Source organism: Gossypium hirsutum, chromosome D11, assembly GCF_007990345.1.
Source record: "Gossypium hirsutum isolate 1008001.06 chromosome D11, Gossypium_hirsutum_v2.1, whole genome shotgun sequence".
Lineage (NCBI taxonomy): Eukaryota > Viridiplantae > Streptophyta > Magnoliopsida > Malvales > Malvaceae > Gossypium > Gossypium hirsutum.
The window spans coordinates 11725382-11797470 of NC_053447.1; the positions used below are offsets into that span (position 1 = coordinate 11725382).

Consider the following 72089-nt stretch of genomic DNA (forward strand, 5'->3'; position numbering starts at 1 on the left):
GGTCCGCTATACCCTAAGTTCTGTAATTCACAAGAATCAACAAAATTACCAAATAATTCACAGTGTTTACCTACGATAAAGGGACTTCTCTTATCCGCGGGTGAAAGAATGGCATTGAAATCTCCCACAATTAGCCAAGGAATAGAATGATTTGGGGAAACAGATTTTAACCCCTCCCAAAGAAGCTTTCGTTTCAACTTGTCTGGACTACCATACACAAAAGATATAATAAGAGACTTATTAAGAATAATATTATCAACACAAAGAAAAATAAATTGGGGATGACTTCTAATAATTTGAATTCGTACAGAATCCTTCCATCCCACCCAGATACCACCTGAAAAACCAACAGCTTCAACCCGATGAGAATAATTAAAGTCCAATTGCTCAATAATAAAATTAGTTTTTTTACCACTCACTCTTGGTTCAACCAAGCAAACTATATCTGGTCTATATTCCGCAGTATATTCCCGAAAGGCTCGAATAAAGTTCTTGTTAGCACACCCTTGACAATTCCATGAAAAAATTTTAAGATTTGGTTCCATAAAAATATTTTAAATGACAGATAAGAAAAATAAAAATATAATATAATAAACCCCAAATATCAAAAATAAAACTCATGAAAAGCAAAACAAACTAAAAGCTTCAGCCTTATTGTCCAGGGATATTAACCCTCTCCTTCTGTTCATCATTGCTGGTAGAAATCCCAGCATCAAAATTGACTTTAGAGAGAGCCAAAATACTCTCCATAATTTGTTCTATGGATTATTTCAGCGAAACACGATGAGATCCAGAGTTTTTGAATCGAATATTGCTGCCATGGAGAATTTTATTATGCTTATTAATAGCACTTCTGCCTCTCATTCTATTCTTTTTTCCAGGGCCAGAAAACCCCTCCAGAATCAAACCCAAAGAATTATTTGAAGAGGAACCCCTACTTTTGTTAATTTCATTTTTATTTTCAGGGAAGACCACCACAGAGTGCTTGCCGGAGTCGAGGCTACCCACTTCCACCACCATTTCTCCTTGGTCGCACCCATTTAGTGTCAAGGTTGGACAATAAGCTGAAGACTCACCTTCGAATTAGAGGACCACCCCGTCCTTGGTGTCGCTTGCCACTTCTACCGTCGCTAGGTTTCGACTACAACTACCAGTGACAGCAGATCCTTGCTGGGCCACTCCTTTCAAGCCATCCTAATCCATCAGATCCCCGGCCTGGTTAGCTGAAATGTCCCCAAGGCCCAAACCCTTAGTAAGATTTTTAAAAATTTTTAAGATCTCATTAGCACGATTAGGGACCAAACTAGAACCCACATTTGATCCAGCATGATCTTTAATGATCGGGCCTAGACCAGTTTTAGGGCCCACCTCATTAAACTTGCTCTTCTTATTATTTTTATTTAAATTTGTCTGGCCGTTATAATAGGACCCAAATTCCTTTCTATGCTGATTTCCATTAATAATTCCTTTCTCTTTAGAACTCCAAAAGTTAGACCAATCTTCATCATAAATTCCTTTGTTTAAATCCCTATTATTTAGGCCATTAAAACGAGATCATTCCTTTTCCCTCTCTGGATTTTCATCAGATTTCTGAACATTATCTCTAGATTTTCACCTTGATTTCCTTTCAACGATCATCCACGGCCCGTAATTTTCATCCTTCTTCGCCGATCCTTCCTCAACCAAATTTTGATTTTCTAGTGTCGTTTCAGGCGAGTCATTGTTCTTCTCAACCGCAAGGCCAGGCTTTCTAAAGGTATAAAGATTTTCCACATAACCATACCTCCCACAGTGAAAGCATATAGTAGATAAAGATTCGTATTCCACCTTTTGTGATCGACCATTGATCAATATCTAGGAAACCAAAAGCTTTTCCAAATTGACATAAACCGCCATTCTAGCAAAATATCCCCTCGCCCTACTGTCGATGTTCATGTCTAACTTGACCACTTTTCCAACCAGTTCCCCAATTTCTGTAATGATTTTACGGTTGTACAAATAGCTAGGTAAAGCAGAAAATCTGATCCACGCCATAACTACACTTGGGTAAACCTGTGTAGGGTTGAAAGCCAACGTCCAAGGCTAAACAGTCAAATATTGACTAAATATAGTCCATGGTCCTTCCGAAAGCGCCTTTTCACAATCCAGCTTGTTTTGAAATTTGACTAAGAAATAGCCATTTTCAATATCCATAATGTACAAAGGTGCTGAGGGTCTCCACATGTTGTAAATTTTATTCTGCAAAATCGAAAATCCAATGTTGCGACCTAGGAGTTTTAAAATCACAATATTATCCATACCCTAAATGATGATTTGATGAATCTGGTCCGAGAAGGTTATAGAAGGCACGCCATTCACAAATGTCTTCTGAATGTCCTCTTCCAAAATATCAATAGCTTCTTTTTCTTTCGAGCCTGTGAAGACATCCTCTGCTGAATGGCCGACGAGCTTATCTCTCCAAGAGGTAGGTTGAACAGAGGACAGATCAATCATCATGCTGTTACTCGTCTCCTCCTCTTTATCTCTGAATCTAACCTTTTTAGGAATCAACTCCTCCACAATGGATTTCCCAGAGCCAGAATTTTCACAGAGAGAATCCATTCCAAATAAATTAATTGTTGGTTTTGATAATACTAAGTCATAGCGATTCATCACGATTTAGCTATTGAACTATATTTGTTTTCCCACTTTAGTACTTAAACTTTTTTTTTCTATTTTGGTACTTAAACTTTGCACCATTACCCATTTTGGTACCTAACAACCAAAAACATTAAAATAGAGTTGGCCAATCAAAATGTGTCATGTTACCAATGACATTGTAGGTTGATCGTTGATGTGGCACATTGATTGGTTATGTGGCATGTTGATCGGCATTGATTAACCGTTGATCGGCATTGGCTATGTTGACCAATTGTTGATCGATGTCAACCAACGTTCACCTGTTGTTGGCCTACGTTGATCGATCGTTGGTAAGTTAAAAAATCATTTAAAAATTATAAAATTATTTTAAAAAACTTGTAAAAATTATAAAAAAAGTAAAAATTATTTACATAATTTTAAATTTTATTTAAAAATATTTAAAAATGTTTTTCAATAAAATGCTTGGAGATTTTTGGTAACTACCTTTTACAATTATTTTTAAAATTATTATAATTTTTTAAACAATTTTGGTTAATATTTTTTACATTTGTTTTTTTAAAATTATTATAGTTTTACAATTTTTAAATAATTTTTATAATTATTTTTAAGATTATTATGATTTTTAAAATTTTTAACAATTCTTTTACAACTTTTTAATATATTTAAATAATTTTTATTTTTAAAAAAATAAATTTTAAAGTTTTCTAAATATTTTTACTAATTTTTATATTTTTAAAGAATTTTTACATCTTTTTAAATTTTCTAAAAATTATATATTTTTATATATTCTAAAATAAAAATTTTGGAAGTTTTAAAATATTTTTTACTAATTTTTATAATTTCTGAAATTTTGTTATTTTTAAATATTTTTATCAGTTAACAACTTATCAATGTTGATCAGCGTCATACAACGCGGATCAGCAAGTGATCAACGTCCAATTAACTAAATCTACGTGCCGCATCATTTATCAATCTGCCATGTCATCGATGATGTGATGCGTTCTAATTGGCCAACCCTTTTTTTAACTCCATTAACTGTTAGGTACTAAAATGGGACAAAAAAAATATTGAAGTATCAAAGTAAAAAATAGATATAATTTAGGAGTTAAATTAGTGAATAAAGCCGTAAAAATAATAGCATTGGATGGAGTTAAGATTAAGAAGAAGAATATAGGCCCAAGTGAAGAAAAAAAAGGAGAATAGAGTTAACAATATGGGCTGCGACCTAAGACATGTGGGGCACCATTCGGCTCTGGGGACTCTTGTTTTGTGCCCTCGACGTTTCACTTTGTAAAAACTAAAAATGGGAAAAAGAAAATAGGAATTAGGGTTTTCATTCCAAAATCAAAAACACAGAACAAATTAAAATTTTCTGCAATTCTTGGTGTTGGACTCTTTTCTTTTTTCGGCAATGAAGAATCGGAATCCCAAAGGAAATGGAAACGGCGAAGGAAGCACAATGGATGGCCCAAAGCCGATGACTATGAAGAAGAAAAAGAACATGAATCGATTGGGAGGAAGTGGAACTGGTCTTTCGCTTCAAGCATTTGCCAATGCCAAATCCACTAGCAATCACTACAATCCCGCCTTAATTAGTATGTATTTTGTAGTTTTTCTTTCAATTTTTTATTATTGGGTTTTATACTTTTATCTCCTTGTTTATTCGCAACTTTTGCTTTTCCCAGAGAAAAAAAAAGAGTTCTATAAAAATGCTAAGTATGTTAACAAGTTTAAGAAGTCATTAAAGCAACAAAATCAGGGGAAAAACAGTCTTCCTTCAGCCCAAAGAACCATAGAGGTTTGTCTTCATTTAATTCTAAATTATGATTAACTTAAGTTTCTTTTTCTTCCTTTTCTGTTTATATTATACGAGGCATTTAGTAGCTCTAAATTGGTTTAAGGCCTAATATGTTGAGAATTTGAAATCTGTTTTGTGGAGTTCATTAGATGAGTTCTAATTTGGAGCTCTATTCGATGGCATATTGATTCATCTAGCCTATACATGATCTAGTTCCAAAATCTAAAACTGCTCCTTGAATGATTAGTTCAAAAGTTACTTCATATTCTATGAAATGCTCTGTTGGAAACATATAACCCGAATCCAGATCGATATCCTTGCATGCTACTACACATAGTCTTCATAGAAAAGGACCGAGTTTGATATGCGAGGATTGTTACAGTATGAGAATGAAGACATAAACGGTAGTAGGGCAAACAACATGAATAATAAGAAGAAGAAGAATGGTTCACAGAGTTTGAGACAAGTGTACGAGAAGCAGTGGGAAGAGAAAGAAAAGGCAAGGATGGAGAGAGAGGCAGCTATGCAAGTAAAGAAGGAGCAGAGAGAGAAAGCTGAAGCTCAGAGGAAGGTAGAAGGAAAGAGATGTTCAAAAAGACACGACATGGTCAGCCTGTAATGAAATACAGAATCCAGCATCTTTTGCAGTCCATACAGGGTTCGTCTAGTGCTTCCAGTTAATACAAATTAGTGATCTTCATTAGTGCTTATAGTAGCTGAGAGTAGAGAACATGTGCAACAGTACAATTGCCCAAAGCAGGGGATTTACTCCATGCTGCTGTATACCATATTTCACAGCCAATCCGAGTATTTAGCTGCTCACTGCGAATGTTGATTTACTATTTTACCTGTTTCAACTTTTATCTGTAATATTTCAGGGTAATTCTCTCTTAATATGTCACAATTGTTTTTTTATTCTCAATTTTTTTTTCTTTGGTTCATAAATAAAAAATTGTTTTTTATTAATTATTATTTTGTAAGACTAGTCCAAAGATTGAATTGGAAATAGGTATCAGCTAAAAACTTAAATACAAACCGTAGACTTATTTTTGAATTAAGGTGATTTAGCTGAACAAATTATTGTCACTGGATGCACGAAACTAAGCAAAAATAAATGGGAGTAAATAAATAATGAAATGGACAGCTTTGGGTGTGCAAAAAGGCAACTAAAATGATAAATTCACGTACGTAGGGCATAACAGAGAGGAGCAGAGGCATTATCATTGTCACTGATTATTGATGGTAGTAGTAATGATTTTTGCAGCTGAGGGGCAACTTTCAACAATCATATGATTCTCTAATTACACCAACTTTGGTCGTTTCTGTTTCAATGCTGCTCCTATTTATTAAATAGAAAGACAGTAGTAAGAGTCATCTACCTCTTTTCTTTTTTGCTTTTTTATTCAATTAATATTTGTGAGGATCATCACTTTTTACGGAACTCAACCCTCACCTGGTGGAGACAGTGTAGCGTCAAGAATTAAAGAATTTTTGACCCTGTGGTGTGATATCATGATGAGGATGTTAAACAGTAATAGATATATAAATGTAAATAAATGAGAGAGATGAAATCGGCTACCCCAATAATCATACACAACACAACATAGAATATTAATGATGATTTTGATGATCCATCTTGAATACACGCACCCACCATTTCACTCATCGGGCGTCATCCCTTGCTGAGCCATTTCCGTTTGTTGCTTCTAATGTCTTTTAACTTCAAACTATATTTATTATGATTAGCTACGGTTGTTTCGATTTCGTTTTAGCATTATTGTGTTACACGTACTCAACAAATACAGTTATAAATGTTTGATTTTCTAAAAATTTTATATATAAAAAAAAAGTTTTTCTTCTAGAAAATGAGCATAATAACATAATACACCTGATAAAAGAGTTAATTTTGATGATCCACGTTTGAATTAAAAGCCGAAGCGGGGTGGAGTGGTGATCAGAGAGCAGATGAGAAATGTAGAAAAGAAACAAAAATTGTGGACGCTAGTCAATGTCACCGAATCTATCACGTGTCACAACAGTCGAGGAGCCTCATACACTTGGGAGAAACGATAATAATAGGTGAAAGCTACCTTACCTCGACTGTTAGCCTGGGAGGGAGACCACCATGCTATTGCTACCCTTTTTCTTTTTATTCTACTTTCAGAATAAATCATGAGCGAGTAGCGTTGGATTGCTCCATTATGATCAAATTTAGGATGAGGTTAGATTTATATATCGTTTTATATAATGATTGCTCCGTACAACATGTTTAAAAAGTCTTAAATGCAAAAAACCTGTTTTCTGATCAAAAGATGGGAACTGTTGTGATACCGCAAAAGCAGTCGTCTTTAAGCAGGGCTTTTCTTTCCTTTTTAATTACTAAATATCCTCCTCAATGCATGCTTTGACAACCTGATCGTAAGTAAGAGCAACCAAAGTGCAAATACTAGGTACCAACCACGAGAGTCAAATAAGCATTGACACAATAATTAAAAAGGGAAATACAAATATGCATAAACATCCAAATGTCTTAAAACTAGTATACATGGTAGTAACAACTGGAAAACAAATAAATACACTTTATTCACCATTACGTTTGTAATTGATAGCTCAGCCAAGAGTATAAGGAATCGCAGTCGAGCTCAAGCCAGAACAATGAGGAGCATGTACCTGATACATTCATTCTTGAGATCAAATAAGCTCTTTCACACAGTGCCTAGTTCACAGGTGATGTCTCAAGCAAAGCTTCAATGCAGAATCTTCACTGCTTCATCCATTGACCACACAAAAGGAGGCATGTCAAATCTCGGCCCAGCGACAGACTTATATATGTACAGCTTATCAACTGGGTAGCTTTCAGGTCTTGAATCTGGAGGTTCTGTCTCGTCTATAACTTCAACATTCAACTTGGGCATCTTTTGACCTAGCAGCTTACATGCTCCGAAACTCACGGCGCAAGAAGACATCCAAAGGGATCGCATTGTCTCCAGCTTTGCAGCATTGGCCAAAAGAGCCTTGTCTCCGAAAGGGCAGTCCCTAATCTCTAGTTTACGGAGGCTTTCACAGCCAGAAAGCACGTGATGGAGTCCTAAATCACTATCTCCTGCAAAAGCCACGGACAGCATCTCTAGCTTTTTCCCATATGTCCCAATATATTCAAACACATGATCTGTGAGGAGACCAGACAAGGAAAGCCGCCTGAGATCCTTGCAGTGCTCAACAATGGCTCCAAAACCAGCATCGAGTGGGTCAAGGGTCAGGTAATCAGGTGTTTTAGGCTCAATTATACATAGACGAAAACGGGTCAAGTTCGGACAATTCTGGGCAATGGTGACTAACGCTGCATTAGACATCCGTCGGCAGAAATACAGAACTGACTGTAGCTTAGGACAACCCAAAGAAACAGCAACAAGGCCCTGTTCTGTCAAGGATACATTTGGCTCTACACCAAATGGGTCAGATGGGAACACACGTAACTCCTGTAGGTCCTTACAACTAGAAGCAAGTTCTTCAAGGCCACTATCTTCAACATAATCAAGTACCTGGATTAAAAACTTCAGCAATCAGAAATTCAGACCATAAGTACAGAGAAACAAGATTCAATTCAGTTATCAGAATATGTTATGTGAACAGCTTATTTTAAATGCAATCTTCAAACCAGTTAATGTTCACAACATGTTGAGGATTGGAATTCTATCCCAGCAGTGCTTAATCCTTTCACTATAGTTAGCTAGCAAGTCAAATGGAAAGGAGAAAAACAAACAAGAAATTAATTAATAATTAAACCAATGGTACCTAATAATAAGCTTACCAAAAGGCGCTGCAACCTTGGACAGTGGCTTACAAGCTTGATGAGATCAGGACTTTGTATGGTAGCATAGCTCAAGTTCAGCGATGTTAATCTAGGGCAGATAGAGTAAAGAGCTGGAAGATAAGCTGGGACCACATCCCAAAACCCTGACAAGCTCTTTAGCTCCTTGCAACTAGAAAAAGCTCCAGCCAAGTTTGAGAAGACATCAGGCTGTAGCTCAGCTGCATAGTTACCGGTGCCAAAATCAACCAACTGTGGAGCACGGCGTAAAATGTTGGCAATCTTATCAAGGGTCACTGCACGGTTGAGCTGAAGAGACCTCAGGTTAGGACATCTATCAACCAGGCGCTCCAAGGCAGAGAAACTAACTTCATCAGATCCTAAGCAAGAAATGTTAAGGGAGACTAAGGATGTGCATGTCTCAGGAAATTGAGCAAGCCAATGCCCACTCAAATCATCCACTTCACTTTCCCTCAAGTCCAGCTCTCTCAGATTCCTGCATTAGTAAATAGACTGGTTCATAAAAACAGCATACAAGACACAGAAGAAAGTGAAAAAAAAAAAACCACCTAAATGTGAACATAGGAAATCAAGAAGCTCACTACTGTCATTATCATTGAAAACGACTAGACTACCAGGCTATATTTACTTTCTTTTTTACAACTGAACTTGCAAGAATCCCAAGATGGAATTTACAGCAAACAAACAAAAAAACCCAGGAAAAAGGAAAGAAAAAATAATGACCCAGCTTGGAAAATTATTCGCCTCAAACATAAATCAACAAAAGTTGACAAAGAAAACATCATTAATAACAATAAATCAACGGAAAAGGAATCTAGTTAAAGTGCAAAAAGAAGTCCACAGTCCACAGGAATTAAACATCCAAAATCTGGAAAGAACCCCAAAACGAATCTGCTTGATGAAAACCAGCAAGGTATCCTAGAATGAAAGAGAACAAAGTAATTCTCGCTGGTTTTTCCACCTTAGATGTTCTTTTAAAAAAATAAGTAGGGCAGCTCATATCTGAGTAAAGTAAAAGCCTAAAAATAGAAGGAAGACAACTAAAACAAGAAACCAAGCTTCGAATCTACGAGTGAAGGATTCAAAAGCTGTTCTCCCCAATCAAGTTACAATCCTACGTAACATTTAACGCAAACAAATATTCATCTTTTTAGGAACATCCCAAAATAGAACTATAACTACTCCATTGTGAAAAATCTAGTTAAAAGAAAAGCAAATAGCAGCAAAGCTACTTCAACACCAGCAAAGACACAAATTTTTAACTTTTTTTTCTCACTACAAAACCAAATAAAAGGAGAAATAAGAACACAAAAAAGAGAAATGAATCTAGTTCATAAAACTAACTTGCAACTAGCAGCAATGGCAGCAAGTCCATCAGTTGAAAACCCTTCACAAGAAAAAAGCACCAGCACTTTGAAATTCTTAAACGACTTAGCGATAAGCTCTAAGCTTTCATCCGTAACTACCATCCGCTTAAGTCGAATCTCCCCAAGCCAAGGATAGGCGCCAGCCATTTCCGCGATCCACTGAAGAACGTAACCGCCCCAACCGTCTGGCACCAGATTGAAGTCAGCAAAGTGTGGTTTCCCTTTCAGCTCAATGGATCTAACTTCCGGGAATCGCCTGATAACCATCCTAGGGCTAACAGCGTAACAGTTCCCGATAAACACCTTCCTCCGGCACCAACGTTCGATTTCGTACCACGATTTACACACCAGTGACACCGCGTTTCGGTCTTTATCTGATTGTATGAACGAGAAGACGTGCTTCAGCACCTCATCTGGGAACGAATACGCCATTTCCTTCTGCATTAATTAAAAAAAAATGCACGCAGGAACAAAGATGAAACCTGTTGATTGGAAAGACTTTAAACTTGTTTCTCTTAATGATTTTAGGTTTCGACGATATTTTAACTCTGTCAAGCTCTAGAGTTGGCTTTCAGATCTGAAACACCATTAACGAAGCATACAAGGAGCTAAAGATGGAGAAAGTGAAGTGTAAAGACAGATACATGATAGGATAAGGAGTTTTCTTTATTTTGTATGTGTGTGTGTGAGTGTGTGTTGAGAAGAAGGGTTAGATTCTAACCATGATTAAAGAAGTCGAGCTAGGAGGGGTTCCAATCTTCTTTACGTGGGGATACTGATGGGCGTATAGGATGATTACACGTGTCAAATGAGAGATATGGACCGTAGGATGGGTTGGGGAGGGACGATCTTATCCGTCGGCGACGAAACTTAGCCGCAGAAAAACGGGTAGGGAGAGAGAAGAGTGAGGAACTATTGGGGAGTGGGGGATAGATATAGTGTGATGATGTGCAGGGAATCTCATGATTCGCATAGCAGGGCTGGATGATCAGAGGGATGGTATATCGCGGGGACCTCTAGAAATGGGTACGAAATTAAAAATAAAAAAATAAAAAGGAGGAGGAGGAGGAAGGATCTAATGTGAAACTGGTTAACATAGCCGTCATTCAAAAATATCGGGCTCACCTGGGATGGCCTTGATTCATGATTTTAATTATATTTTTAAAATTAATAAAAAGGGGAATCTTGTCTAAAATTTAAATTAAAATCCAACTGCATAAGGATAGTGTATAGGAGGAAATAAAATAGAATATTAAAATGATATTATAAACTATATTTCTGCAAACACGGAAATTTAGACGGTAAATTGCTTAATATAATAGAATTCAATAAGAAAGATGAGTTGTGAGGGTGATTAAATGAGATACAAGAAATAATTGATTATGGTTCTCCGGGAATCTCTCCTGGACTTGGCGGTATGCTTGTTACTAGTATGCCTTTCAATTTTACTTACCCTTCATTTAGGGTTGAAAGAATTTGGATATCCATCTTCAAAACCAAGGATGGAAAGTCACAAGACCTAGGGACCAAATCTCAAGAACTTGGAACAATTCCTTTCATATGTGAGTTTTCAGCCTCAACTTTTTACACACATCTCAACCCCCCAAGTCGAACACTGAAAGAAAAGTCATAATAGAAATTCAAAAAAAAAATGGAAACCACCAAAAATTGGGTTTTTTTAATAACAAATCCAAAAAATAAAAAAAAATTATGAAAATGACTCTAGTACTAAATTATTTAGAAAATTAATCTAGTTTCTACAGGGTGCCTCCACTTCCGCACCACCTTAAAAAAGTGACTCAATCATTACTTTATAATTACAGAACTAATAGGATGAAAAAAAAATCATTTTTCAGTGCTGGCGGAACCCGTATAAATTTTTCATATTTTTTCGTGTATTTTCAGATTTAATCGAAAAAAATAAAATATATTTTTTATTATTTCTTGTGCCGCCTCCCCTAATGGAGGCACCAAATTGGATTAAAAAAAAATTTCTAGTGCCGCCTTCTTCCATGTAGTGACCAATATGTGTAAAAAAAAGTAAAAAAAATTCTCTCTAATGACTACTTGAGATATGGTGGCACAAATATTATTTTTGGAATTTTTTGGTGCCGCCACTTCACATGATGTTTCCAAAATAGTTTAATTTTTTTTCCATGGTCCCTACTATAGAATGATGACAACAACCTTCACCCCCAACGGCAAAGAAGGCCACCTCAACGGTACACCCCACGACACACCCCGGGTACAACTCTAGGCTTGAATGTATTTTGAGTGTGGAAATGTTTTTGATGAAATATTGTATGTAATTTGGGTTAATGCTTAAATAGAATGATATTAATTTCCATAAATTATGTATTAAATAGATGGTCATCTATAATTAATTAATTCCATAGATATCATAAATTGAACAAGATTTTAATTTTGCAATGACCCCAAAAAAAAGAAAGAAGAAAACTCTTTAAAAAATGTGCAAGAAGTGTTGTAACACCCCTAACCTGTATCACCAAAATAGGGTTACGAGAATGCTCAGCAAGTTAACAAAAATAAACAGGTGAAATCATGAACATTACAATATAATTTCTCAAATATCATAAAGTAATTGAATTACAATAATAACTTACATTTACGAGGCTTAAATCGAGCTTAAGGGACTATAGAAATAATCTTAAAACCCTTAAGGGAAAATTTGAAAAAAGTAAGGAAATTTTAGGAAAATATGAATTTTTTCAAAAATATGGGACACGCGGCCATGTGCCCAGGCCGTGTGAGTATTCGAAGTTGGGACACACAGCTGTGTCCCAACCCGTGTCTTAAACCGTGTAACTCATTGACTTCGATCACATGGCCGTGTCGTAGGCTGCGTGTCACGCCGTGTAACTCTCTGACTTGATACACACGACCGTGTTGCAGACTGTGTGACTCACAGACTTGATACACACAGCCGTGTCGCAGACCATGTATGGCACACGGCCGTGTCGCAAACCGTGTATGGCACACGGCCGTGTGGCAGCCCGTCTCCCAGGCTGTGTGCACCTAAATGAACCCTAAACATCAAGTTTACCATTTCAAGATTTCTTGGACACTAAACAATCAGTTTACCAGCCATTAGACCTATTCAAAATGCCATTAATCGTGATCAAATCATACTAATTGATGGTTACTAAACTAACTATAATTACGACAAAGGCAAGTGCACCTATCAAACAATAGTATAACTATGGTGAGAAGGGAATATCATATCCACGATGACTAAAAGTACTAGTAATTACTGTTTTTCTATTATTTAGCCGATAAATTGAATGAATTGTTTTAATTTAAATTTACTAATCTAAATTAACTAAGAACACAACAGAGAGTGAATTGGGAAAAATAAACAAAGATAACAAATGAGATAGACAATACCCAAGAAAGAATTCACCTAGACTTCACTTATTAATCTGAATTTGAATTAAACAGTTTATTCACTTACGCCTTGATCTATAGAAATCCCTAAATTATGTTAATATCTCTTTCGAGAGTAAGAACAACTGACTCTAGGTTGATTAATTGAAATCTCTTTCTAATTAAAACTCCTATTGTCGCATTAACTCGATCTATGGATTCCCTTATTAGATTTAACTCAAATCCGATAGATTTATGTCATTCTATTTCTAGGATTGCATACAACTCCACTCAATTATGCTAGATCTACTATTAAACAGAGACTTTTGCTCCACTAAAATAAGCATATTAAACTTGAATCAATATCTTAGAAATATTAAAACAAGAAATAAGCATACATAATTGAGAACAATAATCAAGTATTTATTACATAATTCAAAAATAAAATAATAATATTCATCATAGGTTTCATCTTCCCTAGGTATCTACGGAATTTAGTTCATAATTTAGAATAAAATCATCTCAAAGTTAGGATAACAACAAGATATAAAGAAACCCAATAAAACTTCTAAGGAAATTGAATGGAGATCTTTAATCTTGAATGAGATCCGCTTCTGAGTTGAATTCAGTGGCTTTCGTTGAGTCTTTTCTTCGTTCTTCTCTGTGTGCCCCTTTAGGTCCTCTTCTAATATGTATTTATAAACTTTAAAATGCTCACCCTAAAAATTGGGTTTTTTCGCGTAAAAGAGAAGCAGGGTGCGAAACTGACACTGTAACACTCCTAACCCGTATCCGTCGCCGGAAAGGAGTTACGAGGCATTATAGAACATAACACGGTTCAATACATACATTTATCGACAATTATCACATTATAATTAATTTCATAAAATACTCTAATAACATACTTAAAACGAGCATACTGCTATTAAACACTCTAAAACTACAGCTAAATAAACATAATTAATTTAACACATCACAAGGCATTCAGTCATACATCTGCAACATTTAAACATCAATGACCATGACACATATAATACTATTTCAACATCACATTTCGATACCATTTATCTCATTCAAATAAGCAACCAAAACTAATTTTATATATGCTCAATTCGTAACATAATCATGCAACCATTTTTAAATACATTTAGCCTAAACTGAACATACCAAATTCGCATGTTAATCTCACCAAATTAGCAACTACCAATACTAAACACAATTGCCAAATCAAATCATACCTAAACCTCAACTATATCTTATACTAATTATACCAATTTCATTTTTCACAATATCAACCATATAAACAACAAGACATCTCTAATAATTTGGCCAAATGCATACATCATCATAAAACATATATATATTCATACCATATACCAAAATCTCATACTTATCAAAATGAGCCAAATAAATTTTCATCATTCACAAACCAATTCACAAGGCAATTTATACATCAAAACATAGGTTAATAATAATTCACACCAAATAGTCAAATTCACATGGCATAGCATAGTCATCACATAGCAAATATGAACACATACTAGCATTAACATCTAATCGAATAATTAACCACATGACTATACCAAATTTGCCGAATCTCAAGATAGATTATAAACATCACCTACCATTTGTCAATTCACAAAATAAGCTCATTTACATAGCCAAATTAACTTCCAACAACTACACCATTTACAAACCAACTTACATGGCTAAAACCACAACCCAAAAACATACCACGTGATTACAAGCCTATACATACCATATACTATAATTACAAGCTTCAAAAATACCAAAATGATGATCGATAGTGTGACAACGATTCTTGACGATCCCCGAGCTCGAGCTAGCTTCGATTATCTAAAAAAAAAGGGAAAGAACACACACAAAGTAAGCTTTCAAAAACTTAGTAAGTCATAAGCAAATAAATTGTCATAAAAACATACATAGTCTAGTTCAATTAAGCCGAATATAACTAGTCTCAAACACATATAGAAACACTTTTCTAGTGTATTTCACTTTGTCTCATTAAACAATATCACTTACCTTTTTCTTTCAAAGTTCATGTCAATTTCACACATACCTGAATCGTTTATCTCTTATACTCATTCCGTATCGTATCGACTTTGCCCGTTGAACCATTCGAAATCGTTAAGGATACTCGGAAACACATATATCACATACAATGCCATATCCCAGGTATGGTCTTACATGTTATCACATATCGATGCCACTGTCCCAGACAGGGCCTTATATGAAATCATATACGATACTAATGCCCCAAACATGGTCTTAAATGTAATCTCATATCGATGCCAATGTCCCAGACATGATTTTACACGAAATCACACATCGGGAGTCCTAATGTCATGACATTTGTATCCTATACTATTCCTAAGGTTTGTACGAGACTTTTGGACGTCGTAACACTGTTAATTCTGGCTCGTTTTCATCTTTTCAACATTTAATACAATTCAATGATAATCAAACATAATTAACACAATTTAAACGCATTTATTTTCATATGAACTTACCTCGGATACGGAACAAACGGATCGGATCGACTACTTATCAACTTTCAATTTCCCCCGATCTAAATCTGATTTCTTTCTTTCTTGATCTATATGTATTCAAAATTAACTCATTTAATCATATAATCATTCAATTCAGTCCAAAAACAAATATTTAAGCCAATGTGCACTTTGGCCCTAAACTTTCACATTTCTTACAATTTAGTCTCTATTTCACAAATACACAAAATTCATAAAATTCAACAAAACCCATGCTTGGTCGAATTACCATAGTGCCCCTAGCATCCCATATTTCACATTTATTTACACTTTTAACCCCACATTATCATATTTTCTCAATTTAATCCCTAATTTGCATTTTCATCAAACATCACTTTATAAAATATGAAAATCTAACATCAAGTATTCATATTTCACCATTAAACATCAAAGAACACATAAGCTCATCAATGGAAACTATCAAAATCTTTAACAATTTTGAAATCAAAGACACGAACTAGCTAGATTAAGCTACAACGACTCCAAAAACATAGAAATCATTAAAAACGAGGCACAAATCACTTACCAGTTAAGCATTCAAAGTTGCCGAACCCTAGCTTCCAAAAATAGTTTTTTTTCTTTAATATTTAGTTGAAAAAGAATAAAAGAAGATGACAATTTGTTTGGTTTTATTTATTATAACTTTAATTACTTAATTACCTAATTAACCTTTAAAATTAAACCAAATTTCAAAATTGCCAAGCCAAGATCTTCCACTAACTCATTTATGGAAGAATTACCACATAAGGACTTCCACTTTAAAACCCTATAGCTATTTAATACCTTTAACGATTAGAACTCAACTTTTATGCTTTACGTAATTTAGTCTTTTTTACTGAATTAAGCATCCAAATAGTAAAATTTTTTTAAGAAACTTTCACCTAATAATTCTATCATGCTGTAAAATTTAATATAATAATAAAATTAATATTTTAACTTTGGATTTGTGGTCCCAAAACCACTATTCTGATTTGACCCAAAAACGGGTTGTTACAACTCTCTCCCCTTAGGGATTTTCGTCCGCGAAAATTTTACCAGTGAATAGGTTTGGGTTTTGCTCTCTCATAGTATCCTCAGTTTCCCAAGTAGCTTCTTCAACCCCGTGCCGATACCATAAGATTTACACTAAAGAAATTTTCTTATTTCTCAGTTATTTGACCTCGCGAGCTAATATTCTGATCGGTTCTTCGTTATACGTCATATCAGGCTGTAATTCAATCTCAGAATGAGAAATCACATGTGAGGGATCAGATCAGTATCGTCAAAGCATCGACACATGAAAAATGTTGTGAATTTTCTCTAACTCATTCGATAGAGCTAACCGACATACCACTGGACCTACACTCTCGATGATCTTATACGGTTCGATGAATCTCAGACTCAACTTGCCTTTACGATTGAATCTAAGTATTTTCTTCCATGGAGAGACTTTCAACACCTTATCCCCGATCTGAAACTGAATATCTTTTCGTTTCAAATCTGCGTACGATTTTTGACGATCTGACGCTACTTTTAGACTATCACGAATCACTTTCACTTTCTGTTCAGTCTCTTTGATCAAATCAACCCCGTGAATCTTATTCTCACTAAGTTTAGTCCAGTACAAAGGTTTTCGGCATTCACGACCGTATAAAGCTTCGTACGGTGCCATTTTTATACTCGATTGATAGTTGCTATTATATGCAAATTCAATCAATGGTAGGTATCGCTCCCATGTACTTTCAAACTCAAGAATGCAACATTTCAACATATCCTCGAGTATCTATATAACTCGCTCAGATTGATCATCTGTATGTGGATGAAAAGTAGTACTAAAGTGCAGCTTTGTACCCAATGCATCTTGCAATTTCTTCCAAAACCGCGATGTGAACCTCAAATCTCTATCCGAAACAATAAAAATAGGTACTCCATGCAATCTCACAACCTCAGAAATATATAACTCAACTAACTTATCAAGCGAATAGTCCGTTCGTACTGGAATGAAATGAGTTGATTTCGTCAATCTGTCAACTATAACCCATATCACATCTTTCTTTCTTGGCGATAGGGAAATCCCGACACAAAATCTATAGTCACTTTATCTCATTTCCACTCGGGAATCATAATCGACTGCAATAAACCAGATGGTACCTGATGTTCAACTTTAACTTGCTGACAAATCAAACATTTAGAAACGAATTCTGAGATGTCACATTTTATACTAGACCACCAATAAAACTGTTTCAGATTGTTATACATTTTCGTGCTTTCCGGATGACCAGACAAACGATTACAATGAGCTTCATTTAATATCATCTGAATCAACTCTGAATTTCTCGGTACACATATTCAGTCTCTAAATATTAAATAATCATTAGCATCAACTCGAAACTCTAAATCAGAATTCAAATCACATTGAGCCCGTTTTGCTAACAATTCATTATCAACTTTCTGAGCTTCGCAAATCTGCTACAAAAATAACGATCTTGCTTTCAACTTAGTTATAATCGATCCATCATCAGATAGAGCCAACTGAGTATTCATCGCACGTAGAGCAAACAGAGATTTCTGACTTAAAGCATCAACAACCACATTGGCCTTTCCCGGATGGTAGTCAATCACTAGTTCATAATCTTTTAACAATTCTAACCATCTTTGTTGTCGCAAATTCAAATCTCTCTGAGTCATTAGATATTTCAAACTCTTGTGATCAGAATACACATGACATTTCTCACCGAAAAAATAATAGCGTTAAATCTTCAATGCAAACACAATGGCTGCTAACTCTAAATCACGTGTCAAATAATTCTTTTCATGCGGTTTCAACTGTCTCAAGGCATAAGCTATGACTTTGTCTTCCTGCATCAAAACACATCCCAAACCATTCAACGATGCATCACTATAGATTACGAATTATTTACCCGATTCTGGTTGTACTAACACTAGAGCTTCAGTCAAAAGAGCTTTCAACTGATCAAAACTTTTCTGGCACTTGTCCGACCACTCGAACTTAACATCCTTCTGAAGTAGTCTCGTCAACGGAGTTGCAATCATTGAGAAACCTTTTACAAATCGTCTGTAATAACCGGTGAGTCCCGGAAAGCTTCAGACTTCGAATACATTTTTCGGAGGCTTCCAATCTAATATTGCTGAAATCTTACTCGGATCGACTCGAATACCTGATACTGACACAATATGCCCCAAAAAACCAACTTTTTTTTAACCAGAACTCACATTTACTAAACTTTGCAAATAGTTGTTTATCTCACAAAGTCTGTAGCACTATTCCCAGATGTTCAGCATACTTAGATTCATCACGAGAATAGATCAAGATGTCATCTATAAACACAACAACAAATCTATCCAAATACGGTCTGAAGATCCGATTCATTAGGTCCATAAAAATAGTAGGTGCATTCGTTAGTCCAAAAGGCATAACTAGAAACTTATAATGCATGTATTTCGTTCGGAAAGCAGTTTTCGGCACATCAGAGTCTTCAACTCACAATTGATAGTAAACTGATCTCAAATCTATCTTTGAAAACACTGTAGCCCCTTTTAGTTGATCAAACAAATCATCTATTCGTGGCAGAGGATATTTATTCTTGATGGTCATTTTATTGAACTGTCGATAATCAATGCACATTCTCATAGTTCTGTCTTTCTTTTTCACAAACAAAACCGGTGCACCCCAGGGAGAATAACTCGGTCGTGTGAAACCTTTATTTGTCAATTCTTGCAACTAAGCTTTCAACTCTTTTAATACAATCGTTGCCATTCTGTACGGAGCTATCGATATCGGTGTTGCTCTCGGCACTAACTCAATACCAAATTCAACTTCTCTGATCGGTGGCAAACCAAGTAACTCTTTAGGAAACACATCCGGGTATTTACATACAACTGGTACTAATTCAATCTTCTTTTCGGTCACTTTAGAGTCGAGTACATAGGCAAAGTAAGCTTCACAACCCTTTCTCACATATTTTCGAGCTAACATAGAAGAAATCATTACTGGTAAACCATTCAAATCATCTGATTCAATCTGGATAATCTTATTATTCTGACATTTCAAATCAATCGTCTTCTGTTTGCAGTTTACAATAGCATCGTGCAGTGTTAACCAATCCATACCCGAAATTATATCGAATTCGTCGAATGGGAACAACATCAGATCGGCAGAAAAATAGAAATCTCGAGTAATCAACGGAAATTTCTTGTATACTTTATCAACCAAAACACACTTGCCTAAAGGGTTTGATACTCTAATCATAAATTTAACTACGAACGCAACAAATAATGAATTGGGAAAAATAACTAAAGACAACCAATGAGAAAGACAATACCCAGGAAAGAATCCACCTAAACTTTACCTATTATTTTGAATCTGAATTAAACGATTTATTCACTTGTGTCTTGATCCGTAAAAATCCTTAAATTATTTTAATATCTCTTTCGAGAGTAATAACAACTGACTCTAGGTTGATTAATTGAAATCTCTTTCTAATTAAAACCTCTATCGTCGCATTCACTCAATCTATGGATTCCTCTATTAGATTTGACTCTAATCCGGTAGATTTATGTCATTCTATTTCTAGGATTGCATACAACTCCACTCAAATAAGAACATTAAACATGAATTAATATCCCTAAAATATTAAAACGCGAAATAAGCATACATAATTGAGAACAAGAATTAAGTATTTATCATGTAATTTAGAAATCAAATAATAAGATTCATTATAGGTTTTATCTTCCCTAGGTATCCAGGGAATTTAGTTCATAATCTGAAAAGAAAACATATCGAAGTCGGAAAAACTACAAGACATAAAGAAATTCAAATAAACTTCGAAAGAAGTTAAAAGGAGATGTTCAATCTTGAAGGAGATCCGCTTCTGAGTTGAATTCGGTGGCTTTCGTCGAGTCTTTTCATCGTTCTTCTCTATGTGCCCCCTTAGGTCCTATTCTAATATGTATTTATAAACTTTACAATGATCGAAAACCCTAAAAATTAGGTTTTTCGCGTAAAAGAGAAGCAGGGTGTGAAACCGACACGGGCTAGCACAGGGGCTTGTGGCCAACCCGTGTTGCTCACACGGGCGTGTGGCCAGCCCGTGTGAAAATGCTCTGGCCTTGTGGATGTTGAAAACAACTCTTTTTACTCGATTTTGGCTTGTTTTTTTTTGCTCATTTTGCTCCATTATGCTCACCTAAGTATAGAAACATGAATTTAAAGGATTGGGAGCATCAAATTCACTAATTTACATTATAAATCATCCAAAAACACATCAAGAATGGGATTAAAAACATGTTACTTTTATGGCTTATTATGACCCAACAAAACAGAAATATGAATTGTTGCTCTTATTTACATTTTAGGTTTCTACTTTTATTTTGCATTTTTTTCTTAAGATAGTTATGCCAAGCTTTACACAATCAACTGCAACTTCTTCCCAAGATTATCGAGGAAATAAAAGGAAATGGGTTCCAGAAGAAGATGTTACGTTGGTTGCCTGTATGGTCGACTTGCACAATGTTGGAACTTTTAATGCAGATACGGAATTCAAGACTGATTATTTAAATGAGTTAGAAATAATGTTAGAAAATTTTTTACCTCGTGCTATGCTGAAGGCGAGACATATTCTTGAATCAAGGATTAAGACATGGAAAAATGATTGGGCAATCGTTTACGACATACTCAAAGAAAAAGACAATAGTGGCTTTGGTTGGAACGAGCATAGGCAGATGGTTGTTACTGAAGATGCTGTGTGGAACTCATACATAAGTGTAAGAATTATTTATTGTCTTTATTATCTTATTTTGACCAAGCTTGTATCTAATGTGGATTTTTTTTCTCTAGAGTCATAAAGAAGCCGATCAATTCAGATATAACAGTTTTCCTTATTATGACCAACTTACTTCCATATATGCAAAAGATCGAGCCACTAGGAAAAATGCTTAAAAATCCGTTGATATTGCTGAAGAAATAGATGTTGAGGATGTAACTACTACTAGGGATGAGCGTTCGATCGAATTGAATAAAATTTTTTTGAGTTAATCTAGTTGACGAATCTTATTTTATCATCCTAACTTGATTTGAAATTTTCTCGAACTGAGTCGAGTGAAATGGAATTCAAATCAAATATATTTTTTCGAGTTAAATTAAAAAAAATGATTTTGGGTCCTTGTAACACTGTCACCCACCGTAATCAAATTTGTTATTAACTTTCATCTCCTCATAATTTATTTATTAATATTTTATATACAGGTTAGCTTTTTTGCTTACTTAGTTGCTTCAATTATCTTCTGATTTTTGTCACTATGTTTTGAAATTAAAAAATATATTAAATATAAAAATGTGATTTTTTAATAAAAATTATCTTAAAGATAAAATGTGAAATTGATACTAATATAAAATTTTAACACGAATATTTTATGGCATCATCAATAATTCAATTTTAATAGAAATTTATAAAGATTTAATATGATTAAACAATTCAATAATATAAATAGTACAAAATGTGAAATTTAATTTAATTTAATAATATAAATAGTAGATATAAATAAAATTATTATTTAAGTTTAGGGATTTTTGGATGATTTGTTTTTTGGGGTAAAGGGTGAAAAATAAAAGTTGGGAAGGAAAATAAAAAGTTTTGAGGGTTGAAGGAGTAAAATTTTGGGGGGAAAGTAAATGGGGGGTAGGATGGGAGGGGAGTAAAAGTTTTTTTTTGGGGGAGGGGGGAATGGGAGGGAGTAAAAGTATTGGGAGAAAGTAAAAAGGTTTGAGAGTTTGGGGTAAAAATATAAAATATTATAGTTTGGTATTATGTTTATTCAAACTATTCGAGTTATTCAAATTTAAAAATTAAACTCGCTTCGAACTCGAAATTCAAAAAAAAAATCGAATTGACTCGAATAACTTATTCATTTAACTCGAAATTCGAAATCTTCTTCTATTTTTTTGAGTCGAATTGAGTTTTGCTCACCCCTAGCTACTGCAAAGAATCTTGAAGTAGGAAGCAATTACCATAGATGCGAAGATGATGTTTCATTGGATGAGATGGATGTTTCAGGTACACAATTGCTACCGTCGAAGCCAAACCAAAATGATTCCACGTTTTCAAATAAGAAAAAAAATAGATTTCTGATGAAAGTAAACAAATTTTTACTTCACTTACTAATGCTACCACATTATTGCGGGAAAACATACGAACTGTTGGCATTGAATTGAGTAGGAGCATTGCCTCCGAAGTGCTAATTCAAGGGAAGTAAAAAATGCTCATTCAAGAAAGTGCCCAAAAATTATATTTAGCCTGATGTGAAGTAAAAGGATTAACTGAAGATGATCGCTTTCGTACATTGAACCAAATTTCAAACTATCCAACACAAAAGTTCGTTTTCTTTAGCCTACCTTCTTCTGTGAAATTGGAATGGGTAAGAAGGTTTATTTCTACCCGTTAAAAATCATGGTTGTGTTAGTGATGTTTTGGTAACTTTTTGTATATGTAAATTTGGATAGTTTAATAACATGATAGAATGCCACAGACTGTTGTAACTTTTTTATGTTGTAAAATTTAACATATAGATATGGCATATAAGCTAATGGCATCATTTAACTTTTTGTTAATGTATCAATATTATGTTTGGATGTAAAACATAATTATCAAGCTATTTATTACTTCTAATTTTTTGCTTTTTAGTTTAGAAGATAAAATTATTTGTTTCGCTAATGATATTCTAGCACATTAAATATACATTGTAGTTTAAAAATAATAATGTAAGTTATATATTATTTTTCTAATATTATATATTATGATTTTTATTAATTCATATTTTAATAATATTTTATTAAGAATGTTATTAAATTATATATTATTTTAATTAAATTGTATTTAATAATAATTGGATTAAATTATGATTAAATTATTTTTTATTAAATTATATTTAATAATAACCCTATTAAAATTTAATAACAATTATCATCTACCTACAAAAATTCTGTTAAGGGTACTCTGGTTATTTAAGTCTTTTTTCCTTATGCTATTACAACATATATTCCATTCAACCAAACACAAGAATACCATTACAGTTTCATTCTATTTTATTTAACAAAACAATTGAATTACTGATTACAACTCTATTTTATTACAGTCCTATTCTATTCCCCCCAATCAAACGTGGTGTAAGTGTTTGAATTGAAGTGCTTAGTTGTAGCGGCCACTTCGATTGCCACTATGATGAACAACTAAAATAGAGTAAATAAAGGACACGAAGAGTTGTTTACGCAATTTGATTTCCTTATGTTTGCGGAGCCTATATTGGTGAGAAATTCCACTATCTTTAATCTACAATACAACAAGTAAATCAAACTCTATCACTCTTCAAGTATAAAGACCTCACTCTTGTATATAAAGACTTAAACACTCACGATTGAGAATTTAGGTTGTAAACACAATTTGTTTACTCTTCAAATACACTCACAAAATAAGTTCCTCTATGAACAATAAGGTGCTCTCTAAGCTCAATACATAAACCTATACAAATCTTTCAATAAATAGAAGTTCTTTAGACTTACTAACATACTAGAGATCAATTACAATCCAATCCCTTAATAATAGCAGTTACTAGAGATTAATGTAAAGTATACGATTGGAGATTCATTCTTCAACGGTATGTTTAATGTAATCCTGGTTTGTTCTCCACAATCCAAGGGGTTCAATTGCTTGATATGAACCAATCCAAACTTTAAGGATAATTGCTTTAAATGAATTAATTTTCAAAATCGAACTTTCATATATTTACAATACCAAAGTCCAAAAATTTAATTTCAATAAGCTACCAACTACAAATATAATAAGTGATATGTTGAATAAAAATAACACCTTAACAACAAATTACTTCAAAAACTTAATCTTTTAACATGCATTGATTTGTGTGAAGCCAATTTCCAGCCATTGTTGAATAATATGCATTTAATCATGGATGCTAAATATCATCTGTCACACATTATATCAAAATCAAATCAAGCAACCAAATAATAAAAATGTTGTGCTGGTTTTGTTTTTCTCTCTCCCTTCCAATTTATTTTGACAACAACAGTGGCGTAGCAAAATTAATCATGCAATTCCCCTGCCCGGCCCTCAACTACTCAAATTTCGACTTGTTACTTTAATATGCATTTAATGTGTACACTCCTTAAATATGCAAGAAGGAAATAGTCGCTTTCTTTTCACCCCCAAAAAAATTAATTTCATTTCTTGTTGGGTATTTTGAAATTAAGCACTACTAACTCCAAATTTTATTATGGGTTCTGAATTATTATTTTTTAAATATATATACTGTCGAAATTTTTTTGAAAATCGACTTTTTATTTTTAAAATAAAAATGGAGTCGCCACCAATCCTTTTTTATTTATGTGTGATCAGATCACTTCAAAACTCGGTTATTTTAATAAAACGTTGGGTTTACTAAAATGGTAATCTTCGGTCTACAAAGTCCAAAAAATGGGTTCGGCAATCGGTTACGTATGAGGAGGGATTAGCACCCTCATAATACCCAAAATTGATACATAGTTGATTACTTGTTGTTTTGATGTCGAAAATTGAAAGTTCAAAGAGAATTAAAATATGATCTCTCTTTGCATGATGTTCTTTTTAATTAAAATCAATTAATTAAATTAAATTTTATGAAAAGACATTATTTTGAGTTAGTCGAGAAGAAGAGATCATGCCCCGTAAGTTAGGACACGATACTTTGAATACTCAAAAACAAGAATAGTCACCATTTGATCTTTACTTAAATATCGTTTTTATTATTATATATATTTTAAAAATAGGATATTCGATTACTTTGGCCTTAGGAAGAGACCATAATTCATAAGTTAGGAGCATGACTCTTCGAATCCCAAAAATAATGAACATTGCCTTGGTTTCAAATGTTTCCTATACGTTGGGTAGAACGAATGAAAATTTTAAAACAATATACTTTCTAATTTGTTTAGGCCTAGTAATAAAATGGATAAATATATTCTAGCACGATGCACGACGTGGTGATTAACAAAATGAAGTAAAATAGTAGTGGATAAAAATGAAATGATGACATTAAAATGATAAGCAAATGAATAAATAAATAAATAAATGAAGAAAAGTAAAAAAGATGAAATAAAGAAATACTATGATAGTGGATAATAACAATGCACCTATAATAATAAAACATCAATTTTATAATAGTAATAGCGATAATCGTGTCGTGATTACTAGGCTATTTTATCAAACTAGTCTAAAAAAATATTATATTTACAAAAATAACCCAGGTTTAAAAACAATCACCAAAATAACCTAAAATGAACAGTACCCACTCGTTTTTTGCACCCATGATTGCCTAATAATTGTGTCAGGGTTAAAAAAATTAATTTTTTGGGTTTTGGCCTGTCAATGGCCGGAACCCAGGTATTTTTTTAAATTGTATAATACTGATATACAAAAAAAAAAAAAAGAAAAACGAAAAAAAAAAATTTTGGTGCTGACCTGTCAATGGCCGACACCCAGTACAATTAAAAAAAATATTTTTATTTTTTTGTGTCAGAATTAGATATAAATATACAAAAAAATAAAAAAAAAAATTTGGGTGCTGGCCTGTCAATGGCCGGCACCCAGTACAATTTAAAATTTTTTTTGTGTCAGAATCAGATATAAATATACGAAAAAAATAAATAATTTTTTTTTAAAATTGTACTGGGTGCCGGCCATTGACAGGCCAACACCAAAATTTTTTTTTATTTTTTTCGTATATTTATTTTTTATTCTGACACGAAAAAAAAGAATTTTTTTTTAATTTGTACTGGGTGCCAGCCATTGACAGGCCAGCACCAAATTTTTTTATTTTTTCGTATATTTATATCTGATTCTGACACGAAAAAAAAAGAATTTTTTTTAAAAAATTTGTACTGGGTGCCGGCCATTGACAGGCCAGCACCCAAATTTTTGTTATTTTTTATTTGTATATTTATATCTGATTCTGACACGAAAAAAAATAAAAATATATTTTTTAAATTGTACTGGGTGCCGGCCATTGACAAGCCAGCACCAAATTTTTTTTTTTGTTTTTCTTTTTTTCCTTTTTTCGAATATCAGTATTATACAATTTAAAAAAAATACCTGGGTTTCGGCCATTGATAGGCCAAAACCCAAAAAATTATTTTTTTTAAATCTGACACAATTATTAGGCAATCATAGGTGCAAAAAATGAGTGGGTACTGTTCATTTTAGGTTATTTTGGTGATTGTTTTTAAACGGTTATTTTTGTAAATATAATATCTTTTTGGACTAGTTTGGTAAAATAGCCTGATTACTATCATAGTACTAATATGAATAATAAAAATAATAATGATAAATACAAGGATCAAATAAAATGTACATAAAAAATATAAATAACATGAATTTTAAGTGTTAAAATAAAATATATAGTAAATAAAAAGGTAAAATTAAATAAATGAGGGATTAAGTTGAAATTTAAACAAAACTTAAAGTAAGAATTGTAAAATAAATGAAGAAAAGGGAAGTAGAGGCTAAATTGATAATAGGACAGAATTTAATACCTAAATTATAAGAAAACATAATGTAAAGGATTAAATTAAAATTAAGTATAAAACTTTAGGGACTTCGGGCATAAATAATCCCAGACCTAGCACATGTCATTCCAAAAGGGTCGAGAGTACAAGGACTGATTGAATATAAAAAAAACTTAAAGGCATAAATCGTAGAAGAAAAAATATAAGGGATCCAATTGAAACAATGTAGAAATCTACAAGAACCAAATAGATAATTATTCCAAACCCCAGTACATGCCATTCCCTTGGCAAGTCAACGCTAGGTCAAAGGACTGAATAATAAGAAAATAAAATAAAAGGCACAAAAATAAAATAATATAAAAAACAATATAAGGCGAAATTGCAAGAAAGCCTAAATACAGAAGGACTAAAATAGAAATTAGACCTCTTTTCAAGAAACACCGAGATCCTAATGGTACTCGGGTTGGGTCCTTGGATTGCGTCAAAACGACGCCGTTCTAGGTGTCCATTTCCAAAAATGGTCAATAGTCAATGGACCAAAATAAAAATAAAAATAAAATAAAATGGTAAAATTAAAAAAAAAAAAAGAAAAAAAAACTAAGTCAGGACTATCAAGACACGCTTAAAAGTGGGAGGACCTGGGCAACAATTATCCCTCCTTAAAAAACACGTGGATCTAAAGGGGGGTTGGGTCGGGTTGGCGAATCATGTCCAAAACGATGCCATTTTGGGGTTTCTGAAACCAGGCCAAAACGACGTCGTACTAGTGCCCTATTTAAGTTAAACTTTTCTGAAAAAAATTCATAACATCTCTTGCTTTTAAAAAAAAACTTCCTTTCTTTTTTTTTCTTTTCTCTCAGACCTCCCTATGTCCGGCCACGGAGCCGTCGTTGCCCCGCCATGGCCACCGGTCGTCGACGATGGAGACCGCCGCCTCCGGTAGGCAGAGATTGCAAAAAATAGACCATTTTTATATTGTCTTCTCGAGAATCCATATCTGGGGTCAAAATCCTTAGAGCCCGATCGGAGTTCAGTGACAAAAATGGAACCTCTCGATTCCTGGTCTTCCTCTGGTGCGGCCTTAGGCGAATCCTTAAGGATTCGACAGCCTCTCAGACCAGATGAGGCACCAACGACGGCGGCAACGGTAAAAAAACTTAATTAATTTTTTAATATATGCGTGATTCAAAAAAAACAAAGAAAAAGAACTACCTTCTATTAAAACTATTGTAGTTTTCTATTCTTTTTTTTGCTTCTCCGTAAAAAAAATACATCTCAATTTTATGGCTTTTATAGCCTATTACATATATATTTTCTTTTCCTTTTTGTTGTTTCAGTCATTTTTGTCATTTGTCTCGTTTCTTTTTTCTTTGCAGGTGTTCACGGCAAGGTCAACGGCATTGGGTAACCATGCCTTGCCATTTTGGTGCAATGGTGGTAGAGGGTGCATCAGGCCTCTAGCGGTGAGCATGCCGACGTGGTGGGGTGCGGCGCGAAAGGGGACTTAGGATTTTAAGGTTTTCTATAAAAAATTGAGGCTGTGGGCTTGGACTTGGGTTTGGTTTAGGTTTTGTAAATGAACTTTGCTATTAGGCTTATAACTTGGACTGTTAACAAACTTTTATTTATTTTTTGTTTGGGTTTATTTATTTGTGTTAGGCAGGGCAAAATTAGCCTATTACATAGACTATAGACATTGATTAAAATATATAAATATTTTTTAAGCATAATAATAAATTTAACTCTTAATATTTATTCTTTTTATCCTATTTTTCTTTTATCATTTCGATCCTAACTTTCATGAACTTTAATAAAATTGTTGTTTTTTTTTGACAAAAAAAAATCCTGATCTGTTAAGATTTTATCTTCATTTACTTGGTAATTTGTGTGAGTACCTTATTCTTGATGTAGATAGTTTCTTTTCTTTTTTTCTTTTTTTAAATACGAACCATTTTGAAATTAGTACTAATCTTTTATATATTTTTTAAATTTTTATGAAGCATCACGCGAGCTACTAAATTAGTATTATTATAATTTTAATGGTCCATAAAAAAAAAAAGAAGCAAATTGGTTAGATTGGAAGTAAAAAAAGAAAAAGAAAAAGGAGTAATATGATAAAAAGCAAACACTAATATGGAGTGGAGTCAAGCTAGGTTAGAAAGTTAATTAAGGTGATGGAAAAAGCTAAGTTCGCTCTCAAAATTATATATGTTAATTCCCTTACATTATTTAACGCAAAAATAACTAACTTTGTTACAACATTTAGGGAAAATAATAATAAAAATTTCCATTCATGGACCAACATTCGATATGTCACGTTACAGTAGAAAATTTTGATCCATATTTTTACCTAATATATTATAAGAAAAAGAGCTTTTAATTATATAAAAATGTAAAATCATTATTTCACTTTTTAAACTAAATATTTGAATGTGGATTGTTAAAATTTGGTTTGAAATGAATTAAGAATTTTTCTATAATTACTTAATTTATAACATCAAATTCGATTATGCAGTTGTACTGCTTTTATTTTTTAAAATTTAAAATCTTAATTTTGAATGAAATGCTAGTCATGAATTTGTTATTTTCGTAGAATACTACATGATTTAGTGGGTATAGAATTAAAATTTCAAAATCCAAAAAAAGTATAGAGATTAAATATGATGAGATTGAAGAGTAATGATTAAATTCATAAGTTATTAGCAAAATTTAACCTAACCATTTGGTTCAAAAATGAAAAAAATACGAAGATTAAATTTAACCAAATTAATATCAAAATAATAGAACTACTTATTTTACTAGTTTACTTTAGATTAAAATTTCGGATAGTAAATTGCTCGAAAGATGACTATTTTACATTTGTTAAAAGAATTTCTCCAAAGTAATAAATAATAATAAAAAACCCCTCAAATTCGAGCAGTAGATCCATTGATTGAAGCAAGTGTATCTATATCCAAAACCAAGGTTTGATCTACAAACCCGCTCCACCGGTTCAACAATAGATATTTTTGCGCATGGGTTGGATAAAAGGAATAAAAAGTTGTATTGATTCAACAATAGATGGGCGATGGGTTCTTACCGTTTGTGAGGTAAAAGTGTGAATTTTTGCGCATGGCGTTGAATGGTAGTTGAAAGGGTGAGTCAAAGAAGAGTAGTTTAAACTTTATGTACATAAATTAGAATTAGACTAGTAGGCTTCTTGTTTTGACTAGTAAGCACAGATCAAACACTTATCATCACAATAACTACATAATTCGTGCAAATAACCACTTCCAAGGCTTTCGCCTACATAAACAAGGATCCGCCCTTCCTATTTTTCTTCAGCTTCTTTCTTACATACCTGTGTTTCAACACTCGGATTATCTCTCCGGCAACGTCTTCCTGGTGGTGGAAGTGGTGAACACTGAAGGCTAAGTAACAAGTTAGCAAAATGGGACCTGGAGGGCCGGGAGGAGGGCCGGGAGGACCTGGTGGACCGGGAGGATGGGGAGGAGGACCTGGTGGTTGGGGTCCTGGCCCCGGAGGACCTGGCGGATTTGGGCCTGGAGGTCCTGGTTGGGGTCCGGGACCTGGAGGTCCCTGGGGCCCTGGATTTGGAGGTCCTGGTTTTTGGCCTGGTGGGTTCTTTGGCGGCTTTGCAGATGGTTTGTGCAATATGATATCTTCCTGGTAAGCAATCAAATCTTTACTCAATTCCGGTATAGTTAAATGCGGTTTGATTGAGGTTAAATTTGATTGGGATTGCAGCTTCTACTGTCTTTGCTGTTGTTGGCTACTACAAGACTGCTTTGGTCGACGCCCTGGCTATGGTCCTCGCCCTTTCTAATCATCTGCTGGCTGCTGTTGCTATACATGTGTTTTCTGTAGTGCCTTGTAATAAATTTAATAATCTAGTTTTAAGCTTTTTTTCGTTGCTCTTGCTTCCGCCACTATTTTCATCTATTACCATCCAAACTTTTATCAAAAGTAATAAATGTGACTGATTTCCATTAGGGAAGTTCATTTTCTTTTTCTAGAAAACCTTTACATCCACCTTAGCATGCCCAAATGACACAGTCCAATTCTTTGTTCAAAAGCAAAAACAAATAAATCCACAAAATGTTTTCCCTTACTCAGATGTTCATAACTCAAAAAGGTATTTGAATGTTCTTTTGGATAAGTTGTGCAAAATCTATTGTTGCCTTCATATGACCCAGTCTAATGCTCTATTTGACACGGCCAAAATATTTACAGAACTTGAAATGTAAATATCAATAATTTGCCAACAACAACTTCAGATTAACATTTGAGAGGCACAGTTTGAGAAATGAGGAAGTGCACATCTAAAATGGACAAGAGTCTCCTACAAGGGAGCTCCCTTAACAAATTCGAGAAACCATTCAACAGTTTTTAGTTCATCTTTTTTTCCGCTCAACAATCAAAGAGACAATCATGTTAACAAAGCGCACAACCAACATAACGGCCATGTCTCGCTCTTAATACAAACGGTTATATGTACAGCAAAGAACTAAAATAAAAGTTAAATCCTAACTTCTCATATGGAAACAGAAAAGCACTAAAGTACCAAGCAACTTTGTAGCAGAACATGCCAAATCCATACCTGCAAACCAACTACATTGCATCTCGCACAACCTGCGTTTCAAAACCAAGAGCTTTAACCACTTACAATCCACAAGTAGATGCAGAATTAAGATAAATCTGCTGATTGAAGGTGCTTATTGGCAAGTCAATTGTACTGCTGGCCAAGTTATACGGCAGATTCTTTTTCTTTTTTGGTAAAATTACACAATAGATTCTATAAGTACAGTATCATATCTAATATCTAGATTCTTAAAGCACATAAACTAGAATTCTAGGCCAAAAATGGCGTAAACAAACAAATTAATGAACAGACTACAGCAAAGTAAAAATTTGCTATAATGAAAGATGGCAAACCTTGCTTGATTATATGTCACAATCCAGAAAACAAAGAGGGCATTGACAAAAAATATTGCCTCTATTGAGATTCAAAATTGTCAAAAGTCCAAATGTTAGGTTAAACACATACCTGTTTGCATATCACTCACAAGCGATCTTAGTATCGAAGCTACTAAGGCATATAGCAAATGCCTGAAAAGCTGAGATTGGATACTGATAATCCATAGTGAATACATCCTTCCCCACTTTACCGAATTGGAGAATGACATTCTCATGCTCCTGACCAGCAGCTGCATTTTCAGGAGATGCAACCAGCTGAAAATTTTTGACTGATGCAACTGTTACCCGTCCATTGAAGTTCAGACACCAGCACTGGAGTTGTTCATGCCACCTCGGTGACTTGTTCCTCAATACTAGCATTCCATCTTTCTGGTCAGACAAAGGTCCAGATTGGAAACTCTCTGCACGGGTTGATTTTGATCTAAAGAACAGCAGTGATGGGAAGGTATCCAGATTACTGTGTAGGAATTCAGTCTGAGTGGGAGCAACACCTCCAGGTTCAATAGAAGAGGCTGGGATGGCATCCATGACGCAGTGCATTCTCCTTGGACCTCTACGGTGCAGAATATGTTAATTTCAGTAAGCATACAAAAACAAGGAGCTAAACAATGACCAACCCCTGATACAAGGACAGGGATAGAAAGAGCAACTTTCAAGATACACCTTACCTAGAACCCAGGACATTCAACTCATAAGAGATGTGGGCTACAGGATAGTTGCCAGCTGGGACACGAGGAGAAACTTGTTTCATATTAATTAGCCTGGTGGAGCAACTTTTAGTAACTTTTGCTCCAGCATTTGGAGGTTGTGCATCATAGACTGTGAATTTGGTCCCCAAAAAGTTGGATCTGTTAAAACAAATCAAGGTAAGTTTAGATTTCTGAAATGACTAATGTATGATGCATCAGTAAAATCATAAACCAGCTGACAATACCTCAACTTTCCAATGTAGGTACTGCTTCCTTTTGACACATCATTGCAATTTAATGAGATGATATAATCTGTGCAGGTAGGACGGCGGCACTTCCTTGCAGCAAGAAGGAACTTTCCATCATCGTTGGAAGCTGCCAAGTCAATACCCAAAGCAAAACAGTTTCATATATACAACTAAGAGAAGATACCAAAAGAGAAACAAGGCACTCACCAACCACCACTAGGGGTGTGCATAATTCGGGTAAAACCGAAAAAATTCGGTTAACCGACCGAATTCGGTTAATCGGTCGGTTAACCGAATTTTTTCGGTCGGGGGTCGGTTAATTTTTTTATGATTTTTCGGTTAACGGTTAATTCGGTTCGAAACCGGTCGGTTAACCGAAAATTTTCGGTTAACCGAAAAAATTAATAAATAAAATTATCCAACCCAACCCAAACTCAATTACCCAACCCAATAAAACTAAAACTAAAGTTTACCCAATTACCCAATCCAATAAAACTAAAACTAAAAGACAACCCAATTTACTAAAGTCTAAAACCCAATTTACTTTAATAATTTATAAATTTTTTAAATTTTAAAAATAAAAAATAAAAAAAATTCGGGTATTTTTCGGTAATTCGGTTAATTCGGTTAATTCGGTTAATTCGGGTAATTCGGGTAATTTTTAACCAAAAATAAAAAATACATAATTTTCGGTTAATTCGGTTAACCGACCTTATTAACTGAAAAAATTTCGGTTCGGTTAAATTTTTTTTAAAAAAAATCGGTTCGGTTAACGGTTAAAATTTTTGGAAGGTCGGTTAATTCGGTTATAGTAATTTCGGGTCGGTTAACCGGTCGGTTAACCGAATGAACACCCCTAACCACCACATCATTGTAAAGGCAATAACTTTCTATGAATCTAATTACATAACATATCCTTAATATTTTTAACTCAATTAAAAAAATATAAGAAAAATCCTACGTCAGAATACAAAAGCACCAAGCAGTACAAATGACCATTCATAAGAGTAAAGCTCACAACATCAGCCCCTTTCTCCAACACCCTAGATGAAACACAAATAAATTAAAGCAGCTCACCTTGATTCAAGCCAAGGTAAAGATAATATGTTTGGTTGCTACGGTTACGTTTTATGTAACATTGAAGGAGGGAGTCCCTTGGACCAGGCTGCAGAAACAAAAAACAAGGACTGTGAACATGTATCTTAACTTTTCACTTATCGTGGATGATTAATGAGCGATAGAAGCTGTTCCAAGTACAAACAGAGTGCTTATAGTATATTCTATATTAACTTAGACAGGTCCCTTTCAATAAAATTATACTGAGAAACAAGTCTCAAGTTTGCAATTCATCTGAGGAGAATATCTAATTTAGGATTCAAAATTTATGATTTGATAACCTAAGAAAAAAGAACCTGTTGTCATGCAGCACGATAACAAAACAGTACCTGACATATTTCTAATTTTTAGATTTTAAACTTCCTCAGAAGACAATCCTAGAATGCGAAACACATCTCAGCTCAAACAAATCAGCAGAGAGAATATATTGCCCTCATTTTACTCAACTATAAGCAGCATCAAACCAGTAAAGAGAGTACAACTGGACCAAGGGATGCCACAAATTTTGTAAATGTATCCCACCAGTAAAGAAACAAGAAGAACAAGAATGTGCATCCCTCCAAGTGAAGTCATCACCTACTGCTGCTTTTTAAGTAAATTTAGATGCTGCACAGGAAAGGACACTTTGGTAGCAGGATTAGGAGCTATGTTATGAGATGCATATGGTCATATCATAGGTGCTACGGCTAAGTAAACAAATCCTACTTTTAATGTATTTGTGTTGGAAGTTCATGCTATAAGCGGATGGATAGTTTTTCCTCAAGATATAGCCATTTATAATGTAATCGTCGAAACTGATTACAAGTTTAAATGGAGCTTAAGGGGGGAGGTGCTAGATTATCTACAACAGGGGACTTAGAACTATCTCTTTGACCTGTAACCTTAATTCAATATCCTGGTCATTTCTTGAGAAGGATTGGAACAATGTAGTACATTCTTTAGCCACACATGCTTTATCCTTATGCGGTGAATTTGTATGAGTCGAGAATGGTCCACCATTGCTGATACCTTATCTTGACTTGGATGCTATTTCAGTTGACTAATGAAATGTCTTTGTCAAAAAGAAGATAAAAGATTCAAGGCCAGAGTATAAGAGAATCACTTTAAGACCAAATACAACACCGAATGAAAGAAATTCAATCAAATAAAAAGGAATAGGCAAACATCTATTACCTGTTTCAATGAGATTGGGAATGTCAACTTGCAAGAAATTTCTGGGGTTTTCACAATTTCCTTCATAATCTCTCTCCAATTCCTACATACACCAGCACAAACAACCACATTCTTTCGTGGAGGCCAAGTACTCTCTGATGCCTCTATTCTCATCAACACATCCCTCAAAAGCTCAGGCGGCATGTTTGCCCAACAACTCTGCTTGAACACATCAACTGGAACTGAGCTGTCCTGAACTACCCTATGTGACCTCGATCTCATGCCATACCCAAACTTCACGTCAAACCCTTTTCTCGATATACTCCCAAACTCTCCCTTCATGTCCTGGATAATGCTCTTAAACGACATCGATGCCTCCTAATCCTCTAAAACCCAATGATAACTTAACAACGGACTTCACCTCTACAATTTGTAGTAACTAAGGAATGTACCTAAAAACATTCAATTCCGAATCACTACAACTTACAACCTAACATCCTCCAGCTCACAAACACATAAAGTATAACCGAATAAACACTAACGATTCGAATTTCGCAGTTAAAACTCTCAAAATTCATACAGAAATAAGCTATGAGCACTAAACAACACGATCCAGAACCAGAAGCCTGATAAGATCGAAAAGTCACAGAAGTGGCTCCACAGCCCCTAATCACAATTTCTCCTCCAAAACAATGCAGATTGCCATAATCGATATCTAAGAAAATAACACAAGGACACAACACTGAGCACCAAAACTTACCCTTCAGCCAATAAATCTAGCAATAGCTGAAAACAGAAAGGCGGCAGTGAAAAAGATCAACAAAATTCAAACGAACACCAGCAGATCTCTCCTCTTATCCTAACCAACCAAGAGCCATAAAACTAACAGATAATAAGAAAGGAGACAATTGTGAATTCATCAAACCTTTAGAGAGAGAGAGAGAGAGAGAGAGAGAGAGAGAGAGATCAAAGCAGAAGGAAGAACATCCGGATCAACAAGAACCGGGTATTCGGATCATGGGTGGAACCGATGAAATCTAAGGTGGTCGGCCTTGGGCAGAGTGAAAGAGGGATGCAGGTGCGGGAAAGGGAAAAGGTTAGGGCTTTGTTGGCTTTATGGTGTTGTTTTTAGTTGGGTTTGGTGCGGTTTCTTTTTGTGTGGTGATGTGTGAAGGACCTTAGAGACGAGACCAGAATTTCACTGTGAGTGTGAATGCCTGCCCCCCAGAGTGGGTCCCCTCTACTCCTTATCCTATGCTGTCACTGCCCCCTTTTGTCTCACTCTCACCCATATGCGCTCGGATTCGGGTTCCAAAAATATGAGCCACGGGTTAATATATTCGCCGAATTCACACATTGGTACACTAAAATAGTGTGGTCTGCTTTATTCTCCCAAGGACGAGCATATAAGTTCCAACCTGGAGAAACGGGTTTTTTAGAGGTTTTTACTTCAAATGCTATAGTAGGTTTGAAATATCTTAGGCTTACACTATAAAAATCTTGCCTTTAAAATTTTATTGATCTTCCAGAAATCAAAATTTATGATTAGTGCAAATGGTTTTGTCCCTATCTATCCAGATCCATCAAATGCAAATAAGTTGGAAAAAATGTGAAATACAGCTTACTAGGTTAACATGATTCTTCTATTTCCAATCAAATTGAGCCATGATATTTCTCTTCTTCTTTTTCCTTCTCAATAAAAATGGATTTTATGATGTTTATCCTGGAAGGTCCTAAGGCTTTCCGTCTTTGACACATGTCCAATGCTATCTCTTTCTCTCCCTTTTTTTCATTATAAACACAAATGGGTAAATTTCAATTTTGTTCCCTTTTATTTTATTAATTACTTAAAAATGGTCAAATTTCAATTTCACTTGAATTTAAGATTTAATCTTTCATAGGCTCAATGCTATCTCTTTCTCTCCCTCTTTTTTCATTATAAACATAAATGGTTAAATTTTAATTTTGGTCCTTATATAATGCTCGAATTTAAGATTTAATCTTCATACTTTATTTTTTTTACATAATTCGTTACCTCAATGTTTATAATTCCATTAGTTATTTATATGGAAAGAAGGTCCTAAGCAATTTTGTCATCACACATGTCTTTTTCCTCTCTTTTTACCCTATAAGATAATAGTAAAATTTTAGTATTGATCCCTCTACTTTGCTAAAGTTTAGGGATTTAGTCTATATTTTAATTTGACATAATTTGATCATCTCTTTATCAATGACATTAGTTGATCTAAATACTTAATACCGCTTAAAATGTTGTCATGAATTTTCTGAAGAACACCTTTCTAACACATACCCAAAAAATCTACTTCGGTATAATAAATGAAATAATCAACTATCTTGACTAACTAAAAATAGAAGAACCAAATTATGTCAAATTAAAGTATAAATATTAAATTCTAAAATTTAAACATAGTATAAGAACCATAATTATAATTTTTCATTTAATTTAATAAAAAAATTAACTTTTATAAAAATATTTCTAATTAAAATAAAGATAACTACAATCATAATTATTTTAATATTAATAAGCCTTTAATAAATAAGCATAGGTATAATTAAAAATTTGAATCCCGGGAAAAACATTCTACTCAATTTTATAATGAAGTATAAGAATTTTATCAAATATTTAAAAAAGTTTCAAAATGAAACAAAAGAGAAAAAATGCAACGATGTTGAATTAATTATTACGCTTTTAGAGTATTTGTTATTACAAATTAAGTTGAATTACAAGTGTCAAACAAAAATTTATACAAATCAAAACACTTTATTTTTATGTTAAATAATACACACAAATAAAAGGATTTAGTATTAATATTTTTAGTATGATGGTTCCTCGTACAATTAAGTTGAGGGTTCATAACTAGCCGTTTACTTCTTTAAAAAATATTCATTTGCTACCAACAATAAATACCTTAATTTTTTTAAAAAAAAATTATGTAAGAAGAAAATTTGTTGGTGGGGTAGCCCAGCTATATGCATTGTGTGCATATTTGTCTTTAGAGTTTAGACACTCATCTAAACATTTTGATATTCATAAGCCTATGTATCTGCTCCACATTATGTCCACTGTTCTTTATCTGTTTTTCAAGCCCCTTTAGAATTTGATTTCATCAAATCAAATCAATTTTCATTTTTAACCAGAAATCAAATGTTGAGTTTTCCGTTTACAAAATTCGAATATAAAAGATGGAGCAGATCCAGCTCATTTGTACCTTAGGATATATTCACAACACCCCAAAATTAAAATAACCTTTTTTTTTCTGTCTTTTTTATTCTTTAAATTTATGTTGCTTGTCAAATTATTCTCAAAATGGACGAAAAAATAATTTTTTTTTTTGTAATCTACAAAGTTATTTTAGCCCTTCATTTAATTTTGTCTTTTTTAATTCTTAAACTTTTATTATTTATCAAATCATTTCAAAATAGATGAAAACTATAACAACCTAAATTTTAACAATGAAAAATTCGATTTTTGGGTTGAATTTATTAAATCGAATTAGTCAAAAATTAGAACCAAATAATTAAAAATCAAGTATGAAATTTTGGAAATTAAAAATAATTATTAATTATGGTACGTAAAAGTACCATTGTTATTAATTTTTAAATTAATAAATGCACGAGAGCTTATTTAACAATGAATTAAGGGACTACAATTATATGAGTTAGTGGGAAAGAATGATCCAAACCATTCATTCCCACTATGGTTATTAAATAAAGATCATGACCATTCATTTAACTAATTAAATAAGATTAATTCCTTCATTAAGTCTAATTAAGCCACTAATCTAAGTATAAATGGCTAGTGGAAAGAGAAAACATATTCATCTTTCTCCCTTAGAGTTTGTTGTCCCTAGTTAGAAGAAAGAAAAAGAAATTTCTTTAGTTTATTTACTCATTCGCGTTCCAAATTCTTCAAGGCAAGGAAGGATTTTTTTTTTGATAATTTTTAAAGAATTATGATCATCTAAGTTTAGTACTATAACTTACCCATATTTAGATTTTTCAGTTGCTACATATTTATTAATTTGCCATTAAGGACTTTGTTAGATTCAAAGCTTGAAAGTGATGGGTAGTTAAATGATAAGCTTAGGTTATATTAAAATTTTGTTGGAAGATAGTGAAATTAGCTTGGATTTACAAGTTAAGTTATATAGTTAACTTTTGACATTAAGAACTTAATTGAATAAAGGAACCTCATTGAAAAATTGAAATTTGTTAGGAAATTATGTAACTGTTGAAAGGTAGAGGCCCCTAATGAAGAAATATGCAACTGGTTTTCGATTCGATAAAGAAAACCAAAAGTTGCGAGCGTTTCAAACATTAGGCTTATAGGGACTAAAATGAATAAAATGCATTCATGTTTATAATGTTATGATTTGTGTTTAAATTGTGTGATTAATGAATTTTCTGTATTTGGGTTGAGTTTTGTAGCTAAAGACAATGTAGGACCATCCCAAGATAAAGGGAAATCCAAAGCTATCCGTGGATATATACCCTGGTTTGTGCTCTTATGATTCAAGTTCATTAAATAGCCATATGTATATGTTTGACTCGTTAAAAGTTCGAAAATAGTAAATTGTCGATGTAATTGTATTTAAAAGGTATGTGTATACCCGACTATGTTATTTGCGATCATTTGGTAAATTAATTATATATTTATATGCTTGTTTGATGATATACAATTTTTAATAATGAAATTGCCCTATTAATGTTGTAAGATAAAGTCACGGGTATAGTTGATATGTCATAAGGTCTATTTTGATAGGTGGAAGATTCAGTGCTATGCGCGTATATATATTGCAATAATTCTCGAGTTCCCTAAAGGTCGAAAATGTATCGTAAGCTTAATTTTCTAAGGGTATGAGCGTATTATGGTATGGTTAGCGGGATCGATGCATTTCTGCATGATCAATATTTCGATGTGAATATTGGTGTGGTGGTGGATTGATCCGAATATTAGTTATTGTATCTGATTTTGTTAATAAAGAATAAAATGTAAAATTGCTTGATGAGTATGTGTGTAATTGAATTGAGGTAATAATATTAATATGATATATGATTTTGATATGGGAAAACAAATGCAAATTTCGTAAGAGTACATTGGAGTTATGTTATTTGAAAGCAAGCATAATGTTGATGAAAATATGAATATACGATGAATGGATATAGACATGGTATAAATTTGATAATTGTAAAGGTGTATAAATATTAATATTGATAATATTTGAATTGGATAATAATTAACTTGTTTAATTTTTCTAAGTAGTTAGTTTACTAAATTTTATTATGATTTTAATTGAATTTGAATTATGTTAGCATTACTGAGTTTCCATTACTTAGTGTATAGTTACTTTTGTTTTCGTGAGCAGGTCTCGGACGAAAGTTAGAGTAGATTCAAGGTCATCAAGCCTCTAACTCAAAAACTCAACTCGAAAAACAACTAGTTTTCTATTTTGTATGTATATGTGTGTTTTAAGTTAAATGACATATACTTAGGTTGGTTGTGGTTGGTGTTGAAGTAATGTTATGATAAAATTAGTTTTTAATTTTTTGAAGGTTGAATTTCATCTTTTAATTGTTAGTAGGTCAAGTCTTGATAAATCGGATGTTATGATTTAATATTGTTTGGTTGCGTTTACTTGTGTTGAATTGATGGATTTGCATTGGTGCTATGTTTGGGTATGTTTTCGGTACATTTTAGTATGGTTTGGCTACTTAAAAACATGTATTATATGTCTTTTTGTCATTTAGCTTCGAGATAGGAAGAACATGTCTCGAGACCAACAAGCAAGTTGGTTTTGGGACAATCTCGACAAGTTCTCGAGACAAGGGCACGTCAAAGTTAAATAAGTTTTCCCCTGTTCCAAGTCTTGAGACAATAACCCCTATTAGACAAAACACGTTAGCGAACAAAATAAATTAAATATAAATAAACACATATAAAATAAAGATAGAATAATTTATATTTAATTTATCAAATACGAAAGAAAAATCAAAATTAAAATCAAATAAGAGTTTAAATCAGAATGAGGAATATGGATTTTACGAAACGTTGAGGCCTGTGTAATACAGTTTTCTTAAGATAGATTCGACCGCTCCTACAGTACTTGGAGTAATGTTGGTCGAATGTCTCCCAAGATACAACAACAACATGGATCACAGTAGTAGCACCTCTACAATGATCAATGAACACATAATGCCTTTTTCTATACCGGAATGTTTGAAAATACGAAGAGGAAAATGAAGAGTTTTGAGAGCAACAGAGTTTCGGTAAAAGAAAAATATCATAGAGTACTTTCTTGTGTAAAACCCTTCAGAAATCATGGCCTTTTATATGCATGGAGAATGTTGGGATTTTGGGAAAAATATCCACAAAATCTGCCATTAAATTAATTTGATTAAATTTTTTAATCAAATTTATTGGAATCAAATCAATAAGATAAGTATCCTTATATGTGTAACACCCCTAACTCGTATTCGACGCCGGAACAGGGTTACGGAGCATTACCGAACTTATAACTCAAACTGTAACAGCTTGATTTTGACCCTAATCAGACAAAGTGATTTCAGGACCACAAATCCGAGTCAAAAAATATTTTAAAATTATTTTTAGTATTTACAGTATGTGAATTCAGTGTGTGAAAATTTCGTATGAAAATTTGATCGTTTGAGTACATTTAGCAACAAAACAGTTTAGACAGCAACAGTTGTGTGACTTTGAAAAATCACCAAAAATGGTCGAAATTGAATTAAAGATTGAATAATATATGAAACTGAAGCTGAATGAGTCTTTTTTTACATAAAAGAAATAAAACAAGCAAAAGAGTTATGTATTTTGAGATATTTGAAGTTTAGTTAGATAGAGTCAGAATGAGTTTGGAATCCCCTATTCTGAATTTGGAAAATTGTACAAAAATAATTATGGGATAAAGTTTATATGTTTAGAATCCTCAGTGAATCTATTTTCAAGATAAACAAATTGAAACAATATTCGAAATCTGTACAATGAGATGATTAATTTTTAGTGAAGAGAGAGCAGAACTATCGAGCAGTGAAATAGGGGAACTTTAAAGAATAAAATTTACTATTTGGCTAAACCAAAAATTCTGAAAATTTTATGGTAAGAAGATATGTGAATCTAGTTTTAGGAAAAATTAACAGATCTTAATTTGGAGCTCTGTAGCTCGAGATATAAATAAATTAGTGACTTTGACTCAGATAGATAGCTTGAATTTACATACAGGAAAATAGTGATAGTATGGAAAATGTTGTTTAAATGTGTTATACACATTAAGGATGTGGAATGGAGAGGAGGAGGAGGAAAATTGGAAAAATATATGAATGATTTGTGTATAATTGGTCATATGCTTGATTATAATTGATAAACGATGAAATAGAAATGATGCTTATATTTGTGCATTATTGGTCATGGTTTAAGCTCATGTGTGAAAATAAAGTTACATAGTATGTATGTGGTATATTCGGTATATGATTTGACATGAAGTAATGGCATGAATGGTTTATAAATTAACACATGTTGATAAACGTGATACATGAATAAATGTTGTGCTCATCCATGCTTATAATGCTTATGCTATATGTGTATTTGGCCAACATATTTGGGGTATATGCTTAGGCTTTGGCCAAGTAGTGGTTGGATTATGCCACGTTAAATTTATAAGTTATGCATTGAAATGGTAAGTGCCTAATTGGAAATATGCTTGTGATCATAAAAAAAAGTGGTAAGGTTTAAATTATGTAATCTCTAGTGAAATGGTTTATCATGTCGTTAGTTCCAAAAAGAGTTATGTTTAAATACACTAGCTTGTGATTATGGTCGAATGATATGTTTATATCTTGTGTGATATGCATAGGAAACGAGTGTAAAAAGGTAATAAAATATTAAGTTTATATGGTTGAAATTTAATGATTACATGTTAATTTCATGAATTATATATTGTATGATGAGATATATTTGTTGATGAATTGAGAATAAAATAACAATGCGAAAATCGAATAAATGATCAAATTGAGCAAAACATCAGATTTGAGTATTTTTTATCAGTGACAAGTGATAAGTGGTAGTTTAGCTACACTTATCTGATCAGTGATAAGTGACAAGTGATAAGTGATAGCTTTAGCTACACTTATCTGATCAGTGATAAGTGGTAGTTTTAGCTGCACTTATCTGATCAGTGATAAGTGACAAGTGATAAATGGTACCTTAGCTACACTTATCTGATCGGTGACAAGTGACAAGTGATAAGTGGTAGCTTTAGCTGCACTTATCTGATCAGTGAAAGTGACAAGTGATAAATGTGATCCATGTAAGACCATGGCAGGGCTATGACTTCGGAAAGTGCTAAGTGATCCTACACAAGACCATAGTTATACTATGGCAAAGTGGAAATGAAGTACTCAATTTTCCGTAACCGTTCCCTATGGGCCCAAAAGAATTATAGTAAATGGATAAGTGGTAGTGAATTTATATTAGGATGATGAGTTGAATTGATGTTGTTATTTAAGCTAAATTGATATTTTCATTGCAAAATTGAGAATTTCATAAATGTGTAAATGAATGGTACAATCGATAAACGTTGAGTTAAATGGTAAATACGTATTAAAATTGAACTTAATGATTTGAATTGTGAACATGAGAAATTTGTGAATTGAATGAAATGGAAATGAAGCATTGACTTATTAAGACTTGTAAACTGAATGAATATGTATCGGGTCTTGTAGGTCCTATTTATTATGAATATAATATTTTGAGGATATATTATGAAGAATTTTAAAAGCATGTTAATAATTTGAAAGTTTTAAATTAGATGAAGTTTTATAACTCGGTTAAATACATTTACAAGTGAATGTGTTCTAGTAATGCCTCGTACCCTATTCCGGTGTTGAATACGGGTAAGGGGTGTTACAATACATGTATATGTATTGTATTTTTGTAGAACTACAATTTAAAGTATATCTATTTAATATATTTAAAGTATGGATGATTTATATATATATATGCATTTCTAATGTTCGAACATATAAGTTTATACTTATATAAAATTTTGCAAGCGGTTAAAGTATGAATGGTATATAAGTATATATATTTATAAATGTTCTTGATCATGATTGAAGTATGAGAGTTTTATATGTATATACAAGATTCAAGTTCATGTATGTATATTCATGTATAAATTATTGATTTAATCAAAAGTTTGGATAACATAAATATATACGAAAGGGTTGAATGAATTTGTAAGTATATACATGGTAAACTTTTGGTATTTGATTTATAATATGTATGTTTTAAAAATATATAATAAATTCGATTAAGCATGTAAATATACATGCGTATGCTTTTTGTATTGAATTTAGATATGTCATTATTTAAATGTGTGAGGTTTGATTATGCATTATACATGTATCAATTCTTGTTATGAATTTAAGTATGAATTTACATAAGTACATGATAAATTCGAATATGTATATATATACGTACAGGTATAATTTCTTGTATTGAAATCAGGTATGGAATTATATATTGATATATATGGTCGAATGTATATATATATGTTTAAGATTTGCATTGAATCAAAAGTATGAAATTGTTAGCTTAGATTATTTTAATATGTTCGAATGTGAAATGTATATTATTTAAGTATAAAAGAAGTTAAATATTATGATGGTAGTAGTTGAATCTATAGTATAAAGATATATATATAAATGTATTCGGTTGAATCATTGAATTATCAAGTTTGGAATTGGTGACTGAACTTTATATAACCATGTGTATCAATGATATAAGTTATGAAATTTAAGCTAAATCTTTATGCATGGACTTTGTATACAAATATAGTTCGAAAATGAATTATATCTGATGTGAATTGCATATTCAGGTCCAACGCCTAGTAGGTATATTGCCAGTGAATCAATTCAGGCTTAAAGCCTAGTAGGCTAAGTGCCGGTGAACTGAATCAGGCTATAAGCCTAGCAGGCTAAGTGCCGGTGATCTGAATCAGGCTTTAAGCCTAGCAGGCTAAGTGCCGGTGAATCTGTCTTATTTAAGTGATTATATACATTGGGTATATATGTATATGATTAGGTTATTTGTATTGGATAAATATATGAACATCTGTTTCTATGTTTTTGATGAGCATATAAAAGCTCGAATCTTTGTGTTTGGTGAGTATATATATATTGGTTATCATAAAATTGTTGGATATATATATGTATGCATTCGACATATGTGAATTATAAGTATATATATATGTGCATTCGGCACATGTGGTTGATAAGTATAATTATTTGCTTTTGGCATATGTATTTGAATAATATATATATGCATTCGAAGAAGTGCAAGTGATAAGTACACTAGTAATCAAAATATGAAATTAATGAGAATGTTAATAACTCGGTTATATGCATATAATGTATATACATATGTTCGTTTATATGTATTAGTTAAATATAAATTCTTTTAGATATCAACAAAATGACTTAAGATATTAGTGTTTGAACAATAATTATATTGGATATTTGTGATCTTAACAATTTTACTTAAGGAATTATATGATTCTTAGTTATCCTATAGACTTACTAAGCTATAAAAGCTTACTTTGTTTTCGTCTCTTTGTTTTATAGACTTAAAGAGCAAGTTTCAGGCTCGGGGATCGTCAGCAAGATCATCACTCTATCTACAGTCTCGGTATTAAATGTTTTAAAATTTTAACTTATGACATGTATAGACTGGATAATATTTTGAAAGTCGTACTTGATGTACAGTATATGTAATTAATAGCCATACAAATATGGCTTATTTTCTTATAGTTTAACTAGATTCAAATCTTATGTTCTGTTTAAAATGATCAAAGTAGAATTTATATATTTTACTTATTTTAATGTTAGACTTTGCTTATTATATTTAATAATAATTTTTTGAAAATTATTAAACTATATCGGATGTCTGTTTTGAGTTATGTTTGATTAGTAATGCCTCTTAACCCCAAATTCAGCGACGGATACGGGGTAGGGGTGTTACAAAAACAATCATACATTTCATATTCAATTATCATTCAAATCAAATTTCATTCAAAATCATTCATATAGTCCCTAATATGAGCCCTCTAGGCCCAAAATAGACCTTAAAATGGTTCGGGACTAAACCGAATACTTAAGAAATTTTTAGAAAAACATTGAAAATTTTCAAAGTGCAGGAGACACAAGCCCGTGTGGCCAGGCCGTGTGGGCATTTGAAATAGGGACACACGGCCGTGTCCCAGCCCGTGTTCGACCCCGTGTAACTGTAACACTCCTAACCCATATCCGTCACCGGAACAGGGTTAAAAAGTATTACCAGAGTTTACAGATCAAATATAATTAAATCGTATCATTTACTATTCATATCCAAAATTAAACATTTTCTATCATATTGTCCCTTAAATGGACTCTCGAAGCCCAATTTATGAGTTAGAAACAAGTCGGGACTAAATCGAGAACTCATAGAATTTTTCACAAAATTTAAAAATTTTTCATAGATGCAGGGGATACACACCCGTGTAGGTAGGCCGTGTGCCTCACATGGCCAAGTGACATGCCTGTGTCCTAGGCCGTGTGGGCATTTGATGTGAGGCACGCGACTGTGTTCCAGCCCGTTTCCTTACTCGTGTAACTCTTTAACTTGTGTCACACGGCCAGCCACACGCCCTTGTGCTAGGTCGTGTAGTAAATTTAATTTTCAAACATTAGGTGCAGGGGACACACAGCCAAACCACACGTCAGTGCACATGGCTGTGTGTCACACACGGCTGAGACACACGCCCGTATCTCTGCCTGTATGGAAAAAATAAGGTCATTTCTAAACCTTATTTCTCACCCAACTTGTCTTTCACCTACATTAAAATTTCAACATATTCACCAACCAATTCAAGACATATAAATCAAGCTAATAATTAAGTTTTATGCATGACATGTTTGTTCATACCTTCAAGTATTTATCTTACCTTTTTAATCATATACTTACCCAAACATGATTATACCTAAAATACTAATCCAAACATACTCACATACCAAACATAATATAACCTCATGCATAAATACATTAAACATACTATCCCTAGCCATTCCAATGGCTAAATACAACCAAAACATTTACATACCCACATTTGTCAACATTAACCTATACGTGCCATTATACCAAAATGAGCTGGAGGATAGTGTGATGATGCTCCGACTGAACTCAAACCTTTATGAGCTTACGAGAACTATAAAACAAATAAAAGAAAACCAAGTAAGCATCTAATGCTTAGTAAGTTCGTATAACAAGAATTTAACTTACCAATCATGTTCATTTTAAGTAAGCATATAAATAACATACATCCCAAGCAAATTGGCTAAATGCGTAATCACTTACCCTCAATCAAGCAAGTTAGTTATGAATTTCTAAGTACTTTTCAAGTAATAAAGACGAGCTCATCATATAAATGTTCCATGCATTTCCCGTTGAACTTATGAAATATCGATGAACATCGGGTAGTACACATGAAATGTACTAATTCATAATCTGTCAATTCATATTCTGGAGTGTTCATGAGAGCACTTAAGTAGGAAGCACTCACTCGAGCCATATAACGGGAAGCTCATATGAGCTATGTAACAGGAAGCTTATTCGGGCTATATCAGGAAGCTCATAAGAGCCATAATCAGGAAGTTCACAAAGAACATTTAATCGGGAAGCTCATAAAGAGCCTCTCGGGTAGCTCACTAAGAGCCATGTAACGGGAGCTCCGGATAGCCATATATCAGGAAGTTCAAGCGAGCTATATCAGGACGCTCACAAAGAGTTACGTTTGTGTCCATAACATATACATGATCACAATCGATCACAAACAAGACGTTCACAAAGAGCTGCGGTAGTCCACAACACATGCAGAATTACTATCGATCAGGATGCTCGCAGAACTATATAACGGGAAGCTCAAGAGGGCTAATAACAGGATGCTCATAAGAGCTATGGTGTGTCTGCAACATATGCAGGACTACAACCAATTCGGGAAATCCAGTATCCATCGAATTCCATTATTCATACGGGACTTATCACGTATCGGGCATTGTGGAATCAATAATTGTCTTCAATAACATAAGATATTCATAATTCATATATACAACATTCAAATCAAACATGTAGACATACATAATTTAGTTACACAAACTTACCTCGTCACTTGTTCGTATACGGAAATCTACTAATCTAACACTTTTTCTTTCCATCGATCTAGCTTCGTATTTGAGTTATCCGGATCTATACGAGTAAATTTAACTCAATTTAATACAATTCATATTCAATTCAACCAAATTCACATTTTAGACAAAAATACCATTTTACCCCTATAGTTTTGTTAAATTTCAAATTCGTCCCTAAGCTCGGAAAATAAAATTATGCAAATTTAATCCTTATTCCAAGCCTAACCAAAATTTTCATATAACATTTACAGCCCATGTGTTTCACAAAAATAAAAAATTTTCTATGAATTTTACATCTTTACAATTTAATCCTTAAATCATAATTTCATAAAAATTTACTTTACGGAAGTTGTTTATCTATCAACAATATTTCATTTTCTACCATAAATTTCAAAATTTCAGCATATTCATCCATGGCAAAACTTTGATACTTTGATAACTTTACAAATTGATCCCCAAAATAGCTAGATTAGGTTATTCCGATCTTGGAAATATAAAAATTACTAAAAGTGGGACAAGATTACTTACCCAATTAAGCCAAAATAGCTTGCTTGAATATTTTTCTCTTAGTTAGGGTTTTCATGTATTTTTAATTTGGGAAAGATGATGAAATAAGATGATATTAGTTTATTTCATCTTTACTTAATTTAATTTCCAATTTAGTCCCCTTCTTTTCTTGAATTTCCATGGATAAGTCACCATAAATATCTACTAACTTCTCTTAATGGTCTAATTATCATATAAGGACATCAAATTTGAATTCTATAACTATTAAATCCTTCTAGTTATTAGAATTCAACTTTTTCACTTTATGTATTTGGTCATTTCCTCCTAATTAAACATAAAATTGGTAAAATTTTCTTATCAAAATTTTTATACGTCTTTCCTATCATAATACAGATCATATAATAATATTAAAATAAATTTTCTTTCTAATTCAGATTTGTGGTCCCGAAACCACTATTCTGATTTCACTGACAATGGGCTCTTACAACTCTCCCCCCTTAAAGAATTTTCGTCCTCGAAAATCTTACCAGTAAAGAGGTTTGGGTATTGCTTTTTCATTATTTCCTCCGGTTCCCAGGTAGCTTCTTCTACCCCGTGGCATTGTCAAAGAACTTTTACTAAAGCTACCTTTTTATTTCTTAATTCTTTCGACTCTCGTGCTAGAATGTTTAGCGGTTCTTCACTGTAAGTCATGTCAAATTGAATCTCTACTTTTGTTAGAGAAATAACATGTGAAGGATCTGATCAGTACCGTCACAACATAGACACGTGGAAAACATTATGAATTCTGTCAAACTTTGACGGTAATGCTAATCGGTATGCAACAGGTCCGATTCTTTCAATAATTTCATATGGCCCGATGAACCGTGGACTCAGTTTTCCTTAACGACCAAATTGAAGAACTTTCTTCCAAGGTGATACTTTTAAGAATACCTTACCACCGACCTGAATTCTATTTCTTTTCGTTTAAGATCAGCATAAGACTTTTGATAATCAGAGGCTGCTTTCAAATTATCCTGAATTACTTTCACTTTTTCTTCAGTCTCACGGGTTAAATTAACTCTGTGTATCTTTTTCTCACTGAGCTCTGTCCAATATAACGAAGTTCTACATTTACGACCATACAAAGCCTCGTACGGTGCCATTTTAATACTTGAATGATAGCTATTATTATATGCAAATTCAACTAAAGGCAGATACTTTTCCCAGTTTCCTTCGAATTCCAAAATACAACACCGAAGCATATCTTCTAAAATCTGTATAACATGTTCAGATTGTTCATCAGTCTTAGGATGGAATGCGGTACAAAAATGTAACTGTGTACCTAATGCTTCTTGCAACTTGCTCCAGAATCGAGATGTAAACCAGGGATCTCTATCAGAAATAATGGAGAGTGGTACCCCATGTAGTCTAACAATCTCAGAAACATATAACTCAGCCAATCTGTCTAAGGAGAAATCCATACGTGCCTGTATAAAGTGTGCAGATTTCATCAATCTATCAACGATTACCCAAATGGTATTTTTTTTTCAGAGATAAGGATAATCCTGATACAAAATCTCTGGTAACTCTTTTCCATTTCCATTCCGGTATCATAACTGGTTGTAATAATCCTGAAGGCACCTAGTGTTCAGCTTTAACTTGCTGACATATCAAACACTTAGACACAAATTCAAAAATGTCACGCTTCATTCCTGGCTACCAATACATCTTTTTCAAATCATTATACATTTTATTACTCATTGGATGAACAGACATGGTACCATTGTGAGGTTCATTCAAAATCTTCTGTACGAGTTTTGAATTCTTCGGTACACATATTCTGCCTCTGAATAACAAACAATCATCAGACCCAATCTAAAACACTGAATCAGCATTTAACTCACATTGAACCCGTTTAGCTTGTAGTTCATCATCATTTTTCTAAACTTCACAAATCTACTGCAGATATGTCGATTTGACTTTTAACTCAGCTAAGATTGAACCATTATCTCACAATGATAATCGGGTATTCATCACTCGTAAAGCAAACAAAGATTTTCTACTTAGAGTATCAGCAGCCACATTGGCTTTTCCCGGATGATAATCAATAACCAGATCATAATCTTTTAATAACTCAAGCCACTTGCGCTGTCTCAAATTTAACTCTTTTTGTGACATCAGGTATTTCAAACTTTTATGATCGGTAAATATATGGCATTTTTCACCAAACAAATAATGTCACCAAATTTTCAATACAAACACAATAGTTGCCAACTCTAAATCATGTATCAGGTAATTCTTTTCATGTGGTTTTAACTGTCTAGAAGCATAGGCTATTACTTTACCTTCTTGCATAAAAAACAATCTAAACCATTCAATGACACGTCACCGTAAATTACGAATTCTTTACCCGATTCAGGCTGAACTAGTACGGGTGCTTCAGTCAACAAGGTTTTCAGTCTGTCAAAACTCTGCTGACATTTATCAGACCACTCAAATTTCACATCTTTCTACAATAAAAGATTCATCGGAAAGGCTATTGTCAAGAAACCTTTTACAAACCTCCGATAATATCCAATTATTCTTAAAAAACTTCTAACTTTAGTCACATTTTTCAGTAGTTTCCAGTTAACAATTCCTGAAATTTTATTCGGGTCTACTCTAATGCCTTCAGCAGATACTATATGCCCAGGATATCATCAATAAATACCACAACAAATCTATCCAGATATAGTCTGAAAATTCTATTCATCAGATCCATAAATACTGCAGGTGCATTTTTCAAACTGAACGGTATCACCAGAAACTCATAGTGCCCGTACCTGGTTCTGAAAGTTGTCTTTGGTACATCTAATTCTTTTACCTATAACTGATAGTAACCAGAACGAAGATCAATCATTGAAAATGCAGTGGCACCTTTTAACTGGTCAAACAAGTCATCAATATGAGGCAGTGGATACTTATTATTGATTGTAACTTTGCTAAGCTGCCTATAATCAATATATAACCTCAACGATCCATCTTTCTTTTTAACAAATAAAACCGGTGCACCCCAAGGTGATGAGCTAGGTCGAGCAAAACCTCTGTCAATCAATTCTTGCAACTGTACTTTCAACTCTTTTAATTCTGTAGGGGACATTCTGTACGGAGCTATAGATATCGGTGTTGTTCCTAGAACAAGGTCTATAGAAAATTCAACCTTTCTGTCTGGTGGTAAACTAGGTAATTCTTCTGGAAACATATCAAAAAATTCACTAACAATCGACACTGACTTAATCTTCGATTCAGATACTTTAGCGTCTAACACATATGAAATATAAGCGTTATACCCTTTTCTGATATATTTATGCGCTAATATAGCTGAGATCACATTAGATAACCCGTCTAATTTATCAGATTTAACACGAAGCAATTTACCATTCTGACATTTTAACACAATGTATTTCTATTTACAATTTACCACTGCATCATGCTGAGTTAACCAGTCCATACCCAGAGTTACATTAAATTCATTAAATGGTAGTAACATCAAATCAACTAAGAAACAATAACCCCGTACCATTAACAAACAATTTTTATAAACTTTATCTACCATCACATACTGGCCTAGAGGGTTCGAAACTTTAATCACAAATTTAGTGGACTCGATATGTAAATTTTTAACAGACACTAAATTCAAACATATGTATGAATGTGTTGAACCAGGATCAATTGAAGTAGTAATATTAGTATCAAGAAGAGAAAATGTACCAGAAATGACGTCTAGTGCAGAGGTATCCTCTCTTGCACGAATAGCATATGTCCTTGCCGGCGCTCGTGCTTCAGGTTTGACAATTGAATCTTTTCTTGTACCTCGATTACCACTCATATTATCGGGGTTTCGAGGTGGTCTACCTCTCAAGACGGGTTACCTAGTCTTGAAGTCTTAACAATATCTTTTTCAAACCTTTCTGGGCAGTCTTTAAGATAGTGATCAAGAGAACCACATCTAAAACATGCTCCACTTCTCATGTGGCACTCACTGAAATGAAATTTATTACAATATTTACATTTTGGTTTGGGGTTCCAACACTTTCAGCACTTGCTACTGATGGGCCAGAGATCTCGGATTAGAGCATTGAATACTTCGATCTTTACCAAAATTCCCCGTAGATGTAATAGAACGATCATGATATTTCTTTGATTTCTTTGAAACCAACGATTGTGACTTTCCCATGAATCTTTTACTCGAAGTTTGGGTTTCCATCTCTGCCAGCCTCTTTTTTTATTTAATTCTTCAGCTTTATGTGCTCGGTCAGCCAGTACAATAAATTCTTTTAATTCTAAAATCCCAACCAATAACTTGATATCTTCATTCAATCCCTTTTCAAAATGTTTACACATAGCAACTTCGGTCGGGATACATTTCTAGCATATTTACTTAATCGAACAAATTCTCGTTCATACTTAAACACAGTCATATTCCCCTGTTTAAGCTCTAAAAATTCCCTTTTTTCTGATCAAGGAATCTCTGACTAATGTACTTTTTTGTAAATTCTGTTTGGAAAAATTCCCATGTAACATTTTCCCTCGGCACAACAGAAATCAAGGTATTCCATTACTGGTAGGTTGAGTCTTTTAGCAGAGAAACAACATAATTCAAAAATTCAGCTGGGGTGCAAGATAATTCATCTAGAACCCTGATGGTATTTTCTAGCCAAAATTCAGTCTTTTCCGGATCATCCTCAGCGGTGGCCCTAAATCTTTCTGCACCATATTTACAAATTTTATCTACCGGAGGTTTACCAGTTCTAACAGACTCTGTACCTTGTCGCATATCAGTTTCCGGTTGAGGAAAAGGAGGGGGAGGTTGTTGTACAGCGAGATTTGTCCTTAAATATTCAGTAAACCATTCATTCATCATTTGAAAGAAGGATTCTTTAGCCTCCTCACCTCGACCCTCAGATACAGGCCATCTACTACTTGATGCAGCTTTTTGAACTGAAGCTTGAGCATAGCTTTTAGCTTCCTCGGATTCAGCTCGGTTGGACGACATTACTACATAAAAAACATATTTAAAATGGTCAGGAGATATCACACTATCACAAATTATATAATGGCATGTATAGCTAAACTCGTACTTACTACATTAGTCCGAGAATTGGCTAAACCGTAGCTCTGATACTAATAAATGTAACACCCCTAACCCATATCCGTCACCAGAACAGGGTTACGGAGTATTACCAGAGTTTACAAATCAAATATAATTAAATCATATCATTTACTATTCATATCCAAAATCAAACATTTTCTATCATATTGTCTCTTAAATAGACCATCAATGCCCAATTTATGAATTAGAAACAAGCCAGACTAAATCGAGAACTCATAGAATTTTTTACAAAATTTCAAAAATTTTCCTAGATATAGGGGACACACACCCGTGTGAGTAGGCCATGTGGCTCAGACGGCCAACTGACATTCTCGTGTCCTAGGCCATGTGGGCATTCGATGTGAGGCACACCGCCGTGTCCCAACCCATGTCCTTACTCATGTAATTCTCTGACTTGTGTCACATGGCCAGCCACACGCCCGTGTGCTAGGCCGTGTAGAAAATTTAATTTTTAAAAATTAGGTGCAGGGGACACACGGCTAAACCACACACCCGTGCGCATGGTCGTGTGTCACACACGGCTGAGACACACGCCCTTGTCTCTCCCCGTGTGGACAAAATAAGGTCATTTTTAAACCTTATTTCTCACCCAACTTGTTTTCCACCTACATTAAAATTTTAACATATTCACCAACCAATTTAAGGCATATAAATCAAGCAATAATTAAGTTTTATGCATCACATGTTTGTTCATACTTTCAAGTATTTATCTTACCTTTTTAATCATATACTTACCCAAACATGATTATACCTAAAATACTAATCCAAGCATACTCACATACCAAACATAATATAGCCTCATGCATATATACATTAAACATACTATCACTAGCCATTCCAATGGCTAAATACAACCAAAACATTTACTTACCTACATTTGTCAACATTAACCTATACATGTCATTATACCAAAATAAGTTTTCTATTTATACCAAAAAGAGCTGAAGGATAGTGTGATGATGCTCCGACCGAACTCCAACCTTTATGAGCTTTCGAGCAATATAAAACAGAGAAAAGAAAACCAAGCATCTAATGCTTAGTAAGTTCGTATAACAGGAATTTAACTTACCAATCATGTTCATTTTAAGTAAGCATATAAATAACATACATCCCAAGCAAATTGGCCAAATGCCTAATCACATACACTCAATCAAGCAAGTTAGTTATGAATTTCTAAGTACTTTTCAAGTAATAAAGATGAGCTCATCATATAAATGCTCCATGTATTTCCCGTTGAACTTTATGAAATATCGATGGACATTGGATAGTACACATGAAATGTACTAATTTATAATCTGTCAATTCATATTCTAGAGTGTTCATGAGAACACTTAAACATGAAGCACTTTCTCGAGCCATATAACGGGAAGTTCATGTGAGCTATGTAACAGGAAGCTTATTCGGGCTATATTAGAAAGCTCATAAGAGCCATAATCAGGAAGTTCACAAAGAACATTTAATCGGGAAGCTGACGAAGAGCCTATCGAGAAGCTTACTAAAAGTCATGTAACGGGAGCTCCAGATAGCCATATATCAGAAAGTTCAAACGAGCTATATCAGGACGCTCACAAATAGCTGTTTTTGTGTCCGTAACATATACAAGATCACAACTGATCACAAACAGGACGCTCACAAAGAGCTGTGGTAGTCTACAGCACATGCAGAATTACTACCGATCAGGATGCTCGTAGAACTATATAACGGGAAGCTCGAGAAGGCTAATAACAGGATGCTTGTAAGAGCTATGGTGTGTCCACAACATATGCAGGACTACAACCAATTCGGGAAATCCAGTATCCATCGAATTTCATTATTTATACGGGGCTTATCACACATCGGGCTTTGTGGAATCAATAATTGTCTTCAATAACATAACAAATTCATAATTTATATATACAACATTCAAATCAAACATGTAAACATACATAATTTAGTTACATGAACTTACCTCGTCACTTGTTCGTATACGAAAATCTACTAATTCGATATTTTTTCTTTTCCTCGATCTAACTTCGTATTTGAGTTATCCAGATCTATACGAGTAAATTTAAATCAATTTAATACAATTCATATTCAATTCAACCAAATTCGCATTTTAGACAAAAGTACCATTTTACCCCTTTACTTTTGTTAAATTCTAATTTCGTCCTTAGGCTCGAAAAATAAAATTCATGCAAATTTAATTCTTATTCCAAGCCTAACCAAAATTTTCATATAGCATTTACAACCCATGTATTTCGCAAAAATTAAAAATTTTCTATGAATTTTACATCTTTACAGTTTAATCCCTAAATCATAATTTCATCAAAATTCACTTTACAAAAGTTGTTTATCTATCAACAATATTTCATTTTCTACCATAAATTTCAAAATTCCAGCATATTCATCCATGGAAAAACTTTGATAATTTGATAACTTTACAAATTGATCCCCAAAATAGCTAGATTAGGTTATTCCGATATCAAAAATATAAAAAATTACTAAAAACGGGACAAGATTACTTACCCAATTAAGCCAAAATAGCTTGCTTGAATATTTTTCTCTTAGCTAGGGTTTTCATGTATTTTTAATTTGGGGAAGATGATGAAATAAGATGATATTAGTTTATTTCATCTTTAATTAATTCAATCTCAAATTTAGTCATTTTATTTTCTTGAATTTCCATGGATGAGTCACCATAGCTATTAAATCCTTCTAGCTATTAGAATTCAACTTTTTCACTTTATGCAATTTGGTCATTTCCTCCTAATTAAACATAAAATCAGTAAAATTTTCTTATCAATATTTTCATACGTCTTTCCTATCATAATGCAGATCATGCAATAATATTAAAATAAATTTTCTTTCTAACTCGGATTTGTGATCCCGAAACCACTATTTTGATTTCATTAAAAATGGGCTATTATAGTAACTCTCTAACTTGGGTCACACGGCCAACTCACATGCCCGTGTGCCAGGCCGTGTACCCTTCGAAATGGCCTCACACGCCCGTGTGCCAGGCCGTGTGTCACACACAGTTGAGACACACATCCATGACTCTGCCCGTGTGGACAAAAATAGGCTATTTCCAAGCCACATTTCTCACCCAAATTTGTACCAACCTAAACACAACAATTTGCATATGACTATGACATAAATAAGCATTCAAAAACAACCAAAATCATGCTTAAAAAATGTAATATTATTACATATAACCAATATGATCTTAGGCACCTCAAATGGCCATTTATAACACGTGAATCTAAGCATTCAATTTATCCAATTGTTTGACTAACTTAAATACATAGCTGTATCAAAACTTACCATATAGTTCATAAATCAAAACATAACATTTAATATTATTTAAGTACTTGATCTCTAGCATCAATTTGTTATATAAGTCACTTATAACTTGTACACCAAAAACACAAATACAAAACAGTCAACATCTATCATCATTTCACATATGTGCTTTCCATAACAAACACTAAATCATTCTATATTATAATACATATTAACCTTACCAAACCACACTTCAAATATGATAAGGCCATTTATACATACATAACAAGATATACCAAAATACAAGCCAATTCAAATGGGTAAAACATAACAAAACATGTAGGCTATCATTAGCCAAAATAACCTATACATGCCATTATAACCAAAATTATAAAACCATAAGTACCAAAATAGCCGATAGATAGTATGATGAAATCTCCAAAAACTTCCAACTCGAACGAGCTTCCGATATCTAAATACACAAAAGAAATTTACACGAAGTAAGCATGGAATGCTTAGTAAGTTCGTAATTTAAAAATAAAGCTTAGTACTTCATTTTATAAGCATTATCCATTTATGTCAATCCAATATGTCTTGGCCATAGCCTAACAATTATAACCTCTCAATTGTAAAATATTACAATGATTCGCAAATCATTTCAAAACATCATAACATAAGTACACATTACTTTTGTGCATTCATATTTTCAAGTATATGGCTAAACATATTTCAATTATCCAAAAATCATACCTTTCCATACTTTCATAACAATTCCAATTAAAGTATTTCTTGATCTTTCATTCTTCACATACTCGTTTAACCACAATTTAAGTAAGTGAAACAAGGCATATCACAACTCAATTTGGCCCAAAAGCCTAACATATAATCAATAACCACGTTAGCCATGTATTCATATAAAAATCGAGAATCATGTATGAATTCAGCAATTATTAAATTTCATGTACATGTAACATCTACACCGTGTATCCATATATCATATATATACCATTTCTATGTAAATACCTGTACTAGTTCTTGTCGAACTTGAATAATCTTGTAATAACACTATACCCGTTGAACCACTTAGAATATGGTTAGATACGCGGGTAGTACACGAGGTGTACTGAACTGTAATCCATCAATTCTTGTACATGTATGCTCATACGAGCAATAAACGATAAGCTCATCCGAGCTGAATATCGGTCAGCTTACACGAGTTGCAAATCGGTAAGCTCATACTAGCTGTGGTGTGTCCGCAACATATGCTGGACCTCAACCAAATCGGTAACCCTAATGACATGTCATGTGTATCCTAGAATTCTTAAGGTTCAAACGGGGCTCGGTATTCTTCGTACAACGTTGGTTATGCGTTCGATAATTATACATAATAATTAAACCATTCACATACATGTATTTCAATTAAATCATATAAATACGCAATTTAATTACATGAAATTACCTCGACGAGTTTACGTAGATTCGAAGGTGATTAAATCTGAAATTTTCTCTTTAATTCGATCTAACTCCGTATGAGGTCTAACCTGGTCTAAATGAATGAATTTAAATCAAATCAATACTAAACACATTCAATTTAGTCTAACACACATTTTTGACAAAATTACCATTTCACCCCTATACTTTTAATTCTTTGCAGTTTAGTCCCTAGGCTCGGAATATGAAATTCATTCAATTTTATCACTACCCAAGCCTAGCCAAATATTAAGCATGCTTATAGCATCCCATCTATTTCACTAATTCACAAATTATACCATGAATATTTAACATTTTTCAATTTAACCCCTAATTGACAAATTTATCAAAAATTCCTTTATAAAAGTTGTTTATCTAACAACAACCATTATTTTTCTACCATTAAACTTCAAAACCCTAACATATTCATCAATGGAAAAACTCAAATACTTCAATAGTTTTACAAATTAGTCCCCGGGCTAGCTAGATTAAGCTACAACGATCCCGGAAACATAAAAATTATTAAAAATGGGACAAACGATACCCACATGCAAGAAAAATGGGGTTGGCCGAAAGTTCAAGCTTCCATGGCTTCTTTCTCTTTCAATTTTCGGATAAATAAAGGTTAAAGATGATAACTTTGCCTTTTTGTTTTATTTGTTTCGTCATTTTTAACCAATTTACATAAATTAACCTTTATACACATTATTTATTACACAAAATGTCAAACCATCATATTCCACTATCTCTTTAATGAGCTAATTACCAAATAAGAACTTCCACACCAAAGTTTTATAGCTATTTAATACCTTTAGCTAATAGAACACAACTTTCGCTCTTTGCACGATTTAATTCTTTTTATCAAATTGAACATGCAAATGGTAAAATTTCTTAACAAAATTTTTATACTAATAAACTATCATGCTGTAGATCATAAAATAATATTAAAATAAATTTTATGACCTCGAATTTGTGGTCTCTAAACCACTGCTTCGATTTCTCGAAACCGGAAAATAAATTTGTGTTAGGCTAAAATATTTGTAGGCCGATTTGGGCCAAACCGATCTGAATATTTCACGTCGCCCACGTCGTACGGGTGCCCCCTAACCTGTTGAGTTTGGACCTGCACCCCTTGCGCATGAAACAAGGTTACAAGCTTAGTCATTCAATTATTTTTTAAGAGGGTTCACATATATAAACACATCTCACACTTTGTTATTTAACTAATGTGGGATCTAAGCCTTTATTTTTCCTCAACAATATTTCCAAGTAACTTACTTTGAGCATCAATTTCTCATTCATCACTCAACCATTTTAAGCATATAATATACCGTTGTAAAGGTCTCGTAGAGTAGAATATGAAACCATAATTTTATGATTCAATTCTTCACCTTTACCTATTGAGAATATGCCTCAAAGTTCCCATAAAAATATAATTTTTCCAACAACCCCTTGTCTTAAGACTTTCAAATATTGAAGCTAAAATAGGGACATAGTGGAGGCCAGTCTCGAGACAAGACCTTTAAGGTCTCGAGACATGCTTGTCAAACCAAAAATACTAAAAATAAAATGAAGTCTATCTTGAGACATCATGTTGAAAAATGATAGATAGAGTTTGGCTTCAAATCCTAAGCTCGTATTAAACCTCGGTAAATCTTTAATTGATTATTGTATGTTCAAAAATGTATTTGTATGATTAATTCATATGAAATTTTGTATATGTTTGATATGAGTTGCTTCGGCAACGTGTGATGTCACACATTTGGATTTGACGATTGAGTCGGTTGTGAAATATCACAGAAAGATAATCCTTTTTTCAATTCGTAAAGTTATTTTAGCTATTCCTTTAAATTTTCGCCTCTTTTTAGCTTTTAAACTTGCGTTCTTTGTCAAATCACTCAAAAATAGATGAATGTGATGTCAACAATTAATTATTTTTTTAAATTTTAAAAATTAAAAAAATATAAAATTACTTGCAAATTAAAATATTAAAAAGTATAAAGAAATATTATAATTTTTAAAAAATCAATTATTTGCCATACATTAGCAAAATTAATATATATTAACTTTTTTATTCATTTTAGGATGATTTGACAAACAATATAAATGTAATTAAAAAATGAAAAATAAATGAAAATTTTAATTTTAATTTTTTTTTGTAAAGTTGATCATTATCCCATCCATAAAAATAAAAATGAGGAATTGAAATTTTTAATGAAAGCCACCTTCACCGCCCAAAATAAAAATAACAAACCATTAATCTTTCAGCCATCGATAATTTCATCCTCTCTTTTAATTTATTATAGTTACCAATGCTAAATGCAGTTTCCAATTCATAGCTAATCACACTTCAAGTTTCCATTGTTCGAGGTAAACCAAACGTAGTGATAACTCTCGTATTCATATATATTATTTTTATTTTAGTTCGGGGAGCCAAAAAATTTTTGAAGGTTCATAATAAAGTAGTATATTTTTATGATAGCAAAAGTAAAAATTTATCATTTTTATAGTTTTTAAATGATTAAATCAAATTTTCTCATTTTTAGGGGGTAAAGTGTAATTTTAAGATATACTAATTGAAAATTTTTAAAATTATAAAAGTACTAAAAGTAAAATTTTTTATTTTAGGGGGTTGGGGCCCAGTCCCCCTTGGCTCCGTCCCTGTTTTAGTTTACAACTGAATTGGTATTACGAGTAAATTCGATATCAATTTAGTTAATAAAATTGTTAAAATAATTTTACATATTTTGAATAAGTTATATTATTAGAAGAGTATTTTTGCCTCTTTCTTATTAAAAAAACAATAAAAATGAAATGTTGATACTAGAACCTATGTCACCATCTATAAAATCTTTTTTTTACCACTTCAACCAAAGTTTTATTTTAATATTTCTATACATTCTAATGTTGTTACATTTATTGTTTCACCTATATTGATTGTATATATGATTAATCTTGTCGATTGAGTTAATATCACAAACAAACTCAACAAAATAATTTAAGTGAATGTAATATTTTACTCGCAATTTAAACTATTTTTATTTTAATTATGTCATATTTATACTATTACAAATTCTTAGACTCTCAATTGATATGGACAGCCTAATTCTTTGCCATGTCACATATCCATTAATTTTATTGACATTTGACAATTGTATTATTTACTTTCCTTTTTTTATCTACCAAGATTCTTTAATTATCTCAAATATTTAATAATAATCTCAAATATATTTGCAAGGTCTTAGGTCTTACGTTACTTTTGTTTTCATTTCTTTAAAAAATAAATTATTTAATATTTGATTTCATTAAATTACTTGCACACGAGTCTCAATTTTTTTTATTACATCAGTCCAAGGTTTTTAATCATAAAAGGTAATTATATTTTTATTTTATTTAAAAATCAATATTAATTAAAATAAATAATAATGGTTTTGAAAATTTTAAAATAATATTTCAAATAATTAAATATGCTAAAAATACCATTAGTTGAAAAACACCATTCACAAAACTTAAAATAGTTCACCATTATTCATTTATTTTATTAAAAATTATAACTAATTTAATATTTAATAATTAATTCAAAAAATGAAAATCATAATTAAGTAAATACTTAAAATTTAAATTAAATAAAAATAAATTGTTTAGTAATTTAAAAAAGAAGGAAGTTCTACTAGTATGTTTAATTATATTTTATGCCATAGCATCGGGGAATGCGAAGTCCACGGCATTTGCACCACAATCTTAATAGTGAAAGACGAATTACATAAAAGGTCCAAAAAGCGTATTCAAATTAAAACTCCTCTCATGGATTTCATCGTTTATTTTACAAAATTTGATAAGGTAATTTCTATTTTAGTTTATTAAAATTCCATCCTCAAAATTTAATCAACACTACTAGATATTACTATTAAACTGCTAAATTGAGGACCTCATTTTTAAACATTAACAGCTTAATGATTTATATAAATAACCATAAAATATAATAATTAAATTCTAAAAATTCTCGACTCAATTTAATTAGCCATAGTTAATAAAAATATCAAAATTATAAAACTAAAGATAATTATGTAAATTAAAATTTTTATAAGCCTTTCTTATTTTAAATATGCTAGGCATTACATTTTTAATGATTTTATTTAAACATTTCATATAAAAATGATAAAAGACAAAAACACATTCAATATTTTATTAAAAAGGGCCTCAATTTATCAACTAAGTCCCAAGTCCGTGTGAAATTACCAAAGTATTTATATCTTTATATATTTTGATAAATTTACAAAAATTTATACCTAAATAAAACAAATTAAAAATATGATCCCAAACACCAAAACTCTCGTATTCTCTACGGTATCCAGTAATTTGTATTTACTTTGGAAGGGGACACAAAATGGAAGTGTTAGATTTCTTTCCATATAAATCTCTTTCTTTTTTTTTAAGTCAGGTTTGAATATTGAATATTGAAAAAACCGCCAATTTGTTTTTATGTCTAAATTGACTGTATTACCGTTTTCCTCCCATATAAACACAAGGAGGGGGTAGTTCTGTTTTCTATCTTTCATTTTTGTCTTTCTTATTTCTTACTGGAAATTTCACTGGATCTTAAAGAGGAGCCAAGGGAGAGAAATGGTGCAAACGATGAAAATGGAAACACCACGATGGTGGTGGTTTGATACTCCTCAGAATGGCTCCAATCCACTATTTCTGGTAATAAAACCCTTCTCACTTTTCGCTTATATAGATTGTGCTAGCCATTGGAGTACAATGCTTCTTTTTTTTTCTTTTTCTTTTTTTGTTATTGAAGCCTTCTTCATGTTTCTTGCTATAGTTCAAAGTTTCTTTGAATTGCTTTCTCCACAGTATCACTTCGTAGGTAAGGTCGAAAAGGTTGCCAAACCCCTGCCCCTAAAATCAAAAATTTAATTAAACCCCTTCAAAATTTTGAATTTATTCATATACTTTTTTAATTATTTCTAAACTTATTAAAGAAATTTTCACAAAATTTTTAAAAATTTTAATTAGGCTCTGCCAACACTTATCCGAAAATTCTCACCGGCTTGGAGAGTGAATATATATAGGTCTAACTCTAACTTATAGGATTCATGATTCAACTTTTGAAATTAGAGAGCTCACAAGCTGGAGAGGTTGACTTGGTAACAACCTGGAATATGCTTGCTACTGGACCCTAACCAATTGGCATGATGAGCTGCGTGACCTATGCTATGCTTCCCTTGTTGGATGCTTATTCTATCTAATTCGGTTTAATCCTGTCCCCATTCACTGTATTTTCTGGACTTCTAAAAATTTAAAATTTCTTTTAATTCTTTTTGCAGTTTTAGTCCTTTATTTATTTGGTTAAAAAATTTAAGTTCATTTAGTTGGCTTTATTAAATTTAAACATATGTTACCAATGAAATTTTGATTTTTAGATTAAATTCTTTAATATTAAAACACACACATTAATATTTAATTGAAGTCTATTAACAATGTTATCAGTTGAAGTTTAATTTTCAAATCTGATTAGTAGAGAGATAAAATTTCAAAAATCTTTAAGAATTCAGGGACTAGTGGCATCATTAAAGCTTTTAATTTCTATAGTCAAGGAGCCGACAAGATTTGGTATGCACATACGGGTAACCCTCGATGTATAGAAATGTGACTCTGAAATTGAAAATCCCTCCAAGTTCTGTTATTTTTCCGACTTTTTCTTTTCTCCAACAAGCGTTCACCTTTGCAGCGCAATTCATCAGGACTCTAAAAGCTGTCTTTTATAAGCTAATAATGAATTGCATCCATTGCAATCAAGGTTAACTACAAGAGGATTATTCTATATAACAAAGTGGGTAGGACCATGATCTCATTTTTTTAATCTGGATTTATTTATTTATTTCCTTCCCCTCTTGTTGCTTGAAACATTGTTGTTTGATTGAAAGATCATACCATTAGGAGATTGCCAGGGAGAAACAGTAAATTTGGCACTTTTTTTAAATTCCCCAAAATATCTTTTACAATGTTTAGTTTCTCTGTTCCCTCCATTTGCTTAAATGATGAAATGGTTTTTTAAACCAATGTCAGAACTGGACCATAAGACGAAGGCGATGCTGAAACTGATAGAGGAAGATGCAGATTCCTTTGCGCAACGTGCAGAAATGTACTACAAGAAGCGGCCCGAACTGATTTGTCTGGTTGAAGATCTCTACCGAGCCCAGCGTTCACTTGCCGAGCGGTACGATCAAGTTAAGACAGACCCTGGAACTCGCCTCCTAACAACGTCAGTGTCCCCATTCTCATCCATGAAGACAATAAATGTGATGGATAAAACCTACGACAGTTACTCGGAGTCATTTGGTTCGTATGCTGCATCTGAAGTTGATGACCCCGAACATGAAACAGAGGGAGAAACTGCAAAGGGAGACGGAACCTTACTTGATGAACAAGTAATGGATGAAGTTTCAAATGAGGTATCCGAAGATGAATTGACGAAGTTGAGAGAAGAAATAGAGAGGTTGAAAGAAGAGAACGAGATTCAGAAGGCTCAGTTGATGCAGAAAGATGAAGAGAAGATGGAAGTGATTAGACAACTCAGTTTGGCTGTCCAAGTGCTCAAGGATGAGAATGTGGACCTCAAGAAGTGTATTATTAAACAAACCACCACCAAGAAATGGAGTCCCTTTGAATTCAGCAGTGCGAGTTTTATTGCTCTCTAGTTTTAGTTAGGTACATCAAAGCAAATAGCATATGTATATCCTATAGGAACACAGCAGATTGGATTAGTAAGTGTTGTAAATTGGCCCTTTGAACTCAACTTAGGTAATATATGAATAGCAAATGTTTTGTTTTGTGAACTCATTAGTTAATCCTTAAAACCTTTATTCAGTCTCAAGAAAAATAGTTTGGGGCAAATGCCATACGCTTGGTTTAACTAACATCCAACTAAAGTAATATATACTAGAAAACAAAAAGAAAGAAATAATATATAGAACATTAAAAAAGAAAAAGAAAGTGAAACCAGTACTCCACTAAGCACAATAATTGGGGGTTGCCACCAAAACAGTACCTTACACACCAGAAAGCTGCTGCAATAAGCATAGTGCCACAAGCAACCCAAAAAACAATGTCGAATTTAGAACTCCAGCTGAAGCTAAAGAAACCGCAGTAGATGCTGGTAAGGACCCAGATGGTGAAGGTGCAAAACCAGGACCAGGAGCCAACATACTGTCTGGGTTAGGAGGGCTAGGACTTGAAGGAATAGTGGGGAATGACGACTCGGTAGGGGAAGGTGCCATACCTTTAGGAGTAGGAAGTAAAGGCTCAATATCTGGGGGTAAACTAGGAGAAGAAGATAGAGGAGCAGTTGGCAAGAATGCTGGGGCAGCTGATATACTGGAGAATTGAACTGCATGGACTTGAGACGAAGATAAAGCTAGTGAAGAGAAACAAGCCATGAAAACCATGACTGACCAAAGGGTAGCCATTAAATGATCAAAGATTGGTAACCAGCTATGAAAGTTCAATAAACGAATATAAAGAAAAGAGAGAGAGAGAGAATATTAGAGTATGCAAAAAGGTGTATAAGAAGAACGTGATGAGGTTGATGATTAAGGCTTAAAGAAAAAACAGTGCTGTGGAAGTGATGGTGGGGACTTAGGGAAAGAGGTATAGAGATAGAGCTGTAAGTATGTCGACAAAAAATGGTTGGCAAACTTAAATTTTTATGGTAAAATACAGCTCCACTGATCGACTACACGACAATGTGGATATGTAAAATTGTTGGGGCGGGAGCACATGAAAATGGGCTGTCTTTTAATTTTTTTTTCTTTTCCATTTTCATTGTTCTTGGCAATACCTGTACTATATTATATATGTAATTGTCATCCGTGACACTTTGCTTTTCAGTTTTGGTTCTTAGCATATACACAACTAAACCTAATAAAGAAGCTTCTAAGTCATGATAGCATAGAACTGGAAATGGAGCTTAAAGCTCCTATATATATATATAAAGTGGGTAAAAGCGATTGATTTAAAGTTGATGCTTCATCATAATGGTTAACAATAATGGTCTACTCAACTTTGCACGTCAATGATTAGAAGAATAATTGTTATGTGATTTGAGACAGGCAGAAGAAAATTCACAAATAACAACAATTCATTTTTATGGGAAAGAGAGAAAATTTGGAACTTTTTGCTATGATTTGAGCAGCTTCCTCTATTTGAATTTTAGGATATTTTATATTACTAGTTTTGCCATATACACAGCATGAGTGAAAGGAAAAAACAAAACTTACTATCAAAATTATGCTTATAAAAAGTTTATTCAATAATTAAATCATATGTAAAGTGGTACAGTAATTATAAATTAGTCTTGTTCAGGTTTATGCATATTATTTTTAATTGTTTTATTTAAGCATTTTATATAAAAATAGTAAAAGCGAAAAGCATCAGGTGTGGCCAAACAAAAAGAAGACTCTTTAACTTAAAAATAGTGAAATCAATTTTTAAGTAGATGAAACTGGTGTTAAATTGACTTGTAACTCTAATTTAGTTAATTCAAAGGTGTGATTCGGTAGTTGCTCACATCATCAATTAATCATGAGGTCAAGGATTCAATTTTTACCCATTAAAATGGAACACATTTCATAATACAATTACTTTAATTTCAACCAAATAAAAAGAATCCAAACTCAATTAGCACATTAGAATATAAAAAGATTAAAGCATTTATATAATTTTTACTAGTTACTCTTATTTAAAAAATTCAAAACAAAAGGAACATGACTTGTTGCTCTTATATTAGATGTTAAGTATTTACTTATTTTTTTAAAATTTTGGCTCTTATATTTTTTGGTCATTTGACCTTTAAATTTTAAAATTTAGTTAGAGTGTTTGCTTTTGGATGGAAAACTAGCTGAACTGTTAAAATTTTAATATCATTGATGTGGCCACTCGTATAATCCATAAAAATTCAAAATATTTTGAAAAATCAATAAATTTCTAAAAGTTCATAAAAACTTGTAGAAATTTTATTCATGTTAACACTGAAATACATGTAAAATACCATATGATCTACTACGTCAATGCTAGTAAAGTTTTAACATTTCAGGCAGTTTTTCTATCCAAAAGTAAGCAATTTAACTAAATTTTAAAAGTTGATGACCAAAATAACTAAAAAAAATACAAGTTAAAATGACAAAATAAATAAATATTAAGACCAAATTTACTTTTATGCCTGAAATTAAAATTTTTAATTTTTAATAATATTAAGACATTCAAATCTTCACATAAACAAATGTAAGTTTAGGAAAATAATAGGCATGAAGAAAAGAAAAATATATTCCTTGTCCTATTTGGTTTGAAAGTTGAGAAAAACTATGTTTCTGGAAGAGATTTTGTTCCCTTTAAATGGAAAATGTTGGTCCAGTTTCAAAAATCCAAAACCAAAGTAGGCTGTCCGCATAAAATTTCAGCCCACGGTGTGTTTGTTTTTCGGATTTATTTATTTATTTTTCTGTGTTTATTGTGTTAAAATAAATCCAATAAATATAAAATATTTTCCAAGTAAAATAAAAAATTGATTAGGCTGTAAGTCAACAGAGTGTTGGATCATCACTCTGTGTTTTGTTTGTTTATATTTCTCTATCAAGTTAAATAAATAAATATGGATAAAGTTTTGGGCACTCGATTATTAAATAAATTAAACACAAATATTATTATACCCCATTCAAATAAGTACATGAGGCAAGTTGAAAGACCGCCCAAGCAGCAAAACTTGTTAGCAACTAATCGGAAGATCACTCACAAGTTTCACCTCTTGCCTCCACCATCTGGACAAGTACAAGCCCTCCCAAGCCCTTAGGCTTCCGTTAGAAACGTAATGTTGTTGGCTACTAAATACCTCGTGGGTTCAACTGCTTTTTACCATCAAGTAAAAATGACAGGATTTGACCCATCACAGACAATCTCGTCCCATCTAAGATATCTACCCTACGCGTTTGTGGAGCATGGTTGAGAACCAAGTTTGGTTTGGTTGGATCAGAATCGGCCAATCTCTTAGTGGGAGAAAAAATGATAATGAATGAACGGTTGATATGCGGTTGGAGACCGCATATGAAAGATTATAAATAAATGAGAAATGAATCCTTAGACGAATTCCTTTCAGTCTTTCATTTTTCTCTTTTTCTTCAACCTTCATGGCTGCTTCGAGGAAGCGATGGTCATAGAAAGCTCTATATAGAGCGACGACTAGGAGGTTTAAGTTGGAAAAGTAGGGAAACCAATAAACCGGTAAGGTTCTAAGCCCTTCGGTATACGTAAGACTCAGAAAAAAATTAAGGGTTTTAGAACCATTTTAAGGGTTCTGCATGTATTTGAAAAATTGAAGTTAAAAAACATGAACATTGAGTTTAACATATAAATTGGTTGTCTTGCTAGTTGCTAGGAGAATGAAAGCTCTAGTGTTAGGAAAGGCTAAGTTGATGAGGCAATGAAGCATCAGGTGAGTTTCAATACTCAAGCCCATATCTATAAAAGTATGATGCATGTTTTCATGAATTCATGAGTATCTGTCATTCTAGATTAGAATGCATGATAAAAGGAAATCATGAAAGAGAATTAACGATGGATTAGATGGAGTTAGGAAAGGGAAAGAGAGATGATTCTGCGTGCACCTGTAATACGATGTTTTCATGTAATACGGTGTTGCTGTGTGCACCTGTGATTAGCGAAGCTCCGGGCCTTGCGGAGAGGACACTGTGTTGTTCGAGCATCAAGGTATAGGATGGTAAAATAGAGGAATAGATTAAATGAAATGGGAAGAGTAAAGATCATGGCGAGACTATTAGATTGATCAGAGGCTATACGCCTACAATGAGTAAAACCATATCTAAAAAACGCTCTGACATCATTATGGAAATGAGTAAGACCATGATTGAAAAACTTTATGACATCATGGTAAACATATGTAAGACCATTGTTGGACTATGGCAACCTAGGTAGTCCACCGGAACGATAAACACAGGTGATATGGTGTAAGATCATAACTGGAAGATGCTATGGCAGCAAAAGATGATTTGATGGTAAAGAGAGTAAGACCATAGTTGAAAGACGCTATGACATCAAAGATAGTCCGACAGGACATTAAACACTAGATTTTTCAATGGGACGTTAAACACGGGATTGTCCAATAGGACGTTAAATACGAGATAGTCTGACAAGACATTAAGCACGGAATTGTCCAATAGAAGGTTAAACACGGGATTGTCTGACGAGATGTTAAACACAGGATAGTTCGATGGGATGTTAAATACGGGATAGTTCGATGGGACTCTATACATGAGAAGGCAGAAGTGGAAAGCCATAGTCAGACCATGACAACTGATGGATTCTGTTATGGCATTAAACAGAGGTACTTGCGAAGACCATAGTTGAACTATAGCAACAAAGGGAAAGAGAGAGAGAAAGTCCACCAGGACAATAAACTCGGGAAGGAATCCAGAACATGATCATAAGATAACCCGCTAATAGGAAAAAAGGGTTGAAAGGAAATGGGAGTATGAACAAGTGACAGACGAGCGACTGGCTGAAGGAATCCGCCAAAAAATGTGAACTAAATGGGAATAAGAAAGGACTGTGGAAATAGTAGTCGTGTAAACCAGAGGGGTAAGAAATGTTAATCAGGAAGTAGTCATGAAAGCCGAAGAACCAATGGTGCCTAACATTCAAGCGTATGAGATATGGTTAAACCAAGGATCGTGGTTGAGGATTCACCATTAAGGATTTTTCTAGAGTGTTTAGGAAACCCAACCAGCTTGTAATCGATCGAAAGTATGCTGACTAATCCATAAGGAATGGTGGGGTTAATCAGAACCCTAATGATAATATGAGACCCCAAAAAGAGGGAAGCCTTAAAGTGACAGACTTGTTTGTCAAGACTATTACTCTCCAATGGGGAAGAATTGGTGTGATGGTATCAGCTAAATGGGTAGTTCTGTGAGAACCAACAAGGTAAAGATCACTAGAACAACTAGTTAGGCGAGAATACAGTAAGAGAGGAAACTTGTGAATGCGGATGAACTCAAAAACGGTGACTAAGTGATTCAAACCTTAATGGCCAGTAGTGAGAAGTTGTGCTACGCTGGAGGGTAAGATAAAAATAATTAAGGCGGATTAACAAGGAAGTAATTCAGCCCCTGTTTAAGATAAGTAATGTTTAGTCCGCCAGGATAGCGAGAGATCTGTTAGTCAAACTGGAGAAAGGAAAGATAGAGTCCGCTGAGATGGTGAAGCGATTAGAGAATCTGTCCAGGCTGATTGAAGATCAATAGAATGACCAGAAGGAAATTGTTCAATGATTTATCCTCAAGTGGATAGGTTTGAGAATAGGAGAAGTCCACTACGATGGTTTTAGAGGAATGTCCCAAACAAGCAAGGAGTTATTGTATTATTATTTAATTGAACCCCGACAAGTGGGGTACATTTTATGTATCAAAGAAACTCACTAAGTTCACCTGAACTTACCAAAGTGTGGCCTCTATTTTGCTGGATATACAAGATACGGAAATCGAGAAGGGACCAAGTCAGATCGTATGGAAATCAAGGATTTATCGTTAGAATAAAGTCATGCATATAGGAGGGGGGCACCTTTGTAGACTTTGCCAAGTGGGGCGATTAAGTGTATTTGTTTAAACTTCTTCGAGTTCAGAGTTAGGACCGAAAACATTGTATTAAAATTTAGACTTTGTTGTAAGTTATTTTAATAGGTAATACAAATTGTTTTAACTTAGTGAGATTTTAGTCTGAACAACAAACCAGTTTGATTGTGATACCCGTACTTGGATCCAACGAACGGATCGAGTGAGGGTGTTATAAACTCTCTGCTAGGGTTGTTTAAGCAGTTGAGTCAGTTAAAACCCAAACTGAATTACAATTAACTGAATCACCTGAAATGTAAAAATCTTTAACCGTTAATCGAACCGATTTTTTTAAATACATTAATCGAACCAAAATATTTCAATTAATTTGTTAGGTTAACTGAATTAATTGAAATTTATATATTTTTTATTTTACTTAAAATAAGTATAAAACATATAAAAAATAAATTACTAATGTTCATTATCATTTTTTAATAGTTCAAAAAATATATTATATAT

General features: G+C 33.1%; 5 protein-coding genes and 1 pseudogene across 6 annotated transcripts; 3 read left to right on the plus strand and 3 right to left on the minus strand.

Moving 5' to 3' along the window:
• Nucleotides 1-3839: 3839 nt before the first annotated feature.
• Nucleotides 3840-5360, plus strand: LOC107912384 (uncharacterized; annotated as a pseudogene).
• A 1567-nt stretch (nt 5361-6927) lies between these two features.
• LOC107912385 (protein TRANSPORT INHIBITOR RESPONSE 1) lies at nt 6928-10507 on the minus strand. 2 transcript variants are annotated; one of them, XM_016840535.2, is made up of 3 exons: nt 9615-10507; nt 8250-8745; nt 6928-7980 (listed from the first exon to the last, which is right to left on the minus strand). In XM_016840535.2, exons 1-3 carry the CDS (start codon nt 10079-10081, stop codon nt 7186-7188), a joined length of 1758 nt encoding a protein of 585 aa, XP_016696024.1. In that variant the 5' UTR covers nt 10082-10507; the 3' UTR covers nt 6928-7185. The 2 variants fall into 2 exon arrangements, with proteins under 2 accessions (XP_016696024.1, XP_016696022.1); XM_016840533.2 differs by having other exon boundaries at nt 6928-7992; nt 9615-10331.
• A 19664-nt stretch (nt 10508-30171) lies between these two features.
• LOC107912386 (putative polyketide hydroxylase) lies at nt 30172-31128 on the plus strand. Its single transcript, XM_016840537.2, has 2 exons — nt 30172-30805; nt 30884-31128. Exons 1-2 carry the CDS (start codon nt 30567-30569, stop codon nt 30960-30962), a joined length of 318 nt encoding a protein of 105 aa, XP_016696026.1. The 5' UTR covers nt 30172-30566; the 3' UTR covers nt 30963-31128.
• Nucleotides 31129-31464: 336 nt separating this feature from the next.
• Nucleotides 31465-36619, minus strand: LOC107910944 (tubby-like F-box protein 3). The gene is made up of 6 exons (XM_041106042.1): nt 35340-36619; nt 34128-34215; nt 33048-33177; nt 32782-32961; nt 32184-32666; nt 31465-31768 (listed from the first exon to the last, which is right to left on the minus strand). Exons 1-5 carry the CDS (start codon nt 35685-35687, stop codon nt 32195-32197), a joined length of 1218 nt encoding a protein of 405 aa, XP_040961976.1. The 5' UTR covers nt 35688-36619; the 3' UTR covers nt 31465-31768; nt 32184-32194.
• A 26639-nt stretch (nt 36620-63258) lies between these two features.
• LOC107910945 (protein NETWORKED 3A) lies at nt 63259-65789 on the plus strand. The gene is made up of 3 exons (XM_016838859.2): nt 63259-63301; nt 63628-63651; nt 65020-65789. The coding sequence occupies exons 1-3, from the start codon at nt 63259-63261 to the stop codon at nt 65649-65651; spliced, it is 699 nt and encodes a 232-aa protein (XP_016694348.1). The 3' UTR covers nt 65652-65789.
• Nucleotides 64905-66622, minus strand: LOC107912387 (classical arabinogalactan protein 26). Its single transcript, XM_016840538.2, has 2 exons — nt 66002-66622; nt 64905-65691 (listed from the first exon to the last, which is right to left on the minus strand). The coding sequence occupies exon 1, from the start codon at nt 66417-66419 to the stop codon at nt 66003-66005; it is 417 nt and encodes a 138-aa protein (XP_016696027.1). The 5' UTR covers nt 66420-66622; the 3' UTR covers nt 64905-65691; nt 66002.
• Between the last annotated feature and the right edge of the window lie 5467 nt (nt 66623-72089).

Excerpts from the sequence above, each read along its gene's own strand:
- LOC107912385 (XM_016840533.2), bottom strand. The coding sequence starts at position 10,081 with ATGCAGAAGGAAATGGCGTATTCGTTCCCAGATGAGGTGCTGAAGCAC. Across the intron at positions 8,746-9,614 it reads GCCATTGCTGCTAGTTGCAA|GAATCTGAGAGAGCTGGACT; the intron begins GTTAGTTTTATG and ends TTACTAATGCAG. Across the intron at positions 7,993-8,249 it reads CAAGGTTGCAGCGCCTTTTG|TTTTTAATCCAGGTACTTGA; the intron begins GTAAGCTTATTA and ends TGATTGCTGAAG.
- LOC107912386 (XM_016840537.2), top strand. The coding sequence starts at position 30,567 with ATGGGACCTGGAGGGCCGGGAGGAGGGCCGGGAGGACCTGGTGGACCG. Across the intron at positions 30,806-30,883 it reads TGCAATATGATATCTTCCTG|CTTCTACTGTCTTTGCTGTT; the intron begins GTAAGCAATCAA and ends TTGGGATTGCAG.
- LOC107910944 (XM_041106042.1), bottom strand. The coding sequence starts at position 35,687 with ATGTCGTTTAAGAGCATTATCCAGGACATGAAGGGAGAGTTTGGGAGT. Across the intron at positions 34,216-35,339 it reads TCCCAATCTCATTGAAACAG|CCTGGTCCAAGGGACTCCCT; the intron begins GTAATAGATGTT and ends TTGTTTCTGCAG. Across the intron at positions 33,178-34,127 it reads TTACCTTGGCTTGAATCAAG|CTTCCAACGATGATGGAAAG; the intron begins GTGAGCTGCTTT and ends TTGACTTGGCAG.
- LOC107910945 (XM_016838859.2), top strand. The coding sequence starts at position 63,259 with ATGATCCCAAACACCAAAACTCTCGTATTCTCTACGGTATCCA. Across the intron at positions 63,302-63,627 it reads CGTATTCTCTACGGTATCCA|AATGGCTCCAATCCACTATT; the intron begins GTAATTTGTATT and ends GATACTCCTCAG. Across the intron at positions 63,652-65,019 it reads GCTCCAATCCACTATTTCTG|AACTGGACCATAAGACGAAG; the intron begins GTAATAAAACCC and ends AACCAATGTCAG.
- LOC107912387 (XM_016840538.2), bottom strand. The coding sequence starts at position 66,419 with ATGGCTACCCTTTGGTCAGTCATGGTTTTCATGGCTTGTTTCTCTTCA.